The sequence below is a fragment of the Natator depressus genome, chromosome 2 (assembly GCF_965152275.1).
Source record: "Natator depressus isolate rNatDep1 chromosome 2, rNatDep2.hap1, whole genome shotgun sequence".
Classification (NCBI taxonomy): domain Eukaryota; kingdom Metazoa; phylum Chordata; order Testudines; family Cheloniidae; genus Natator; species Natator depressus.
In genome coordinates this window covers 9,119,016-9,178,095 of record NC_134235.1, presented here as the reverse complement: position 1 = coordinate 9,178,095, position 59,080 = coordinate 9,119,016, and the positions used below count along the sequence as shown (strand labels likewise).

Here is a 59,080-nt window from a genome sequence, read left to right as displayed (position 1 = left end):
CATCATGGCTGCCAGAGGCTGCAGAAGATCTGAAGCAATAGTGTTGAGAGAAAACACTTCAAGGGGAGGCCTCTCAGAAGCCCAACGGTGAATATTTAAAAGTCAATGTTGTTAGCTGTTGAAATGACGATCATTTTAGCAGAAACACGCAGCTAACGGCCTCAGGCGGTGATCAGAACTGCAGTAAATGGTGCTGGGAAAAGGGACGGGTGGGTTGGCGGGTTGCTAGGATGTTCAAGCCCACCCCAAAGGTTTCTGAGTGAGAAATTCCCTCTTAGAAATGTGAAGAGAAGCTCAGTGTTTCTCAAACTGGGGGGTCCTGACCCAGAAGGGGGTCACAAGACTATTGTAGGGGGGTGTTGAGAGCAGTCTCTGCTGGCAAGATGCCCAGCTCTGAAGGCAGTGTCACCGCCAGCAGCAGTACAGAAGTAAGGGTGGCCTGGTGTCGGAGAGGGTGGGTCATCACAGCTTGAAATATTTTCAAAGGGGGTCCCAGCAAAAAAAAGTTTGAGGACCCCTAACCTACATTGAAAACAAAGCCATACCTAGCTATGCACCCCGTGCAACTCTGCTCAGTTCTGCCAGTGCACCACAGCATGGATCTGCACAAGCACAGCTTCCCTCCACACCTAGCCTCTGAGCACAGGCTGCCAATCATGCTAAGCTGTAGGGTGACCAGGTTTCTGGTTGTCGACCAGAACACCTGGTTGAAATGAGATCCTGGCAGCTTTGGTCAGCACCGCTGACTGGGTCATTGACTGTCTGGTTGGCAGCGCCGTGCAGCATGGCTGGCAGGCTCTCTGCTAGCCTCCACGCTGCGTGGCTCCCAGGAAGCAGCCGGTATGTCCCAACTGTGGCTCCTACATGTAGGGGTAGCCGGGGGCTCCGTACACTGCCTCTGCCCCAAGTGCTGCCCCCACAGCTCCCATTGGCCGGAAACAGCTGTCAATGGGAGCAGCAGGGGCAGCGTCTGTGAACAGGGCAGCGTGCAGAGCAGCCTGGCTATGCCTCCGTACAGGAGCTGGAGGGGGGACACGCCACTGCTTCTGGGAGCTGCTTGAGGTAAGCACTGCCCAGAGCCTGCACCCCTGACCCCCTCCTGGGCCTCAACCCCCTGCCTCAGCCCTGATCCCCCTTCCACCCTCCGAAGCCCTCAGTCCCAGCCCGGAGCCCCCTCCTGCACCCCAAGCCTCTTAGCCCCGCTCCAGAGTCCACCCCCCCCAGCCGGAGCCCTCACCCCCTCTTGAATCCCAACCCACTGCCTCAGCCTAGAGTCCCCTCCTGCACTCTGAACTCATTTCTGGCCCCACCCCAGAGCCTGCACCCCAACCCTCTGAGCCAGCCCGGTGAAAATGAGTGAGGGTGGGGAGAGTGAGCGACAGAGGGAAGGGGATGGAGTGAGTGGGAGGCGGGGCCTCAAGAAGGGGTGGGGCAGGGGATGGGGCAAGGGGGCGGTTTTGTGTGAGTAGAAAGATGGCAACCCTACTAAACTGTGGGGAGTCTGGGGCCATACAGGGGCATGCACTTTTTCGGCTTGTGACCCAAGGCATGATTTTACGCTTGGGTCCAAATCCAGACCTGGTGCAAGCTGAGTGCCACTGTACTCTTTGGAACTGGACCCATTCCTGGCCTGGAGAAGCCAGCCCTAGGGTCACAGAGCTGACAGGCTGATGCACTAAAATCACAGATAGCTCAGCTTAGTTTGGACTGACTGTGAGAGCCGAGCCATAAAACGACAATTGTTTGAGCTATTTCTGACTCACACAGTCCTGCCACTTGCACCGACGTCGGGGGAACAAATGTGTCTGTTCTGACAAGCTGTGTCGACAACGCTTCGCTCGGGTTCAATGGGAACCAGTGCTAGCGCTCTGCACACCGAGCCTGCTAGCCCACGGAAAGTGTCTGCCGTGGTGGGACACCGTAAACCAGCAAGGGCTTGATTCCATAAGGTGCTGAGCCTTCTCAGCTCCCACTGCACTCAACGGGTGCTCAGCACTTGGCAGGATTGGGCCCTCTGTCTAAAAATAGCTGATAGGAATACTTATGCTTTCTTTATACAAGCTTCATCTTCTCCATTTGCTCTTAGGCAGACAGTTTTCCGTGAGTGTATGCTGTAGTGGCTGGGTGGAGAGGGTTCCCGAGAGGGTCATTAAAAACAGATTTCAGCCTTTCACTGTTCATGGAAGACAAATTGTGCCTTGCGATGGAGGCGAGGGAAATCGCCCTGCTGAGGGTGCTTGCTAGAATGGGATGATTGTTTTCTTTTAAAGGCAGCAAACGCTTGTGCCTTGCTTCTGATCAGCTTTGTAAATACTCTTTGCACCCAGCTGGCTTAAGCCTGTAACCACCAGCTGCCTCCTGAAGAAAGCAGACACCCCGTGGGACGCTTTGGGACAGAACCTAAATAGAGGCGTGGCATTTCTGTGCTCCTTCCCATAGGGAACAAGGGGCCAGATTCTGACCTACAGCTAGAGAGAGTGTCAGCTCTTGCCTTCAGTTACATCCTGTAGCTACCTGCCATTGGGAATCAGACGTGTTGGCCTCCCATTACCATGATATCGCAGCACCCTACATGCCTCAGTGGAGTTATCCTCTCCACCCCCTTGTGAGTACTATTATCCCCATTTTGCAGCTGGGGAAACTGAGGCACAGAGTGGCTAAGTGATTTAGCCATGGCCACACCAGAAGTCTGTGGCGGAGAGGACCCTGGATCTCCTGGTCCCATGTGAGTGCCCAAGCCCTGGGCCAGCCTTTTCCCAATTGTCATCCACACCCATGTAGAGTGAGTGCAAAGTGCACGTGAAGCAGAGAATTCTGGGTTTGCTATGCAATGTGCACAGGTGTTAAATGGTCGCCCACAGTGCGAGGGAGTAGAGACTCAACCCACGTGGTCTCAGTTACACCATGATAAATCCAGGGGAGGGGCCATATTCTGATCTCAGTTATAGCTGGGTAAATCTAGAGCAGCCCTATTGCCATCAGTTCTCCATGGCATATGATCTTGGTTCCTGAGCGACAGCAAGCACAACGCTACCAGTGCGCCAGGAGTTTGCGACTGATGCACCAGCATGACCAAGCTGTGCTGGGCCCCGGCAAAACTCCACATCCATTCAGAGATACCCACTGTAAGCCGCGCAGAACAACTTGCAACCAGTCTGGCCCTTGGGAAATGGAGGTTCACAATAGTTCAAGATAGAGGGCAGCGTAGAATGCCCACAGGTGCGTGGGTAAAGCTGAGGCCTGTGATAGTGTAGAGGGCAGAGATCAATTTGTACAGCTTTGTTCTTCCCTTCCCCTGAACTGTTTAAATGATTTTAACACTGTTTAGATTTGTGTTACTGCTCCCGGCTAATTTTTAAGCCCAGATTGTTTTGCGGGGATGGTAGCAGAGGAATGCCAGTTCAGAAACTGTGAATAGCATTACTTCAGGAGTCACCGGGGGACTTTTAAAAGAATGAGTTGGAGAGGACCATGCTTGGGAATGATCCTGGCTACCCTTGGGCAACACCAAGAGGCAGCACCACCTATAGGAAATTGTGTCACCCAGCCTGGCACTGGTGACCCACAAGAAAAGAATGAGAGGTCGACACAGGCAGCCCTGGAGCTGTGCGTAGGGTGCTGAAAATAATATCCGGTACGTGGCGCAAAACGTATTGGGTGCTGCCTCACGGGCCTGGTACTTCAGGCTGAAACACTAGGGAAGTGTGGCCTGGTGCTTGGCACTCCAGCTGGGGAGTCAGGAAACCTGGGTTCTATGCCTGGCTTTGCTGCTGGATAACCTTGGGCAAGTCACTTCACCTCTCTGCACCTCAGTTTCCTTCTCTCTAGGAAAATGCTTTGAGATCTACCGGTGAAAAGTGTTGCAGAAGAGCTAGGTATTCTTCTTCTTCTTCAATTTCCATAGAGAAACTCACAAGTAGCCCTCTTCCCTGGGCACACTGATGTATCAATTTTCTTCATGCAGATAGAGAAACTGAACTGACTCATCCTGGCCCCCCTCTGGAACCCAAGGATCAGCCTCTGAAGTTCTCCAGTGGTTTCTTCATCCTAGATATTAAAGGTTTCCAGTGAGGGAGACTATCCCCCAGAGTAGAGGATCCCATTGCTAGGAACTTCCTCCTGATACCCAGCTTGTGATGGGGTGCACTCACATCTCATGAGTGCCTCCTGTCAGCTGGGTGCAAACCTGCACTCTCTCTGCTCATGCTGCCTCACGACGGCTATTGCCCTCATCAGGCAGGTCTTCAGGGGCTCAGCCCTCTGGCTGAGTCACACACACTGTCTAAACACGTGAAAGAACTCCTTCCGGGGTAAAAAGGTCCAACAAGGCCTGTCCCTGTGCCCTTGTTACTAACTATAGCCCTGTATCTTGGCTCAGTCCTGAGCCTCTTCTGGGCTAGCATTAAGTCTGTGTATGCCTTGGTATAGCGCAGTGCCCCCAAGGGCTTTCTCCCTGGAGACTCTTTACATTCTGCCTGTCACTTGGGCCTCTAAATAAGCCATATCCTCTTCTCGGAGCTTTGACCACACTGCCAATGGTAGGGCCAAGCCCACCCACTACTGCGGGTCCCAACCTAGGTACCCTACAAATAGCAGCCATGTGGTGCTTCCTGAAATTGCTGCTCCGGCTGTTCCCTGGGCCACTTCCCATGTAGCCCCTTGCACTTCACCCTTCCCTCGGGGCAGATGATCTCAACTTTCCTCCTTCCTCACCCTTCTGGTCCCAGCCAGCAACCGACCTGCTCAGGCCCTGCAGCTCCTTTTAACTAGCCCTGTTGCACTCTGATTGGCTGCTTCCTTTCAGCCCTTCTAGGCAGGCCGGGAAGACCCACCTTTGCTGCTCCTTTTCTGTAGTGGGGTGTGGTAGGACTGTGAGGCCTCCAGCAGGGGGCCTCAAAGGGCCTGGTACACCTCATCACACAGCTCAAATTTGCCTGTACACTTACTTTCATCCTATGTCTCCTAGTAACAAGAGTCACTCTAAGGGTACATCTACACAGCAGCTGGGATATGGGATTCCCAGCTTGGATAGATGTACACACGCTAGTTCTGATTGAGCTAGCATGCTCGAAATGTAGCGCAGGCTGGCTCAGTCCTAGAGCCTTGGATGGGTTTGTACTCAGGTAGCTAGCCTGAGCCACCATCCATGCTGCTGCAGCCACATGGCTAATTTTAGCATGCTAGCTCAATCAGGTGTAGTGTGTGTATGTCTGTTCAAGCTGGGAATCACACCTCCCCTCCCTCTTTGGTGTTTGCACCCCTAAGATAGTTGTGTGGGGTTGTCAGATCCCCCTCTCTGGCCATTGCTAAATCATGAATAAGGCACCCGCCCAGTTGTTTCTTTGGATTCTGATTACAATTTATCCCGGTGATTATACAAATGTTTCACTTCCTTGTTCTAAGTACGGCCATTTACGTCTTCATTGCTCTACAGGACGTGGCAGTGGCTTCCCTTTGAAGGGCTGATGTTCACACAACACTGGAATTTCTGAGGGACATACAGTATCCAGCATGGGCCTGATGCCAAGCCCTCAGTGGAAAGACTCCGATTCACTTAATGCCTTAGATGCAAGCGCACCCGATCTGCAATTTTCTCCATGTAGCAGGAAGTTCAACAACCCACACTCAGAGCAGGGCTTCCCAATGGTGATTTGATTTGTTCCCTGCTTGTGGTTACCGTTGCCAGGCTGGCTTACTTGATTTCCCATTACGCTTTAGTGGCACCAAAGCATGCCCAGGAGGTAGGGACAGTTCCCATCCCTGCCCATCTCCAGTTTAGCCTTTGACATGTCCTTGTGTATCTCCTGCATGCCTGCCGTGTACAGAGTCACAGCATAGTTCTCAGATTTCTGTCACAAAGCCTCCTCCACCAGGTGCCAGAACTGATCCCATTGATTTTTCACTGTCCTGTGCCTGAGGGAAGAGCAGCCCCCTGACTATTGATCCTAAACACAGACTTGCACTTGGCAGGTCTCCACTCCCTGCCCCCCAGCTGCTGATGATCAGTTTTGCTCTGGTGACTGGATGGGCAGCTCTCTCATAAATCACCCCCCTCTCACCTTTGCAGAGCTAGAAGAGTGTGCTGGCGGTGTCCAATCTCTATGCAATGTGTGGACTATATGCCAAGCTGTGCAGCAGTTTTCTGCCATCGCAAAGCAAAGCTGACCTGGGAGGACAGCATGACAAAGACCTCCACTGAGGTCTGAAGGGAATCAGAAGACTCTTGTGTTGCCCATCAACCGTGGTAATTGAGTGCCTAATAACTAGAGACAATCTTTGAGATACATTGACTAAAGGGTCTATGCAGAGACACCAGACTCTCCTTCACTCAATCTGCAGATGTTCCCTACCTCTAATGTATTACAGGCCCAGATTGTTTTTGGCCTATGTAATATTGATCTACAGGACAGTTATACTACTGGTCACTTTAAAGAATGAAAGAAGTCAGAGTCAGAAAAAATAATTCTCTGCTCCCCCTGTGCCATACATTGTTTAAAGGGGGAATAGAGGGTCTTAGCTCCAGGACTTTGACTGATGTTAACAGGAATAGCTGGGAAGAACTTTATTATAAAAAAAAGTAAAAGAAGCACCTCTGTAAAAGGATGGAAGGTAATTTTACAGGGTAATAAAAAGATTTAAAATACAGAGGATTCCCCTCTAGGCTCAACTTTAAAGTTACAAAAACAGAAAAAATGCCTCCCTTTTGGCATAGGAAAAATTCACAAGCGAAAACAAAAGATAACCTAATGCATTTCCTTGCTATTACTTACAGTTCCTGTAATTTTAGATGCATCATTTCAGTAGGAGCTGAATTACCTGCTTGGTCTCTCTCTTTGTCTCAAGAAAGAACACAAAAAGAGCACAAACAAAACCTCCCCCCCCACCCCGATTTGAAAGTATTTTCTTTCCCCATTGGTCCTTCTGGTCAGGTGCCAACTAGGTTAATGGAACTGATTAACCCCTTGCAGGTAAGTGATTCTGTACCTCTGGCCAGGAGGGATTTAATGTTACTGCATACATAAAGGTTGTTACCCTTCCCTTTATATTTATAACCGCGTGCCTTAGCTCCAGGACTTTGACTGACGTTAACAGGAAGAGCTGGGCACAAACAAATAACAAGCTTTCTAATAAAGCCAAGTGCAAGGTCAGATATCTAGGAACAAAGAGCTTCAGTCATGCTGACAGGATGGGGACTGGATCCTGGAAAGCAGTGACTGCAAAGGACTCTAAGAGGTCATGGGACATAAACAGCCTGAACATGAGCTCCCAGCCCAGTGCTCTGGCTATAAGAGCCAATGCAACCCTTGGCCCTATAAACGGAGGCATAGCAAGCAGGAGCAGGGAGCTGGGATTACCTCTCTGTACTGCACTGGTGAGCCCATCTTGGGAATGCTGGTCTGGTTCTAGTGTCTACACTTCAAAAGGGGACATGGAAAAATTGAGGAGGGGTCAGAAAAAGAGCCACAAGAATGATTTCAGGTCTGGAAAACCCGCCTTAAAGTGAAAGACTCAAATTCAATGTGTTTAGCTTATCCACGGGAAGGCTAAGATTATGGTTTACAAGTACTCACACAGGGAGAAAATATCTGATGCCAGGTTTTTTTTAAATCTAGCAGACAAAGGCACACAATCCAATGGCTAGAGTTTGAAACTAGACAAATTCAAAGTGGAAATAAGGTGCAATTCTTTTGAGCAGTGAGGTTAGTTAACCATTGCAACCACTTATCAAGGGATACAGCAAACTCTCCAGCCACTTCATGTCTTTGACTGGCTGTCTTCCTCTGGACATGCTGTCGCTCAACCAGGAGTTACAGGCTTGATGCAGGAATCACTGGGTGAGGTTCTACGGCCTGGGTTATGCAGGAGGTCAGACTAGATGACTATAATGGTCCCTTCTGGCCTTAAAATCTATGGGGAAAAATATCCAGCAAGTTACAGGGGCTACAAAAGCTGCATGCCTTGGTTTTAAAGCTGTAGGGATTAATATACACTAGGGTGGCTTGCAGAAGGCTTCTCGACTACATGAGCTTTGTATGGCTAAACTGATGATTCCCAGATATAGCAGTAGAATCAGTGCAGATGTTTAGATTGCATAGATATGTACCATCTTCAGCCTCCAATAGTTTGCTTTAATGATGACATCATGGATTTGTTTGCTTTACTCAGTGTTTGTCATAGGATGAAACATGATTACCAAATTTATACCATAGGCTCCTCTGTATATAACGGCAGGCCAAGAGGTAAGAAGAGCAAAGGCTTCCTTGTTGTGTAGTAGGGATAAAGGAAAGTTGCCAGATAAACAGGACATAATTTCTGTCAAGAACCTATCAACAGATTCCCACTACACATGTGACCGGGCAGCTCCAGTGAGAAATTCATCTGAGTTGGCATGCTGGGTGCACTGTGGTATTTTCAGAGCAATGCTGGCAGGATGGCATTTCAGATTCTAAATAATATCAATCAGAGAAGGGCCTGACCCAGAAAGTTTGGAATCTGGTCAACTTCTGAGCTATCCCAAAGTTCAGGGGTTTTGGTTTAGACTCATCTCTGAAGCACTGTACAGAATGTATGCATAGGGGTCATTTACTCACCAGGGAAATGCAGCTACCTCTGGGATCAAAGATAAGATGGTCCAATGCTTGTGGGGTATTAGGTTGCGACTTGGAGACATCAGTGTAACTCCTTGCTCTGCTACAGGCTTCTTGCATGACCTTGGGCAAGTCACTTTATTATTTGTATTATCATAGCACCTGGGAGCCCCAGTGATGGGCCAGGACCCCATTGTGCTAGGTGCTGCACAGCCACAGAACAAATACAGTCCCTGCCCCAAAGAACTTTCAATCTAAGTATAAAACAAGAGACAACAGATAGGGGAGTCCAAGGAAACAATGAGGCAATAAGATACTTAGTCTTTCTGCTTCTTAGTTGCCTATAATAGCACTTCCTTACCTCATGGGGTGCTGGTAAAGATTGTAAGTATCTAAGAGAGCCAGCAGTATTACACAGTAGTGAAGAAGAGACAGAGGAGCAATCTTATGCCCTGAGATCTTTTAATAACCTTAAGAGGTCAAGGATTTGTTTAAAATACTGATCCAAAAATACCACCTCTCCAGGACTGAAGCCAGTATCTTCTGTTGAGTCATTCTGATGTCAAAAGAAAAGGAGTACTTATGGCACCTTAGAGACTAACAAATTTATTTGAGCATAAGCTTTCGTGAGCTACAGCTCACTTCATCGGATGCATTCAGTGGAAAATACAGTGGGGAGATTTATATACACAGAGAACATGAAACAACGGGTGTTACCATACACACTGTAATGACAGTGATCAGGTAAGGTGAGCTATTACCAGCAGGAGAGTGGGGGCGGGGAGGAAACTTTTGTAGTGATAATCAAGGTGGGCCATTTCCAGCAGTTGACAAGAACGTCTGAGGAACAGTGGGGGGCGGGGGGGAGAGAGAGGGAAATAAACATGGGGAAATAGTTTTACTTTGTGTAATGACCTATCCACTCCCAGTCTTTATTCAAGCCTAAGTTAATTGTATCCAGTTTGCAAATTAATTCCAATTCAGCAGTCTCTCATTGGAGTCTGTTTTTGAAGTTTTTTGGTTGAAGAATTGCCACTTTTAGGTCTGTAATCGAGTGACCAAAGAGATTGAAGTGTTCTCCGACTGGTTTTTGAATGTTATAATTCTTGACATCTGATTTGTGTCCATTTCTTCTTTTATGACGAGACTGTCCAGTTTGGCCAACGTACATGGCAGAGGGACATTGCTGGCACATGATGGCATATATCACATTGGGAGATGTGCAGGTGAACGAGCCTCTGATAGTGTGGCTGATGTGATTAGGCCCTATGATGGGGTCCCCTGAATAGATATGTGGACACAGTTGGCAACGGGCTTTGTCGCAAGGATAGGTTCCTGGGTTAGTGGTTCTGTTGTGTGGTGTGTGGTTGCTGGTGAGTGTTTGCTTCAGGTTGGGGGGCTGTCTGTAGGCAAGGACTGGCCTGTTTCCCAAGATTTGTGAGAGTGATGGGTCATCCTTCAGGATAGGTTGTAGATCCTTGATGATGCATTGGAGAGGTTTTAGTTGGGGGCTGAAGGTGATGGCTAGTGGCGTTCTGTTATTTTCTTTGTTGGGCCTGTCCTGTAGTAGGTAAATTCTGGGTCCTCTTCTGGCTCTGTCAATCTGTTTCTTCACTTCAGCAGGTGGGTATTGTAGTTGAAAGAACGCTGGATAGAGATCTTGTAGGTGTTTGTCTCTGTCTGAGGGGTTGGAGCAAATGTGGTTGTATCGTAGAGCTTGGCTGTAGACGATGGATCGTGTGGTGTGGTCTGGATGAAAGCTGGAGGCATGTAGGTAGGCACAGCGGTCAGTAGGTTTCCGGTATAGGGTGGTGTTTATGTGACCATCGCTTATTAGCACCGAAGTGTCCAGGAAGTGGATCTCTTGTGTGGACTGGTCCAGGCTGAGGTTGATGGTGGGATGGAAATTGTTGAAATCATGGTGGAATTCCTCAAGGGCTTCTTTTCCATGGGTCCAGATAATGAAGATGTCATCAATGTAGCACAAGTAGAGTAGGGGCATTAGGGGACGAGAGCTGAGGAAGCATTGTTCTAAGTCAGCCATGTGGGTACCCATAACAGTGCCGCTGATTTGAAGGTATACATTGTCCCCAAATGTGAAATAGTTATGGGTGAGGACAAAGTCACAAAGTTCAGCCACCAGGTTTGCCGTGACATTATCGGGGATACTGTTCTGATAGCTTGTAGTCCATCTTTGTATGGAATGTTGGTGTAGAAGGCTTCTATATCCATAGTGGCCAGGATGGTGTTTTCAGGAAGATCACAGATGGATTGTAGTTTCCTCAGGAAGACAGTGGTGTCCGAAGATAGCTGGGAGTGCTGGTAGCGTAAGGCCTGAGGAGGGAGTTTACATAGCCAGACAATCCTGCTGTCAGGGTGCCAATGCCTGAGATGATGGGTCATCCAGGATTTCCAGGTTTATGGATCTTCGGTGGCAGATAGAATACCCCTGGTCGGGGTTCCAGGGGTGTGTCTGTGCGGATTTGTTCTTGTGCTGTTTCAGGGAGTTTCTTGAGCAAATGCTGTAGTTTCTTTTGGTATATAAATCTCCCCACTGTATTTTCCACTGAATGCATCGGATGAAGTGAGCTGTAGCTCACGAAAGCTTATGCTCAAATAAATTTGTTAGTCTCTAAGGTGCCACAAGGACTCCTTTTCTTTTTGCGGATACAGACTAACACGGCCGCTACTCTGAAACCTGTCATTTTGATGTCAGGCACTTGAACCTTGCAGATGTATTTTTGCTGATGTGTCTGATTAATTTCAATCTAGGAGTGCAAGAGAGGGAGTGTCTGTGAGAGAGGGAATGAGGGGCAGAGATGGAGAGGTCTTCCCAGGAATACCCCAGACAAGCTTGGGGTGAAAGCTCAGGCTGATTAATTTAAATAGTAACAACAAAACTATATCAACAACAAAGACAAAATCCAAGATGGAGATAAGTTTGGATCATATCCAGTGTGAATATCCTTTCAGCTGAGCAGGGTGGAAATGTCACCTGCTTACAGATTTGTGAAGCATTATATATTTTGAAGGGCTGTCAAGCGATTAAAAAATTAATCACGATTAACTGCATGATTAAAAAAAATCGTGATGAATTGCACTGTTAAACAATAATAGAATACTATTTATTTAAATACTTTGGATGTTTTCTACATTCTCAAATATATTGATTTCAACTACAACACAGAATACAAAGTCTACAGTGCTCACTTTATATTTATTTTTGATTACAAATATTTGCACTGTAAAAAACAAAAGAAATAGTATTTTTCAAGTACTGTTGTGCAATCTCTTTATCATGAAAGTTGAACTTACAAATGTAGAATTATGTACAAAAAAGTAACTGCATTCAAAAATAAAACAATGCAAAAACTTTAGAGCCTACATGTCCACTCAGTCCTACTTCTTGTTCAGCCAATCGCTCAGATAAACAAGTTTGGTTACATTTGCAGAATATAATGCGTCCTTTTCTTGTTTACAGTGTCACCTGAAAGTGAGAATAGGTATTTGCATGGCACTGTTGTAGCCAGCATCGCAAGATATGCCAGGTGCACTAAAGATTCATATGTCCCTTCATGCTTCAACCATCATTCCAGAGGACATGCGTCCATGCTGATGATGGGTTCTGCTCAATAACCATTCAAAGCAGTGCGGACCAATGCATGTTCACTTTCATCATCTGCGTCAGATGCCACAAGAAGAAGGTTGATTTTCCCTTTTGGTGGTTCGGATTCTGTAGTTTCTGCATTGGAGTGTTGCTCTCTTAAGACTTCTGAAAGCATGCTCCACACCTCATCCCTCTCAGATTTTGGAAGGCACTTCAGATTCTTAAAGCTTGGGTCGAGCTTGGGTGCTGTAGCTATTTTTAGAAATCTCACATTGGTATCTTCTTTGCATTTTGTCAAATCTGCTGTGAAAGTGTTCTTAAAATGAACATGTGCTGGATCATCATCCGAGACTGCTATAACATGAAATACATGGCAGAATGCGGGGAAAACAGAACAGGAGCCATACAATTCTCCCTGGAGGAGTGCAGTCACAAATTTAATTAACACATTATTTTTTTAAGGACTATCATCAGCATGGAAGCATGTCCTCTGGAATGGCGGTTGAAGCATGAAGAGGTATATGAATGTTCAGCATATCTGGCACGTAAATACCTTGCAACGCCAGCTACAAAAGTGCCATGCGAACACCTGTTCTCACTTTCAGGTGACATTGTAAATAAGCAGGCAGCAGTATCTCCCGTAAATGTAAACAAGCTTGTTTGTCTTCGCGATTGGCTGAACAAGAAGTAGGACTGAGTGGACTTGTAGGCTGTAAAGCAGTGGTTCTCAAACTGTGAGTCCGGACTCCAAAGTGGGTTCCAACCCCATTTTAATGGGATTGCCAGGGCCGGCGTTAGACTTGTTGGGACCTGGGGCTTTGGCTTTGGGCCCCCCTGCGTGGGGTGGCAGGGCTCAGGCAGGTTCAGGCTTTGGTCCCCCCTCCTGGGGTCATGTAATAATTTTTGTTTTCAGAAGGGGGTCACGGTGCAACAAAGTTTCAGAACTGCTGCTGTAAAGTTTTACATTGTTTTGTTTTTGAGTGCAGTTATGTAACAAAAAATCTACCTTTGTAAGTTACACTTTCATGCTAAAGAGATTTCACTACAGTACTTGTATGAGGTGAATTGAAAAAATACTATTTCTTTTGTTTATCATTTTTACTGTGCAAATATTTGTAATAAAAATAATAATATAAATGTAGCACTGCACACTTTGTATTCTATGTTATAGAAATCAATATATTTGAAAATGTAGAAAAACATCCAAAATATTTAATAAATTTCATTTGGTATTCTATTGTTTAACAATGTGGTGAATTGTGAATAATTTTTTTGAGTTAATCATGTGAGTTAACTGCGATTAATCACCAGCCGTAATATTTCTATAGTGCTGTATAAATCTCAGTTGTTACTATACACATTCCCACCCAGGATCCATAGGAGGACCTAACTCTTCTTTATCATGTCCCCCTCCCCCCCAACACACAGAGGCAGATACGTTCAGTTCTTGGTTACAGTGACTATTGTCTTTCAAGGATCAGCTTTAAGCCGGATCCCCACAAACCTCTATTGAAACAACTCAACCTTTGTATCTTTTTTTTTTTTTGGTTTTCATCAAAGGTTCTTAAAAGATGATTGAAATCCACCCCACCCACAAATTGCTCTGGGTGACACGATCCAAGGCAACAGGTTAATAGTCTTTTGGGGCCAGAATGCAAGCTAAGGAAAAGCTAGAGGCTGTAGCAGGCACACTGAGATCTCTTATGGCAACTCCAAGTCAGACGTGTGTTAGCCTTGGTGGGTGCTGCTTTTGGGAGCAGCAGGTAGAGACGGTGGGTTCTTCATTCAATTTGGATTGAAACAGAAGAATATAATGAAGAGTCTGATGTGGAAAATGTTTCCCTCACTTGGTCCCTTTGTTTCATCTCTCCTTGATGTTTTAAATGGGTTACATTTTCCGCTGGGCTGTCGCCAAGCTGGTCTTAGATTGTCAAGACAATGAAGAAAGCAGGAGATCAGAACAGGCTGCCAGTTGTTTAATTTCCTGCTATTAATGGAGCATAATCTAAACAGCAATGGCAAATATTTACCTTCACATTCCTCTGGTTCAGTGTCTTGATGGGTGATAGACAGCATTCTGCCCTTCTCATTCTTGATGCTTATTAAGGCAAATCCAAAAGGAGCAACGGAGACGGAAAGAAGGATGCTTATCTTTTGATTGCAACAGCCTGAGTCTGTATCTATCAGTCAAAGTCATTGTTAGATTAACCCTGGATTTCTCTTGGGCATGCTCTGAGCCTGATTTCATCTGGGTGCTTTGCTTCTTGCAGAGGGTGGCTCTCAGATCTGTGTTGAGCGGCACATTCCCTCCGCGGCCATGGTAAGTGAGAATGAGGACTGTGCCAGAAAGAAAAGGCTAAGGGAGAGGAAGACACTCGGGCCCTGCTTCAGGGCAGCACTTAAACACGTGCTTAAAGTTAAGTAAAACCCCATGGGACTTAAGTTAAGCACATATTTAAGTGCTGTCTTGAAGAGGGCTGTTTTCCTAAATCAGAACCTAGATCAGTGGTGGGCAACCCGCATGGCGCATGAAGCCCAGCAGGGTAATCCGATTGTGGTCCGCGAAACATTTTGCTGCAGGCACAGCCTCAGGTAGCTCCCAGTGGTCACGGTTCACCATTCCCAGAAAATGGGAGCTGTGGTCACCGGAGGAAATTAATAAACAGCAGGTTTAAAGCAAACAAACATAAGAAAGCAAAAGAAAGTACAATGCACAGTCAACCTGTGGAACTCATTGTCAGGGGTTGTTATGAAGGCCAAAAATATAAAATGGTTCAAAAAAGAATTAGGTGAGTTCATGGAGGATAGGTCCATCAATGGCCATTAGCCAAGATGGTCAGGGACACAACCCCATGCTGTGGGTGTCCCTAAATTTCTGACTGCTAGAAGATCGGACTGGACAGTAGGGGAAGATCACTCAACAACGTGGCCTGTTCTGTTCACTCCCTCTGAAGCATCTGGTACCAGCAGTGCCAGAAGGCAGGATACTGGGCTAAATGGACCATTGGTCTGACCCTGTATGGCCGTTCTTATGATCCATTACTACTAAGCAGCTATGGGAGCTCTCCTTTGGTTCTCGTGGTAAAGATCTGCAGTATTACCAACCCCAAACTTTGAAAAACCATAAATCAGGCCTTGCAAAATCCTGGGATTAAAAAAAACAGAATACGTTGTGGATGCTTTTTATTCACCTTCTGGTTTCTGAGGCCAGGTCTACACTAAAAAATTAGGTCGAGCCTGCTACATTCCTCAGGGATTTTTCATACACCCGAGCAACGTAGTTAAGACAGCCTAGCCCTGGTGTTGATGGAAGAATTCTTACGTCAACCTAGCTACCACCTGTTGGGGGGGTGCTTAACTAGAACAATGGGAGAGCCCTTCCCATCCCACCCTGCCTGCCCTGCCGGCACATTTGGCCCCTGTCCCTGGCAGCTGGGCCCAGGCAGGGAGCCGAAGGAGCATGACCAGCCACTTCTCACGCCAGCCGCTCTGGCTGCCTGTGAGAGCCTGGCTAGGGAGGTGCCAGCGGCTGGGTTCTCTCTTTGGCAGCTGCTGAGCAGCCACCGTCAGCCAGTGTGAGAAATGGTTCTGCCACCTCCACTCCCCACCTGGGCCCGGCTGCCAGAGAGAGTGGCAGAACGTGCCAGTGGGGAAGACACAGTGGGAGAAGGACAGAGCCCTCCCTGCAGATAACTCTGGTGGAGTGGGGAGAGCTCAGCAGCCCCGGGCTGGGCGCATGGCCGGGGGTGTGTGTGTGTGTCCCTGGGCAGAGGAGACACGTGGGGCAGTCATGTGTCCTTCCCTGTAGATTGTCCTCCCCAGTATTAGGAGGCACGAGTCATCTATGGATCTGGAGGTCTGTGATGAAGTGGGGGGACCCCATACAATGTGGGGTGAGCTCACCCCATCCTTCAAGCCACCCCATCTCCAGGCAGTGAGGCCTAAAGGGCTCAGTTCTGCAGAGTGACCCTTTTCCTCAGGGCTGTAAGGCTTAGAGGCCATTGTCAATAGAGATATCCTGATTCACACGGCAGTGAGGCTTAGTGGCTGGAGTCAATAAGGCTCCCCTGGTTCACCAGGCAGCAAGGCCTAGTGGCCAGAGTCAATAGAGTTGCCCTGCTGGATGGGGCTGGATGGCCTTGCAGCCAGTTGCGGGTGTGGGCCACCACCTGGGCGGTGGGTGGTGGCCTGGGTAGGGGGAACTTGGGCCCTCCCTACTCCACCGGGGCCCTGTCAGTGTCAAGTAAATCCACCACTGAGTCAACAGGGGTCCATCCACAACACGCTGACTACCGTCAGGACAGCAGCTAGTCCCCCCACAGGCCATGGATATCCTACCGTGATATCCATGGCAGCGATCTGTGAGTCTTCTGGATTCCTTGGCGGGCACAACTCATGGTTGCTCAGACCTCTCTGGGACGTCTGCAGGTAGCTGGGCATTGCCTGGGTCTCAGAGCCTCTGGCTTCCATGGTCTGGGGCTTTCGCTGTTCCCGGGCTGGCACCGGCAAAATGCAGCCTTCCTCTCTGGTAGTCCACCAGCTGGGCTGCTCCCTTTTATACAAGTACTGCGTTTGGTGCATGCCCGGTAGACAAGGGGGCATGGCTTCCTCAGCCCACAATGAGGAGTTAACCCTTTCCCTTCCAGTGCGGGGAGAGTGCGCCCCATCACAGGATCATAGCGGGTCACAAGCTAAATATGAATCAACAGTAGCCAAAAAAAAAAAAAGCTGCAAACATTTTGGGATGAATTAGCAGGAATGTTGTAAGCAAGACATAAGATGTAATTCTTCCGCTGCACTCCGCACTGATTAGGCCTCAGCTGGAGTATTGTGTCCAATTATGGGTGCCACATTTCAGGAAAGATGTGGACAAATTGCAGAAAGTCCAGAGGAGAGCAACAGTAAAGGTGAAAGTTCGAGAAAACATGTCCTATGAGGGAAGATTGAAAAAATTGTTTGTTTAGTCTGGAGAAGAGAAGACTGAGGGGGACATGATAACAGTTTTCAAGTATATAGAAGTTGTTAAAAGGAGGAGGGAGAAAAATTGTTCTCCTTAACCTCTGAGGATAGGACAAGAAGCAATGGGCTTAAATTGCAGCAAGGGAGACTTAGGTTGGACATTAGGAAAAACTTCCTAGCACTGGAATAAATTGCTTAGGCATGTTGTGGAACCTCTGTCATTGGAGATTTTTCAGAGCAGGTTCAACAAACACCTGTCGCGGTGGTCTAGATAAAACTTAGTCCTGTCACGAGTGCAGGGGATTGGACTAGATAAGTGGTTTTCAAACTTTTTTCTGGGGACCCAGTTGAAGAAAATTGCTGATGCTCACGACCCAACGGAGCTAGGGATGAGGGGTTTGGGGTGTGGGAGGGGCTCAGGGCTGGGGCAGAGGGTTGGGGTGCAGGAGTGAGGGCTGCGGAGTGGGGCCGGGAATGAGGGGTTCAGGGTGTGGGGAGGGGACTCTGGGCTGGGGCAGGAGATTGGGGTGCAGGAGAGGGTCAGGGCTCTGGGCTGGGGGTGCAGGCTCTGGGGTGTGGCTGGGGATGAAGGCTTTGGGGTGCAAGAAGGTGTTCCAGGTTTGGGAGGGCTCAGGGCTGGGGCAGGGGATTGGGGCATGGGGTTGGGGCGTGGACTTACCTCCAGTGGCTCCCAGTCAGCTGTGCAGCTGGGGGGCAGAGGCAGGCTTCCCGTATGTCCTGGCATGGCGGACCGCGCTGCACGTGAAGTGGCTGGCAGCAGGTCTGGCTCCTAGGCAGAGGTACGCAAGTGACTCTGCGCGGCTCTGCACGGCTCTCGCCTGCAGGCTCTGCCCCCGCCCCGCTCCCATTGGCCGGAGCCAGTGCTTGGGGGAGGGGCTGTGTGCGGATCCCTGTGGGCCCCCGTGCCTAGAAGCCTGACCTGCTGCTGGCCACTTCCAGGGCACAGCGCGGTGTCGAACAGCTAGGCACTAGCCTGCCTTAGCTGAGCAGTATCGCTGACGGGACTTTTAATGTCCTGGTCGATGGTGCTGACTAGAGCGACCCAGTTCCTGACATGCCACGACCCAATACTGGGTTGCGACCCGAACTTTGAAAAACACTGGACTAGATGACCTTTCGAGGTCCCTTCCAGTCCGACAGTTCTATCACTCTATGATTCTATAACAATCAAATGATGTTACTAATAATATATTCTTGCATGCTCCAATATAAAGGGTATGTGTGAAGATCTTCAAGTCCCATCAAAGTCCATCACCTCTAAAAATCAGGCTCAGATCTGTCTTTATGTGCTAATGGGACTTCTGTGCATAAACTCTCCACATCCGAGGGGTGGCAGAGGCCAAAGAATTAAACAGCACGGACGAAATATCCGTTGACTATGTGGAATGGATCGTTGTTCCATTTCCTTTTTGAATGAACAGGATTTAAATGCACACATGGAGGGGGGAGTAGAGCTCGTTAACTGTCCAAACGGAAGTTGGTAAGTTGGGGGACCAGATGTTTGGAGTCAAGGCTTCTCATGCTGGACGTACATCTGGCATTCGATGGAAGCATTTTAACCCTGTCAGCTGGAGTGTGTTTGCAAGCAAGTTAAACGCTGGTCATTGCTACACGCTGTCGCTCCGCCGTGCCCCAGACTGAAACATGTCTCTGTAAAGAAACATGTGGAGCCCTGGTCCGTGACGAATGCCCCCAAACACGACAGCAATGCCCCTTTGAACTAATGAACATCCTTCATGAAATCAAGGTGGCCCACACAGGCATGGTAGTAAAAGACAGCTTTATTTCCTGGCCTGCATCACCTGACATATGTCAAGGTTACAGAAGGTTATACACCTCTGCCACATGACAGAAGTCAGCACCCACTGACTCCCGCGGCTACTATTACACTGAATACAGAGCTTCTTGCAATACAAATTGTTTACATCAGATATAAATACACATGACATTTTGCAGATATTCTCTTTGTTAGCCATCGACAACCAGTGGAGGAGGAGATTTCACCAACAGTACTTGTCTTTCAGAGATTCTGGATACAGTCAAAGAAACCCCAGGAACCAAAGAAAAATGGACACCATGGCAACACTGAAATGTATAGCCTTTTCACAAAGCTCTTTCTATTGAGCTTTTAATGACCTTTAGAGAATGTCTTCTGCTTTAAATTCCAGGCTTGATTATGTGGAATTTCCAGCCATCCCTATTATTATTATTTGTACTTTGGGGCTGAGATCCTGACCCTGCAAGCTGTCCATGTGCATAGCTTCCATTGACTTCACCAGAAGAATCGAGTGCAGAAGGCTTTAAGAAGCCAGCCCTACATTTTCAAACCTAGATGTCTGCAAAATATGTGCACTGTGAGGAATGCTGGAAGAGACCAATTCATGATGAAGGAAATAAAGTCCAGGCCAGCCTGACAGAAGAAATACACACATACTGCATCTACAAAAGAGATGTTAACCTCAGGCCAGGCCAGTGCATGCATGGGTACTGGTTTGTGTGTGAAATCTGAATGTGCACAATTACCCACTTTTCACGTGCATGCTTTCCTTAGGCACAATTCTCTGTGTTAGGCAGGTGCATTGTGGGAAGGGAATTGGTGTAGGCAGCCATTCATCCCTGGTGCAGCAGTGTAACAGCTGGGGAGGAGACCCACCTAATGCTCAAGAGACTTTTAAGAGTGTGGCCTGGCTGGTGGTTCTCCACTATCCAGTGGGGTGGGATCTGCCAGTTTGGGGGTTTGGTTAGGTGGTTAGGGGGTGTGGTTAGGTGCAGTCTGTAGTTTGCAGTGTGTGTTAGCAAGGGGTGCTGCTCTGCTCCTCTTCACAGAAGTGGCAGCGTGCCCAGCACCGTGCCCACCCTGCCCTGCGCCAGGAGGAGTCCTCTGGGACCAGTTGCATCCTGGACAGCACCCAGGACGGCCAAATGTCATGCCTCGAGTGGGGCATGCACACATCTGGCAGACGGCGCACACCTTCATGCCTCCCAGTGGAGAGCTCTGGCATTCATTCCCCTGGCAATAAGTTGCAGTTCCCGTTGGCAGCTATAGGGGTTGCTGTGGTGCAGGTTTCTTGCAGCGAGGCGGGTCTCTGCCATGGCCTGCTGGCAGCAGACCCACACCCAGCCCCCCAGGAGGAAGTGGTGGTGGCAGCTGGGCGAGGGGAGGAGTGTGTATGCGTCTGTGTGTGTGAGCGCACAATGAAGGACGGGGCTGGAGAGGGCAGAATGGGGGGATGCTAATGGAGTGCCACAGGTTCCCCCCAACAGTCTCCAAACCCCTAGTGCCCCGTCCCCCTTATTCCCCAACAGCCCCAATGATAGACTGCCACAGGCCCTCCCCCACCTCCTGCCAGACCCTCATTGTCCCCTAATAGCCCCAACCCCAGGTTGCCACAGGCAACCTGTTCCCACCCCTCGATGCTCCATCGCCTGTTGCTTAACAATCCCTCTTCCAGACTCTTCCCCACTGCAGCCCCCTGACCCCCTTTACCCCCTGAGGCCCCTGACTCCTTCCCGGACCTTGGCCTTCACTAAATCCCGCCAACCCCCCCTTGCTCCTGGGGCTTGCCAAGAATAGGCGCCTACCTCCCCCAGGCCTACCGCCACTTGACTGAGGTGGGGGAGCACCTCTAGGGGGAAATCCCTGACTTCTCCCCACAAGCAAGAAATGGGACACATAAAGCTGCACAAACTCCACTGCCCCATTCCTTCGCTTGGCTCCCTGTAGCAAGAGCAGGTTTTGACCCTAATTTGTAAATTTTGGTGTGCAGCTCTCCTTTGCTGGCTCCTCGGCAGAGTTTGCTAGTGGAAATTCCAGTGGGTTCCATTAGAATCCTTTAACTAGTCTCAATTGGTTTCTACTGGTTTAAATTGGAGGACCAGTAGTCCCGGTAGCCAACAGACCAATAGATCCATTGCTCTGTTCCTCAAACCTAGTTAGCCAGGTGGAACCCATTGAAAATATTTCAAGTGACGTTTCCACTAGGAGAATAATCACAGCAATGATCGTTTTCATTCATGCTCTGGGTCTTGCTGTTTCTCTGGGATGCTTTTTAAATGGTGCAATATAGAATGCAAACAATACAGCCACTAGCCAGAACTGTAATATTGAAATAGGGACTCTCATTTGCGCCGATGTTGTGAGTCAAACATTGCGATGGGATTTTTACAAAGGGCTGACTCGTTTTATGACACTGCACGATGAAAAAGGTAATTCATGCTCCAAGAAGGGTGTAAACCTACCCGCCTGCTTTGGGGTGTAAACTGATTGCTGCAGGGGATCAGGAGTGAATTCATCCCTTCCCAGGAACAGCATGACGGAATTTGAAAGAGGTGAGGTTCATCCCTGGGAAAAGGCCCTCAACATAATTTAAATCCTAAACATAGGTCTTAAATCATGCCTAGGGTTCTGCCCTGGGATGGATTTCAACCTAGATATTTTATGGGGTTGTGGAGTTAGTTGTGGGGTTTGTTGTTGTTGTTGTTGCTTTCCTCTGAAGCCTTAAAGGAAAGGTAGATACAGATTAGTTGGACCAATGGTAGGATCTGCTATAGCAAACCCTAATTTAATGCTGCATCACAAAATAAACTTAAACAAGGCTGACACATCTTCGTATTTCAGTTCTGCTTTTCATCACCACTGATTTGCTGGAAGAGGGAGCAAATGTGGGAAACAAAGTTTCCAAGAAATCACATATGCTTGGACAGCTTCTTTCCATGCCTCTCTGAAACATAAGGAAACTGGTGATCCAACTGAATAATCTGAACCAAGCAATACAAATCCTTGCATGTTTATATATTATATAAAGTCATACAAATCCTCTCCTTATAGCTGAAATATTAAGGGTGTGTGTGTTGGGGGGGTGGGGGGGGATATTGTTTTGCTTTAGGGTGCCTTCCCTGAGGAAGTTCAGATGTGTTTCAGAAACAACTGAATAGCTGCTAGTGACAAGTGGGTTAGATTTATTTTGTCCCGCTTCAGTTCAGTCACCTCAAACTGACAACTCTGCTTGGTGTCTTAAATCTTTGCTGTCTCTAGTAGCGTGGAAAGGTCAGCAGAATCCCCGTTACTCAACAACAGTATTCCTTCCCGAGGCTGGGAGGCTTTCACCGACACGAAGAGTGTTTACGGCCTTCTAAGTCCTCCTGCAGTTTGGTATCTTAGTGTCACACTGCCGTGTGAAACAGTGAAAGAAAGACCACAACAGTAAGGGATTTGCTGCTAGTAAAACATCTATATTAAAATGCAAACAGAGCATTCCTGTTGTGAACTGTAGTTAATGGACTTTCTTTTGTATTGGTACTAATGGCACTGAGAGTTCCTCTTTCCAAAAAGAGCATAATGTTCTCGTGGAATAAACTCTTACACAGTCGCTCCAAAGCTCGTATTTGAAAACAAGAGGCCAAGGGCAATAGTACCAGACAGCCCAGCAGTATTCCACACTGGTTTACTGTAGCATGTCCCTCTAGGAGCTGATTATATCTGTGTACTGTTTGTTGAAGGTAAGCTCAAAGGGCTGCCTATTGTGTTTGAGAAGGCAATGATCGCATTTGTACCTGAGCCCTTGGAGCTCTTGTTCATAGTGATGATGTCCCCACTTGTCTGCTCAGGCTCTGACTTCCTGAAGATATTTTTCATGGTCAACTGGAAGTTGTTGGTGACAAAGCAGTAGACGATGGGGTCCATGCAGCTGTTGAGGCTACTCAGAGTCATGGTCACATGGTAGACAATTAAGCTGATGTCACGGGGCATGTCTGGGTTGATGGAAATGGCCACCTGGCGCACATGGAAAGGTGTAAAGCAGATCATGAAGATGATGAGAACGGTGGTGAGGAGCTGAACGGCCCTCATTCGCCTCTCACGGCTCTGGTGCATGAGGCTGGGCTTGGACAGCGCACACATTATCCTGGTGGTGAAGAAGGTGATGATGATGAGTGGGAAGAAATACTCGCAGACCATCACGGCAAAGATCTTGGCGAGGCAGCAGGGTGCGAAGGTTATCGCCATGGTCAGGATGGAGAAAGTGACCACAGTTGCAAAGACCCAGATGAAGACACAGATCCCCTTGGCACAGCTGGGGTTCCTCCACTTACGTGAGGCTTCTACCTGCACGATGGCCAGGTACCGGTCGACGCAGATGCACGTCAAGAAGAGAATGCTGCAGTACATGTTGACGAAGTAGCTGAAGATGTGAACAAAGGAACATTTCAGGCAATCCCCTGCAGTGTAGTACATGATGATTCGGGTGGGCAAGGAGAAGCCCACCAGTAGATCAGTAACGATCAGGTTGATGGTGTAGATGACAGAGGTGGTTTTCGTCTTGGTGCGGAAGCAGAACACGTAGAGAGCTAAGCTGTTCAGCACAACTCCCACCAGGAAAATGATGGCATTTACCACCATCAGGGCTATCCACAGGCTGTAAAAGTCTTGGTAAAGTTCTTGGTCCAGATGGATGAACTTGTTGAACAAGTTGTCCTCATCTGAGATGCTAGAGTTGGGCGCCCTCGTGGAGTTGAGAGGGTTAAGGGCTGGTACTCGGGTGGAGGAGGCGTGCATACTCAGTGCTCTGGGGACCTGGAAGAAGGAAGCAACAGCAAAGAGACATTTACAGGCATGTGCAGGGGTTCACAGGATAGAACACTTGCAGCCACATTACGAGGCATTTTGAAGGCATTTACCAAGGGTTGTGGTGGATTCTCTATTAATCGCAATTTTAAAATCGGGATTGGGTGTGTTGCTAAAAGACCTGCGCTGGGAATTATCTGGGGGAAGTTCCATGGCCTGTGTTACACAGGAGGTCAGACTAGATGATCACAATGGTCCCTTCTGGCTTGGGAATCTATGGATAATTATATCTCCCCAGGGGCCTGCAGCCAGACCATCTCAGTCTGCGATCACATCACATCTCACAAGCTAAGCAGAGTCATGCTACTGCCCTGAACAGCTTACACTCCATATTATAGACACGGCCCAACATGATGGGATAACAAACCACAAGGAGGGAAAGATCTGTGGATGGACAAGAGGTACAGCAATAGGCAAAGTGAATGTAGGGTATGTCTACATTTGGAGCTGGGGGGAGTGGTGAATTCCAGCTTGAGGAGACATACCTGGACTAGCTGTCCTTGAGCTAGCAGTCCGAAATACATGCCCATCAGAGACCCTAGGCATGTACTCAGGGCAACTAGCCCCTCCTGCTGGTTGCACTGCTGGGGCTATGCTCTATTTTTAGAACACTGGTAGGATGAGAGCTAGCGCAGATATGTCTCCTGGAGCTGGGAATCGTACCCCCAGCGCCAAGTTCAGATGTACCTTTAGGCATGCACACATCTGTTCAGTTTTTAAAGTAAAGAAGACACAGATCTGTTGACTCACTTATTGCTGGGAGTCAATGAGAGGCACTACCTTTCAGCAGAGTTTCACAGGAATCGTGAGTAAGGACTGGGCAGACCAGAGCAGGGTGACTTTGTTCCTTGCATACAGGTGGTATGATTGATGCCACTGGGCACAGAGATGAGCCAACCATGGTGGAAAAATGGTCTCCAAATTCTTCATTCTCATTTAAAAATCTTCACTTAGCGGGCTGGGGAAAATCCTATTGCTCAGAAGCTTGGGACATGTAGAAATGCTATCTAGGCAAGAATTAGGCAGCTGGTGTGCTGACATCACAGCCTGTCATGCTGAGCAGTAGTGTCTGATTGTTTCCTTGTGCTTCCACTATTCGTCTGTCTGTATCCAACTTGTGTCTCTTGTCTCATACTTAGATTGCATAAGCTTTTTGGAGCAGGGACTCTTTGTTTGTTCTGTTTCAGAGTAGCAGTCCTGTTAGTCTGTATCCACAAAAAGAAAAGGAATACTTTTGCATCCGATGCATCCGATGAAGTGAGCTGTAGCTCACGAAAGCTTATGCTCAAAAAAATTTGTTAGTCTCTAAGGTGCCACAAGTACTCCTTTTCTTTTTGTTTGTTCGGTGTTTGTCCAGTGCCTAGAGCAACGGGGTCAATGACAGGGGCACCCAGCACTATTCTCATACAAATCCATAAGTAAATAATAATTATAATTAAAGTGCCAGACAAGCACAGCAGGTGGGCCTTGGGGCAGTGTGGGAACACTGGGCACATCAACAGTGGTCTGGGGTAAGCTTCTAACCCTCAAGCTTGTGAAGAAAAGATTGAAAATATGAAGTGGGCATAACCAAGACAGCAACATCTGCCTGAGTGTGCAAAGAGTCTGAAACACTTGCTCTGAGAGGTGTGAACTGTCCTATGAATTTCAATGGGGTGTTAACTACACTTTGGAAGTGACAGCAACATCTGCCAGAGCGTACAAAGACAGCAACATCTCCCTGAGCATACAAAGAGCCTACAGTGGTTGCTTGGAGAGGTGTGAACTGTCCCATGGATATCAATGGGCCGTTAACGACACCTGGAAGTAGCAGGGGCCCTGCCAATACTCCCCCAAGGGAGGATTGTGTGTGGCAGAAGGAGAAAGTGCAGCATGCCTAGCTCATCCAGCCAGGCAGAGACAGCTCAGAGGCCAGCATGTAAATACTGGGACCCTCCCCACTGCCTGGTGCAGTCTGAATGGAAGAAAGGGCCCCAGATCACTACCCCTGTCCCTGCCTCTCTTCCTTCTTTTGCCACTCCAGATGGAAGGGTGAGGCCATGGAGAAGTGATGGTGCCACAGCCTGGGACTGAACCACAGGGGCACTGTCTCTGCCTAGAGCTCTGTGTTGTCTTGGGGGTGGGTCTTCTAGGGGTTAAGTGGGAGCAGAGAAGTGAGCTTTGGCAGTGATGCTGTAGGGTTGAACTATGACCAAGCTTGATTGCCCATTAAGAACAGTTCCCTCTCACAACGGGCCATAGGAGAAACTCATTCCACTTGGATAAGTCTTTCTGTGAACACCTTAGCATGGATATGGCCAATGGCTGCCCCTGTGAGTCAGCAAGCCATGTAAGGACATGTGACATGCTCCTGAGGCCCTGGACTCCATCTTGTGCCAGTAATTTCCTGCAAACTGTGCTGTGAGCTTTGTTTGGGACTGTACATTTCCAGGCACATGACAAAGGGTATCACAGACCCCTGAAATGACTCCATTTTTCCTTCTCTGATTCTCTGGACTGTGAATTTACAACTAAAAGGAGCATATTGGACTATGGACTGAGGAACTTCCAATCTTTTGGAAGTTACCAGAGACTTTACAAGCCAGCAGTCTGTAACATCACTGCTAAAACCCTGCTATAAGAGCATTGCCATTATTGTAGGTATATGATTCTATTAACCATTTTAACTCTCTTCTTCTTTTCTTTATTAATAAACAACTAGACTTTAGTGACTAAAGGATTGGCAGCAGTGTGGTTCTTGTATATTGACCTGGCTATGTGGTCTGATCTCTTTGTCTGATGAAATTGGATTTCAGGAACCACTCATCACAAAGTCCAGTGGTGCAATAAGGGCTGGAATGCCAAAGGAGCCTGCATATTTTGCTTCTTGTTAACCAGTGTGGTGAGACCGAAGTTTACTTTTATTACTGGCTTGGTACAATCTAATGATTATTTAATCTGCAGAAGAGAAGAATGAGGGGGGGATTTGATAGCTGCTTTCAACTACCTGAAAGTGGGTTACAAAGAGGATGGATCTAGACTGTTCTAAGTGATGGCAGATGACAGAACAAGGAGTAATGATCTCAAGTTGCAGTGGGGGAGGTTTAGGTTGGATATTAGGAAAAACTTTTTCACTAGGAGCGTGGTGAAGCACTGGAATGGGTTATCTAGGGAGGTGGTGGAATCTTCTTCCTTAGAGGTTTTTAAGGTCAGGCTTCACAAAGCCCTGGCTGGGATGATTTAGTTGGGAACCGGTCCTGCTTTGAGCAGGGGGTTGGACTAGATGACCTCCTGAGGTCCCTTTCAACCCGGATATTCTATGATTCTATGATAGAATAACCACCAGTTTGAGGTGAGCCTGCCCTATTTCTCAGCAGTTTGTCCTGAATCTGGTATTCTCAGCTGCGACTCACTGAGGCACGGGGACAGGTGGGAACAGGGAGAAGTGCCCTGTTGAGTGTACCAGAGGCTGAGCCTTGCTTTGAGTGTCTGCTGGTGCTCTGATCTGTGACTGGGGTGGGCAGATAGAGGGTCTGGGTTCTTCAGATACAGTCAGATAGTTTCCAGGCAGTTACCTTCGCCATAAAAGTAAGGAACAGCTTCATTTTACAGCCAAGACTCAGTCAGCTGTGTAGCAGCTTCTAGAGCTTTGTAGACATAGCAACATCAGCCTTGAGATTCCAAACCAAGCTGCTATACTGCCAGGGTCCAACAGTTTAATTTTCAAATCATTCCCAGTTTACCCACTATTTTAAACATATTGGTATAAAAACTATATATATGGAAACTTGGCTGATTGAAATAAGTGGTTTGAAAAACATCTGGAATACCTCAAATCAGCCTCTTGGGACCTGGGGGTTAAACCCCCCTCCCTCCCCCCAAGATCATCAGCTGAGGATAATACTGAAAGCGCTGGGCCAAACGAGCTTAAAGCACATGAGATCAATGAATAAACTTAGTAATATGAGAAACTTAGATGTAAACAGAATTAACAGAACTTGAAATATCCTTGGAGTTCCTGTCAGAGAAGGTGAAATGTCCTGTGCAATCTGCAGAAAGCCTGGGAAGGTTTCTAGAAAGGCCAGTGCTCTTCTAAGTGTGCGTCGGAGCATTTGAAGAGATTCTCTACATGTGCTCAACCACTCTGCTGCTCATGAGAAATTCTTGGAAACAGAACGAGCGTCGTTTTGCCTGCAAGAAGCTCCTATTAATAGTTACCCCTGTAAAATGCAACCTAATGAGCAGAGTGGGTTGGAAATTCGCCAGGGAAACGGGTTTCCATCCGGGAATGCCGATTAGCTGCAATGCTTTGCTTCAATTTCAGCGAAGTGGCGGGCTGCTGGGGATCCCAGGCTTCTAGGTTCCCAGCTCTTTGGCAGCCTATCTGGTGGTCTGATGGGAAGCTGGGAACCTGGAAGTCCTGGGAGCACTGGCTCCCAAGCTCCCTGGATTGTGATTCTGGGGCAGCATGGAATTTCTGGGCTTCTAGGGTCAGCCCATGAGGCAAAAGGCCCTTGAACTGGAGATTTCAGGGTCCGTGGCTCTGGGGTAGCCCATGAAGGGCATGGCCCTGGAGCTGGGGATTCCAGGGGTCTCAAGGTTCGCAGCTCTGGGGAAGTCATGGAGAATTTCAAAATGGTTGGGTTTTGTTCCAAATCGCGGCAAAACCAAATCTGAAATATCAAAATGCTCCATGAAACAGAATCCCCTTTCTCTGGCCTGCCCTGATAAGGAGAGCCACAAGTTTGCTGCTTTGTCTGACTCTCCCCCCGATAATTTCCAGCCACTGTGAAAATTTAAATAATTAAAAAGCTAAAAAAAATGCTTTAAAATGAACATTGATATTATCTGTTGAAATGATAAAAAAATAGAAATCCAATTCTGCCCCAGCTCGATCTGAGAGTTTCTACCTGAGTCTGAAATACAGAATGACACAGTCTCTATTCCGCCTCTCAAGCTGGAACTGAGGGTGGCAATGGCATTTTAATTTATATTAAAGTAAGGACAGAATTAAACATATGACACCAAAGGCCTAATCCCCCATGAAAGTCAAAGAAACACACCCGCTGGTGTTGGATCAGACCCCAAGTAAGAGTCAGATACAATGCAAACAAGAGAATAAAAATGAAAAACACACCGACGCAGTGATCCAAATCAGAGAAAGCAGAACACTGGAGATAGACGCCTTCAGACGATCACGGCACCAAAAATATTTCATTGTAATTTACATCAGGCAGTGAGAACAAAGCCTGGGAACTGAGACAGCCAAATTTGAATTGTTAGCTGCCCTTGGTCATGTGATCCAATTTGCTCTTTGTCTATCATCGTTTCTACGCATCCAGTCTAGTTTTAAATGTCCCAAGTTATGAGCTTCCACTACTTCTCCTGTTTCAGAGTAACAGCTGTGTTAGTCTGTATTCGCAAAAAGAAAAGGAGTACTTGTGGCACCTTAGAGACTAACCAATTTATTTGAGCATAAGCTTTCCCCCGATGAAGTGAGCTGTAGCTCACGAAAGCTTATGCTCAAATAAATTGGTTAGTCTCTAAGGTGCCACAAGTCCTCCTTTTCTTTTTACTTCTCCTGTGTGATTTTTCTTCCTCTGGCATAGGAATTTCCAATATTCACCTTACATTTTCCTTTGCTCCAGTTCAGTTCAAGTTAGCAACTTGAGCAAAATATGCTGTAAACATGCCTCATTATCACTATAATTGAGAGTGTCATAGGTATGCATGGTGCTTTACAGGCAAATAAAATGGACATGCCCCGGCCTCGAGGAATATTGTTCATATACTGTAGATACTTGAGGCAAATCATATGGCTTGTTCACCTAGCCCCAGTTTAAAGTGAAGCAAGCTCTTGGCCTTTGCAGACCTAGTATCCAAAAGGTGGTAGGTAACCCTTTGTCTGCCAAACTGAATTTACAGTGTTGGGTTTTTGTAAGGGAGAGGCCAACATGGTTGGTTTAGATCTGTTCACCCTGCCTCTGCTTGTCTCCATGGAAAAGGGAAGGATCTGTGTCAGAGAAAATTAGATACAGGATGGCGTGGAGATGGCTTCTATTTGGTGTCCCTTGTGCCTGTCTCAGTAACAAAGCCCAAAAGGTTATGCTAAAGCAGGGGTGGCCAACCTGGGGCTCCGGAGCCACATGCGGCTCTTCAGAAGTTAAAATGCGGCTCCTTGTCTAGGCACCGACTCCAGGGCTGGAGCTACAGGCACCAACTTTCCAATGTGCCGGGGGGCGCTCACTGCTCAACCCCTGGCTCTGCAAAAGGCCCTGCCCCCACTCCACCCCTTCCCACCCCCCTCCCTTGAGCCTGCCATACCCTCGCTCCTCTCCCCCGCCCCCAGAGCCTCTTGCACGCCACAAAACAGCTGATCAGGAGATGCAGGGAGGCGCTGATCGGTGGGGCTGCTGGTGGGCGGGAGGCACTGGGAGCGGGGGCGGGGAGGAGCTGATGGGGGGCTGCTGTCGTATTACTGTGGCTCTTTGGCAATGTACTTTGGTATATTCTGGCTCCTTCTCCTGCTCAGGTTGGCCACCCCTACGCTAAAGGTTTCCTCACTAGCGGGCAATGCAAAAGCCACAAGTTGGGCCCCATGCAAGAGAGCTTGCGCCTTCTCCAGATCAGAATTGAAATCGTTACAGGAGAGTTGTAATATAAGGTGAGTGGACTTTTATTGTTGGGTCACATTCCATTATTTTTCTACCCCCATTGCTTGGTAATATGCATTAGGGACTGGGGAGCTGGTAAGGCAAAAACTAAAAACCCTCCACCCATATTTTAAAAATGAGATGGCTCTGGACCAAAATCCCAGTTAATATTACTTAGTACTTTTCTGCTGTAGAGCTCCGAGGGCTTGACAAAAGGTATATTGTCCTCTTCCGTAAAATGGGGATATGAAGGCACAGAGGGGCAAAGGCCCAGATTTCTGTAGGGGTTTAAGCATTGCTGCACTCCACTTTGTAATGCCTACGAGATTTAGGAGCCTAAGTCTCATTTTTCACAAGTGATTTAGGCACAGAGGAGCCTAAGTCCCATTGGTTGCCAATGGGATTTTGGCTCCTAAGTGCCTATATCCCTTTTGAAAATGAGACTTAAGCACCTAACTCTGTTGGGCATGGCAATGCTGAGTGCAGCAATCTCTAAACACCTTTAGCAATCTTGTCCAAAGTGACTTGCTGAAGGGCAAAGAGAAAGTCAGCGGCAGAGTCAAGACTTTCCAGAGGTCTCCCAGGTCTCCTTATTCCAAACCGGGTGCGCTGCTCACAGGACCGTGTTACCCCTCTGGCTCAAGCACCCCTGACATGCTGGGACAGTTTGGAACTGGACTGCGTCAGATCTTCGCTGCTCAGATCTATTTCTCTTTTTATCCAATTATTTTCATTTGTGTGTCGTGGTGACAGCAGAGTGGAAGCACCATAATATCATGAAAAAGCCTCTTCTCCCCCCAGATTCCTACCCATTTCTGCAGACCTAATCATCGTCTAAGTATCTGGCGTCAGCCTAACTGTTCAGTTATCGACACCACTGTCAGATACCTTATTATCAAAGGCCAGATTCAGCACCTGAGGTTGTGAGGATCTGTATGCTGTTTCTTTCTGGGGCCGGGGTGGGGAGAGCGAGCTCCCCCGGTCCCAGGGCTGCAGCAAGGGCACAGAACCTGCCCCTCCAAAAACAGTGACATTTAAATGCCTGCACATGCCCCTGGTTTCTTTAAATCTGTAGCAGGCAGCTAGGCGGGATGGGGGTTGGGAAAGGGAGAAAACAAAGGCTTAGGGTTGCTATTGTTTTCCTTATTCTGATCAAGCTCCTTGTTCAGTGTTAGAAGAGCAACTCTCTTTGCGATTCTTTATCCCTGACCCATGCCATGGGCTGATTCCATCCAGGGCCGGCTCTAGGCACCAGCAAAGCGAGCACGTGCTTGGGACGGCACATTTCCAGGGGCGGCGCTCCGGCCAGCCTTTCTTTTCAGGGCAGTTGCGCTCTCGGAGCTGTGCCACTTAGACGGGGCGAGGGTGCCGTCCCCCGGCCGCAGCGGGAAGGGGAAGCCCCAGCCCCGGGATGCTGAGCTGCCAGGGCCCAGCCGCTACCTGGGGAGGAGAGGGCGAGTCTGGCCGGGGAGCCGGGGCTGCGCTGCCTTGTGCCACCCCTTATCTCGGGGCTTCTTTGCGCGGCCGGGTGGGGGGGCGGGGGGGAAGAAAGCCCCTGCAGGCTCTGGGAGAAGGTGACATCGCTCCCTCCACTTCCAGCGCCGCCTGCGAGCCCCGGCCCCACCTCAGCTTGGGACAGCAAAAAACCTAGAGCCGGTCCTGATTCCATCAGGATTTCTGCCAGATAGGAAACGGATGGCTGCTTTGCTGGACCAGACCCTAAAGTCTCTTTCCCTGTTGTCAGCTTATTTCTCATGGGTAGCTCAGCCCTGGGACTGTTGGGCCTCTCCCAGAAGGGCAGAGTTGACCACCAGGTTTTCATTCACTGCATTTTTAGTTTTGCTTCTGCAGCAAACACCGACGTCAGCCTCGGCTTTAGGGGCCTGGTCCAATGCTTAGCAAAGACCGGGGAAGTCTTTTCACTTGGCCTTTGGCTCAGGCCCTCTGATACAAAGTGGGATGCAGAAGACAGGCAGCCAGGGGGAATTAACCAAGCTCTGTTGTAGCAGCACCTGCACCGTTAAAGGGTTATTTAGCGGCATATGCAGACAGGATCTCGGCATGGGGGCACAAAGTGAGGGAACGAGAGAGCCATATGGTGCGACAGCCAAGACCGAAAAGAACATTAACAAACAAGCCAGAGTGTAATTCAAATAAACAGTCAAAGTTAATGCTTTGGCTTTTCCCCGTCTCACAGCCCTGAATCCGAACAGCTGGGCTAATTCCCACCCCCCACCCACCTCCTGCCTTCGAATGTTACCCAGCTCTCTGGGAACGGCTTCGGCGTGTGTTTAGCTTTGCAGCCACTCTGTGTTTAAATTTCCTCCAGTGATTTATCATCTTATTTATAAACGAAGGGTTAAACCCGCTCTCTTTCGATTTAAAATGGTCAGATCCGCGTGCTGGCAAGTTCCTGCTCAACTATGGCTCAAACTGGCCAAATATGGTATTTTTTGTAGACAGAGCACAGCTTTTATGCCATGTGTATCTCAGTGAGCTTGGAAAGGATGGCTATGCTGCATACTGCCAGCAGAATACCCTGAGTTCAGAACTGTTCAGAAGAAAGGAAACTAGCTAAACAAATCCAGGGGGAGCTCACAGGCTTTGTGGAGTGTGCTGGCTTTTCTAGGGGACAGTTGACTCCATCACTAAAAGACCCATCACTAAGTGGCACCCTCGTTGGCATTCTCAGCAGAAGCTAAGGTCTGAAGGCACCAGAGCGGCTGAAGGGATTTAGGCTCCTAAAGATGCAGATGGACACAGTGAGATTTCTAAAAAGTGCTTAACTCCTATTGAAACCAGTGGGAGTTAGGCACCAATATGCTTTTGAAAATCTTGCCAGGTACCTAGCTGCATCTTTTGGTGGCTAGAATCTCTTTAAAAATCTATCCATGACTGATCACAATCACCCCTAGTCTGGCCCCCATCATATCACAGTTGAGACAGGTAGGCTGGGGCTGAATGGGGAAAGTTGCCTTTACCAAGCTCAGTGTCCACTCTGTGGCTGGAGAATTTCAGTACTCAGGAACGTCAGTTCAGCACTTTTCACATTTGTTCACATTTATTACCCTCTCTCATAGAAAACACTATGTTACGCCAGAGTCTGGCTTGCAGAACGAAACCCTGCAAAGCGAGGACGCTGCAGTTAAGGTTACGCACACCACATTAACTCTAGTCAGGTGCGTTCTTTCACCCAGAACGCTGGTTAGGAAAAAAACCACTGTTTCAAGTCTTTTTTAAAAATTAGACCCTGTCTACTATGTCTGCAGAGAGGACAATTTTCAAGCCCTCATAACTTAGTCAAATCAAACCCCCGCCCCGGCTTTTTTTTTTTTTTTTAACCAGACCCCTCCAATGAATTTCTTTTCTGTTAGGGCTATTTCCATGCCAAATGCAACTTTCCCCAGTTGCCAAGCTTCCCCAGTATGTTGGCATTTAGAGCTCTTCAAAAAAGTCACCAGGGTTTTATAAATGGGGAAGTATTTTGCTCAAACTTAAGGAAAAAGCAAGGCCCTGAAAGTTTTGTTCTGACGGGCGAAAAGTTTGGAAGTTGGAAAGTAACTGAAAAGGGGGTTAGAATGGAAGTACTCATGGACCTTGAATTATTATCCACGCTTTCTGCTGGCACACTGGGGTTTGAACTGCAGCCTGCCAGAGCTAAAAGCATGACCTGCTTCAACTTGAGCTAAAGAGCCAAACTTCTGTAGCTTGTGGCTTTAACAGCTCACTGGCTCTGCGGATCAGCACCAACACACACTGAGCGGTGGGTTACACATGCATACAGGTGTATACAGTCCCTGCTCCTCAGAGCTTGCACTCTAGGGCTAGGATCCTGACATCTGACCCACAAGGATACAGGATCCTTCACGGATCACATTGCGGGAGCGTCCCCTCAGAAAACTATACCTATGTTCCAGCAATTATATATCCTAATGTCCCATCAGTGTCATGCCAAAGACCTAAAGGGATTTTTGTCAATTAAAGAAGGCAAATTCAATTTTTCAGAATTATTTTTTTAAAGTGTAATCGGGCCATTCAGTTGGGCACAGATGCATTCTTTCTGAAAGCAGGCTAGAAGCTGATGCTCTGGCGAAATATCAGCAATGCTAGACACTCTGGAGACTCTATTTAAAACCCGGAAAGAGCTGCACTCCTTCAGCCCCGTCATTGCTCAAGCATGGAAAATATGGACCGAAGCTTGTGAAAATACAAATCTGCATACTAGGAAATATTCAAGGGCTTGTCTATTACTATGTTTATTTTGCAGTGGTGTAACTCCATGGACTTCAACAGAGTTACTCCTGATTTACACCAGTAGACGTGAGGGAAGAAGAAGACCTATATATATATAGAAATATGTCACTTGCCTGTCACTAAATATACACACACAATGGTCAGTGCTGTTATGAGTTTATTCTTATCACGAATCAGAAATGGTTACATTACCCTGGTCGCCTATCTCAGTGCCAATAAAGCTTTCAAGCCACCACAGACTTGTTTATGCCACGTTTTAGAGAAGAGTTACTCCTGAAATGTTTAGACTTTTCAAACATCTTATTGGTGCCATAGTATTTTGTATGTCCCTCTTCCTGTAAAGCCTTAGGTTGAGCGGTACATTTTCATATCTGTACAAATGATCTATTAAGCTCTCCCATTGTGATCTGGAAGGTTCAGTATCTCACAATCTGCCAGAGCTAGAAACAAATGCCATCTATTGCTGAGAAGCATGGGAATGACACATCTCCAGTGGACACCATGTTCGTCTCTAGACCGGAGATAGTGTGGGAATACAGACCTTATTGATCCAGGACTGAGATCTGTCAGTCCCGGTCGAGGGATCAGTATAACCAGGGGAAAGTCCATGTCTGTGAGGAAGACAGGCCTTTTTGTAACAGGATCTTTATTATTTTAAAAAAGGGGCCGCTTTCAGAAAGAAGCTCAGAGATTTTGAATGCTAATAGTACACCTGGGTGAGATGGATTAGTGAGCAGAGGCGAGAAATACATCGTACGTCATGCTGTCCATCATCTCTGTATCTCTATTACGTAGTAACTCCCTACAAGAGGCAAAAGACATCTGTGCAGTACCTTTTTGAAAGGGAAGGTTCTTTTATTTGAAAGACCTCTGAGCCATGAGCCATTTGTGTATTAAGTTGAAGTTCTGCTCTTTATTTTTCCTCCAGCTGCTTGGCTGCTCTTAGATTTGACAACAGGCCTGAGCAGAATTGGCTGGGGCTATGAATGGCAGAGTCTTTCCACAGGGAGTTATGTTTGGTCCCTTAACTTTCTCGCCCAGGGTTACGTGCCAAACAAAGGCAGACCTATGAGAATCACTCCATCAGCATGTCATCCAACATATGACTTCCCCACATAGGCTTCCTGTATTTTAGTCATTGCCACTAGAGAGAACACTATTGGCCACTCCAGCGTTTGGTTCAAATGCTGAGTGAAAGTGCAGAGGGCAAAGTGTACACTGCTTCTCCTGAATGCTAATCAAAATACTTCCGAATAGCAGTTTCATCCCTTGATCTCCAAGTGTTTTGCAAGTACCCTTATTCTCTTTCTACTGACGGGGAAACCGAGGCACATAGCAGGTTAGTGGCATACATGGAAAGAAACTGCACATTTTATGACTCCCAAACAACTGCCCTTTCCATTGGACTGGACTTTCTTGCTATTTCTCTCTCTGTAGATCGATAATAAAGGAAATAAACTTTTGCTTGGTTGAATTCTCAAATGTCTGAGTCTCGACTCTTTTTAGTGAAATTTTCACCTCTTGTTCTGTAGGATTTTAGCACTAGACCCGTGCCAGGCTCATTGCAGTTCCGACCAACTGTATGGGCTTTGCAAGCTTAATTTTCCCTGAGGAAAAGGTTTGAAATGAGCAACGGATCGAGTATTTTACCCCAATTTCCCACTAGTAGCAGCCATATCAAAAGGGCATGTCATGTGACCATGCTAAAGTGTTTCTTCTAATAATGACCTAGGCACTTTATTAAAAGAAGGAAAGCTGCATTGTTCTGAAAGATTCTCTCACTTTCTGCTGCGCCGTCAAGCTTAGACCTGCACCATTCTCCAGCCCTCAGCAAGCCTAGCTTTCTGTGCCATGTGTGAAGAGACAATGCACAGAGCAGCATGGCCTTCCTACTTTTTAATCTGTATAAGCCAACTTTAACAAGAATTCAAGTTTAACAACCAAATACAGACCCAAAGTAGTGACAGATGTTAATGGCGATGTGATGCCTTTCACACGAGCAATACAAAACACTTTGTAAACCTTGAATAATTCTCACTGTGAATTAGGTAAATTCCCTGTGAAATAGATAAATACGGTGATACCATTTTACAAACTCAGCTGCAGAGAAGTTCATGGGATGTGCACAAGGTCACACAGAACAGTCAGGAACAGAGCCCGGCCAGGACTCATTCCCCCTTCACGGGCAATGAGTGACTCAACCAAAACCAGAGAGTTACTCCAATGGGAAAATCAAGACCAGGAGAGCTTATATACCCCACTGTTTAGAGTGCACTACATCTGCACCTCTCCTCCCAATCCATGGACGATCTGAGTCTGCTACAGCTGCCTGCTATGGGACTCTCAAACTCATAGCACTGGATTGCTGAGTTCAGTCCCCCGGAATGACCAAGCAGAGTTGATTCACTTACTCCAAACCTTTTCTGAAACGACTTCAGTCATTCTCCCTGGCTAATAACTGATCATTGTTCATCAGAGCAATAATTATTATGTGCTGCCTCAGAAGTGACAGGCTGACTTACCTCTGATCTGCTTTCCTCTTTTGCCCTTACAGAAGCCCTGGTTAAGAAAATTCCCTGGTGGAGCTGAACAATATCCCAAAAGGAAACATCGGTTATGAGGAGCAGAGCAACTGGAGTGATTACAGAAGATGAAGAAATGCCTAATCTCTCTCTCTCTCTCTCTCCCCTCCCCCCACCTCCCTAAATATAGCATTGAAACCAAGAGGAAAAAATATACTAACAAAAAAATTCCACTTCTTGCCTTCAGCATTCAGAATTTCTTCGCAAGCATCTGGCTTCTCGCCCAAGTCTGTCTGAAGTTTATGAAGTGTTAGAAATGTCGGAGAGGACTTAAGACCTTCCCTATGATACTAATGCCTAAGCATCTCTACTCAATAAATCTCTGTGTCCATTGCCATGGGGTAGCTTTCCTATCTCCATAGGGGAGATGAGCTTCCCCTCCTTGGTACAAATCAGGAGACATATTTTTTGCTTCAGGGTGTAAGTCAAGTTTTAAATTGCCTTTGTCTAGTATCAAGATCTCCAAGAGCTTCCTCCTCCGCTGGTGAATTCAGGGGACAGGCGAGAGGCTGTGTCTCTCCTGCAGACCATCTTTTGCACTTTCATTAATATAGATACCATCTGACATACTGCTTTGTTCCTGCCAAGCTCTCATACAGAGCCTGAATCTCTACCATGGGCTGGGCATGGTACGAGGAGGACACATTGGGGGAGCAAAAAGGGAGGAAATTGCCTAGACAGGGACTACTGTGTCTTACAGATTTTGGGTGCTACCACATTGCAAACGATAAATAATTTTTGATCTAATCTGTGGAATCTGCTGGCATTTTGAAGTGCCAGATGACTTGCTTGCCATGGTTTGGGAAGAAGAAACATCAATAAATGCCTTCCCTTTTCAAAATCCTACTCATTGGAACAATGGTGTTGATAGAAGTTTAGACAGCTATCTGCCTAGTGGCAAGTAGCTCATAAGTTAGACCAGTAGAGAGTCAGGACTCCTGGGTTTTGTTCCCATATGTATGAATTTAGACAAGCTACTTAACATCTCGGCACATCAGTTTACACTTCTGAATGATGAGCTTAATTACTGTTCATAAAGCGAGTTGAGATATTCGAAAGAGAGGCACTATATCAAATACTATGATTAGCATGATTGCAGAGTCTTAGCTAACCAGCTGAAAGCTTTTCAGACACTCAAAGGAGTGAGCAGATTGGCACCAGTTGAAGACAGGCCAAAAAGTGGTTAGAAGTTTCACCACAGAATCAGTCTCAGTAGCAGTGGTTTGACAGCTGGATTATTATGATCTGTTCTGAGTTTTGGTCAGACTTGGCTAAATAAAGAAACCCAGTTCTCAATACATGCGCATGTATTGTGAATGTCCAACTCCTCTTTGACACTGAATGCAGCAAATGAGAGGGTGTCGTTTCCACAGGGAGTTCACCAAACAAACCATCCAACCCATTTTATTGATAATAGTAACTAAGAGCTTCTTCCTGAAACAGGGCCAACGCAAGACAAGCCTCCCAAGGCAATGGTCGCAGAGCGTGTCTGGAGTCGCTTCATGGACACTACCGCAGTAGCCCCTTTGACTGTAATACAGCCTCTGGGCAGGGCTAGGGAATGTTGATAAAGGCAGGAGCATCTACATAGCCTTGCCCCCTTGTCCCATTCCCACCCATCCCTTGTGCACGTTGCTGTGGGGACACTAATCTGAGGAGCATGGAAAGTGTATGGCACCCCTCGGACCCCCCTGCTACGGAACAGAATTTCACCTGCCATTGGGGATTTCATCCACATTTGCAGAGGCAGGAATCACCTCAGTCATGAAAATTAACACTAACGGTAAATGTAGTGTCAAATATGATTAATTACGAAGCCGTTTTCTTCAATGGCTGCCGAATTTCGATATAAATAGCTTAATGCAATATTTGAACACCGTGTGTAGACGCACAATAGAACTAACTGGGGAAGGCTGGGACACAGCCAATCAGCATGTCACAGGTTCGTTCAAGGGAGATTGAACTTTGGGTCCATAGGCCAGGCCCATAAATAGACCAATGGTAAACTCAGCCCAACAGTGTCTCACTGGAGCAGTGGTTATTAGAGAAGGTTGGTTGACCACACTTTTTGGAATGTTGTCATCCTTGGATCTTTCCCAGGGAGCCTCAGGCTGAACTTTGCGTGGTTCTGTGTTATTCTTTAATTGTCTATTTTTGGTTTTCCCCATAATCAGGAACAGGTTCTCTGTCCCTATTTCTGGAACATCCTCCCTGACCTCGGGAGCTTTCCAGTTCAGTTAGCCTTCCCATCCTGAGCTCCAACACAGCCTTCCTTCTGGACACCCATGTCACTTGCGTGCGGCGAAATCCCAGGGACTTTAAAAGCAAGCAGCCTGGCAAGGGCTGCATGAATCATCTCTTCCCAGCTAATCTGGGACTGATGCAGGAGCTCACATCACACTCTCCCACCATCTTCTCCACCAAGGCTCCATCTTCCATGCTGGCATGCAATGGAATGAAGAGTACAACAGAGAAGGGGTGAACCCATGGAAACAAAGCAAATACTTCATTCTCCTCTATACAGGCTGTGATGGGAACGTAACGGAGACCTTCCAGACATGCTCTTGCCCTAGAGAGTAAATCTCAAGTTAAATGTGCTGGGAGGGCTTCTTTCCAAAGCCCTGGTCAGGGAGAAGAAGGGGATTTTTCTCCCAGGGTGTTCTCTTGATATTGGTGTTCTGTTCACCTGCTCATTGACTGGGTGGCTGCCTGCTTTGTCCCCCCTGCTGACTTTGCATGCCACACAGCCGCTGTACTCCCATCCCTAGCACATGGGTTAAAGAGAGCTTTCCCTGCTGTCACATACTCTCCCTCATTCCTGAATTTAGAGTTGTATTCACAGTGGCAACAGCTGGAACATTTCAAGTGGCCTGTGAGACTGTGCCGAGCATGATGTGTCGAGAGGCAGGTTTCCCATGGCTGTCTGTAGGCCTAGCCAGATGCTGCAGTTAAGGTGGAGATGGCCTAGCTGGTCTGTGAGCCAAATGCTGGTGCAGGCACAGCTTTCATTGACTACAAGGAGGCATGGGCACAACTCAAGGGCAGCATCAGGGCCACTGTGTCCCTATTTTCAGTCATTTATAATTTTCTCAAAAAAACAAAAACAAACAAAAAAAAATGCCAAGCTTGTGGGCTGGAATTTCTCACGCTTGCTCAGATGAATATGCAATGATGTAAAGTACTGTATAATGTGTTCAAATGTTTTAGGTGGGAAAAGGTACTAGTTAAACCTAGGTTTCAGAGTAACAGCCGTGTTAGTCTGTATTCGCAAAAAGAAAAGGAGTACTTGTGGCACCTTAGAGACTAACCAATTTATTTGAGCATAAGTTTTCGTGAGCTACAGCTAAAACAACATATTGGAGACAGTGGGGTATTCAGGGTAGGGCACAAGACTGAGAGGCAGGGGACCTGGAGTCTATAGTCACTTATCTGCTTTGTGCCTCAGTTTACCCTTCTGCAAAATAGAGATAATGCTGCTTATCCAAGTGCTATGAGACATCAGCTGAGAAGTGTCATTATCTTAATTACACACTCTCACTGGAGAAGCAGTATAAAATGAATGAACTTCTTTAACATTATAATTCTATTAGTAGCATAGAATGTACCAGTGCCCAGAACTGCGTGGTCACATAATGAAAGATTGTATTGTAGTTAGTGATGGCCCCTGACCAAATCCCCAGATCAAATCCCCATGAACTTTGCAGGAGCCTGGATCTGGATCGCAGGTTTGTGGCGCTCTCTTCTCTGTAATAAGCCAAACCAAAATCCTGAATCTGACCCTTTCCTGGACTTTTGACACAGTTAGATCTGGATTTCATGGGGTTTTTAGGGTTCAAGAAGGTGTTCCTCTTGCTGTCGGGCAGGGGAAGGAGTCCATATCCAGAGGACCCTTGGCTCCGGTAAAGGGCTCTCAGGCAGTAGTAGAATCAGTCTTGTGGTTTAAACTGAAATGATCAGTGGGGTTTTCCGTGGAAGAATAATTGATTGAAATCAAACAGTGGGAATGATACTGGTGTGTCTAGTAGCAACTTCTCTATTAGTTATGTGCAAACTGGTTCAGGAAAAAATGAGCCCCTCCCTCTCCAATATGTAGCAGTTCCTCAATCACCAATCCTTATAGACCAGGCCCTTCATTTTCTTGGTCAGCCAGGGTGGTAGTGCCATGCAGTGAGTTTAGCACAGGACTGAGAATCTGGAGGACTGGCGTTAGTTATGGTTGTGAATCCTGACACTGATTTGCTGGAAGACTGTGGACAAGTCACCGTAATGCTGCTCCACCCTGACCATCCCCGTCTGTAACATGGGGATAATGCTATTTTTATCTGCAGATCTCAAAGCACTTTGCAAAGGGAGGCAAACTGCAAAGTATTATTCTTTGTTCAACTTCATCGAACAATAGAGGGGGAAAATTTTTCTTCCATTGCCCACAACTTACAAGAACTTCCTTCCTTGTGAAACATGAAGGAGGAACCTGCAGCGATAATGGAAATATTTTCTCAAGTGTTTTGGTCCCATCATGTTTACATCAGCGTTGACGAGGGAAATGTATTTATTTCCCCACACTCCAGAAGCAGCAGCGGAGAACGATCCTTGGACAGGAGTGTGGGAACATTTTCAAAAGGGCACTGAACAAACCATTGGCTTCAGTTCTAATCTGAGGGACGGAGTGTAGCGGAGAAGGGGCGAGATTCCACCAGGTGACAGCCTGATTTCTTAGAGAGTGTATCCTCTGCTCACAACCCCCCCTGGCCTAACTCGTTTACCTGCAGCAAAGAGAGGGGGATGCGAGTCAACCTGATCATGGAGCGCAGGATGCCCAGCTCCGAGAGAGCTGCTGGCTGTTCTTTTGCTGTAATGGTTATCGGAGGGGACCGGGAGTCAGCAATCCTGGCTCCTCCTCCCAACTCTGACACGGCCCGTGTTCACTTTCTGGGAGAGGATTCTGAAGGGTTCTCATTTTATTCAAGCTGGTTCTCCCCCCCCAACCCCATTCGGAGGCTCACACTCCTTGGGAACTGGGCCCAGTTGTCTGCGGGGGAGCCTGATGCAAGAGTGGAGAAGGGCCAGATTTACCCCTCCTGTCCCTGGCTGGCTCCGGGGGAGTTATGGCAGGGAGGACGTTAGCTCACAGTGATCGCAGCTGAGGGAAAGGGCTAAAATTCATCGCTCAGGCAGACAGCTCTTGAATGCCACGGGGTTTTGATGGCCAGTAGAGTCCCTCCAGGGGCAAATCGAGGTTTACAGGATCAGGGAAGCTGGAAGGAAGAGTCTGCATGGGGGCCTGACGTTTTGGGTCCCCTGAAGTATTGTTGAGCCCAACTTACTTTCAATCCACCGCTGCCACTGCGTGACCGGAAACCAAGCTCTGCTTCCCAGCCTCCCGCGCTTGATTTTGAACGACAGCCCTAAACCTAACATGCCACAGGAAGTACAATGACTTGTCCTGCAGCTGGTAGCCGGCTGTCAGATCAGACATAACCCATCAGGGCTGGTGGCTCAGACAGGGCCAAGACTTGCTCAATCAAACTCTACCCTGGGTTACACCTCCGCCTCCTGCCTCCCCTACATGCTGTTCTACAAGGGGACCTGTGACTGTGCGCCCTGCCACGCCCCAGGTTGCGGTGCTGAGGTGGCTGCCACTGGGAAAGCAGCTCCTTGGCTACATCACGCACCCCTTGTGCCAGGCTAGTGCTCACCCCTGCTTGGAGGTGGCTCAGAACTAAACCCTGGAGCCAGCCCCACAAGCTCTTGGGGTCGGGAGAGATTCCGATTCTAAAACGAGATGCAGATTTTACATTGGTCCCCTAGCTATATCATGGGCTGAACCAACATGGTAGAGGGGGTTCAGATTCCGGATCCAGGTCTTAAATATTTGCTTCAGGCTCATTGCTAGCTATGGCGTTTGCCTCTTTGGGTTGGCCGTCCCAGATCGGACCAGTGATCATCTTGCCTCCAGGAGGTGCCTGATACCTGGGAATTCAGAAGGACGAAACACCCTCTTCCTTCTCCTATACAGTAACCCAGCAGGCCACTGTGCCAGGCCATGCTGCACACTGCGGAAATATTCCTTCCTGACTCCTGCTCTGAAGCATTATCATCATCGACCATTGTTATTTGTATTGCAGTGGTGACTAACGGCCTCCAATCAAAGATCACGGTTCCATTGTGCTAGGTGCTCTACAAAAATACAGGGAAACGGCAGACCCTGTCCCAGCGAGCTTACCACCTGTGTTTATAATTATACAGAGCAGGTGGGTGGAACAGACAAACGGGTTGTGGGGGAGATGGGGGATGAGGTAACAGTAAAATGAACTTGTTTTACCCAAGAAGCAGGACTCAGCTCACCACCAGCCTAGCTGTTTTAAGCAGCACAAGATTCTAGCTGTGGATGAGTCGGGCTCTAGTATTTCCTCATGTTCTAAGAGCTCCGGTTCCCAAGGGTTTGAATGGACCAGTAGGGGTCAATTGCTTGTTACCCCCATAGAACGAAAGGTGGCTTTTTGTTGAAGTCACCTTCCTGATCTTAATTCCCTCCCAAGGACAACCCACCTTCTGGCTGAAGCGTCATGGAAGCTGAAGATGGAACAGAGCTAAAAGCCCTTTTAATCCATACGTAGGGGGTCAGTTCGGGTTCTTCCCTACAGTACAGTCTGTCCATGCCAGCTTTAAGTGATGCGGACAATCAGGATACTGCTCCTAAGGGGACTGTCCTTTAGTCTAATACGTTCCCGATTGACCTCTCTTTGTGAACTCCAAAGGGAGCTGTGCCCAACACATCTCAGTGAGAGCGTCTCTCCTGCTCTGAAGGGACCACATTGCCTCTGAACTGCCCTGATGGTCCAGGTCTGAACTCAGGTCCCTCCTCTGGCACCGCTCCATGTGATATCACTGTGCCATTGCTCTCACTAGCAGCTGTTTCTTTTTTTAAGCTTAAGAAGCTTTCTGCCAAGAATGCTACGTCCAGTTTTGCAGTGTCACGTGGATCTTTCTTTCGTTCCCAGCAAAGGATTTCCTGCTGGGCTTGTTTGTCAGGGAGATGCAGAGGGACATTTGCATTTTGAGCAGGAGGATGTGTGTGTGTGGGGGGAAGGCGATCACTCTTGCATAACAGATGCACTTGTGAATTCAGCACAGGCCCCCCTTATAAACTGCTCCTGCCCAGGTCCCAGCTTGTTGGCAGGTCAGCGCCCGGTGGGGTAATTCGCTCAGCTGGAGTCAGTGGGAAGGTGCAGTGGCTGAAGCTGGGCGTGCCCTGGGTCTGCCGGAAGAGTGGAGGGCGGCTTTATGGTGAGAGTGGGGAAACCTGGCGAATTGTGGGTTTGGCAAATGAGTTGAAGACACTGGGGGCTGCTGAAATGACTCTGCAGGGTAACACAGTCTCAGTCGGCAAGGCCCTTCCCTCCAGCAAACAGCAAGAAAATTACGTTAATGTAACCACCTGGGTTTCAGCTGAGTCCTGTGACGGGAAGCCCAGCCTTCCTAAACCCATTTGCTCCTTACACCTTCCACGCATCCCCTGGGCACCCACAGGAGAGAAGGGTGCAACTGAGCTGGAGTGACCTCCTTCGTCACTGGGGACCTCTACAGGTCACAGAGGGGCCAGCCCTGAATTCCTGCCCTTGCTCCAGGGACAAGTGACCTGCCTGACTCAAAGATGTTCACAGGATGGGGCTGTGGGGCAAATGCACAGATGGGCTTGAACTACAGAATTCGGTCAGGATCAGGGTTTGGATTTCAGACACCCCACCCATAAAACCAGGGTTGTTTGGATCCAGAGCTTTGGATTGAGCCCATCTGTGTTTACACATGGTAGGCAGCGTTAAACTAGCAGTGCTGAACTGGCTCAGATTTCAGCAGGATGCAGTCACCGATCTCTGTGTTTTGATGGATAGAAAGAAAAACGAGAAAAAAAGAGCTACGGCACTTGCAGATTACCAGTGCAGAATTTGATTGCCCCTGCCCTAGAAGGGGGTCACGCGGTGGACATGCCCTGTCTCGAAGGGGTGTTGTCAATATAACTTCACCAATACCGGGGAGGTAATCAGATACATCCCTAGGCCCCGATCGTGCAACTTGTGTGTGTGACTGCAGTCGGTTGCAGGACGACCGCCTTAGGGCCTGAGTCAGCAAAGCACGTAGGAAGGTGAGTAGCCCCAGTGATGTCAGGGCCTTAAGGTTAAAGCACTGACTTAACATTCAGAAGAGGGGGCTTCAGTTGCTGGCTCTACCCCAAAATGCCTTTGGGGCCTTGTGTCATTCAGACAGTGCCTCATCTGTACAACAGGGATGCTTCCTTTTCCAGCAAACCCTTTGTCTTGTCAATTTAGACGGTCAGATCGCCAGGGCAGGGATTGTCTCTCCAGGGGGGTGGGTACAGGACAATGGGTTCCGATCTCAGTTGGAGCCGTTAGGCATGATTGAAATGGATAATAATAAATACCATGCTGAAAGCCTGCAACCAAGTACATAAAATACAGGGCCCCTGTCATCTTCAAAAATCACGCTTCTCCCTGCAAATTCTGTGGCTGCTATCTCCACAAGGGGTGTGTAAAATCGCAGTATGTGAAAGAACCTGGTAAAAGAACTGATTTTTTTCTCTCTATTAATTGCCAAGTTTGTTTCCTTTGCACTGGCAGTTTTACTTTATAGTAATTTGGTTCTTCAGTCAGCCAGGCACCGATCTGACAGTGAGCTCTGGGTGAGTGGACCTCTGCTCCTGGCTCATTGTAGGGCTGGTGTCTCAGTTTCCCCCGGCTGAAAAAACCCTTATAAATACCAGAGGTACAGAAACACAGATATTTAAAAGGGATTTTTTGGGGGGAGAGAATTAGGAGATCTGATTTAAGGGGGTTTTATCAGAAACTGGAATAAAAAAAAACTGTTAAAAATTCAAAATATACAGTTTCTCTTAAACTCTAAAAACAGTGCAGCAGAATTCTACAGGCCCTGATAATCAGATTGGAGGGTTTTGTTTGTAAGATGATAGTACCTTCAATTGTTACTTCTTCAGAAAGATTTCTCTCTAGAATAAACACATTATGAATTATTCCAGTTTTGTCTTTCCTGTTTCCTAGGGACTGGCTGAATGGAGTGACCCTGCTGCATTCTGCTATCTCAGAGGTAGCTCTGGTTAACCAAAAGTCCAAGGGAATTTTTCCCCCCTCCGGGATGTAGCAGCAGAGAGTAACTCCTGACTGTAGATCACCAAGGAAGCCTTGAACTTGCTGCAGAGCAGGCAACTAAAGGCAATATTTGGGGAGGGCCAGAACTAAATCATAAGGTCATCCATAATTCATCTTCTTGGAAGACTCAGGCCCCTCAATCAACCCTCATTTTTTATAGACACATGACGAGTTCCTTGGCAGGGACTTAAGTACAAACTGCCTGTGTTGTAAAATCTTGATTCACTTCTGCAGCTTTCTCTCATTATGTTGTTACATTATGTTTCATTATTTTGTCTCGGGCTGTGCCCTGTATCAACCCAAACCAGATCCTGTTTCTTGCCCTCCTAAGGCTCGAACACTATCATGTTGGAGCTACCTAATGGAAATGATAGTCCACTTCATTCAAACAAAATCAGCTGGCCTCCCTCTGTTGGGTTCCATTGGTGGCTGTTGGCTTTAACTGGAGGTCGAGTGGTCCCAAGAACCAGTAGACCCACAAATCTGTTACAAAACCTAGTTAGCCAAATGGAAACAATAGAGTCCAGTTTACAATTTGCACTTGGTTTGAATATACAGCAGTTTTAACATACCTATTTTCTGTCTGTACACACCCACGCATATCCATCATACACATAGACACACATATATTTGAGGCGTCCAAACTCGATATGACTTAATCACGAATTGGGTTTACATTTCTGTCTGAAACTGAAAGGATGTAGCACTGAATTAGCCCTTGGCATGGCTTCTGCTGTTGGGGCACGTTCTCTTTACGGTGACGTGTTGGCTTCGGCAGCAGTAAAATTTGAGACATCATCAGCAGGAAAGAGAAAGAAATCAATCTTTTCAGTTTATCAAGTCGAGTCTGGCGTGGGGCCCAAATATTTTGTGCCTGCAAAGCGGAGTGTGTCCACCTTAATCTGTATGACAGGTACAGCCTGCAGAAACTACAGGTCCCAGCATGCATTGCTCCACTTTTACCTAAGCAGTTTTGCAGCTGCAATTCACTCCTTTTACTATAATGCAACTTAGGTGGTGCCCTCAGGTTGACAAGTTTCTCACTTGGACAAATTTGGTTCCTCCTTTGCAAAAATCTTTCAGATCACACAAGGATTGTTAAAATAGATTGTGCTTCCTCTTGTCTCCTTTCCTTTTCCAGGACAAATAAACTACACATTTTTTATTTTAAAATTTTGCCATCTCATCGTAGCCAAGTATAGATCAGTCCCAATATTGTAAATCATCATCTACTGTTAACCTCTTTTGGGCAAGGACCAGTGACTAAACCGTCTCAAGTGCATTTAATAAATCAATGCTTTTAAAATGATCATGCATATTCTTAGGTGTGTAATCATACCAAAGGGATTTATCATGGCTGGGGCATTAGTAGCTGGCTTTTTCTCAGTACATCTAATACTCATGAAAGTGAGGGACTCATAGCAGCAGTATGAACCAGACCTGACACAGACAAGGACTGTGCAAGCTTCCTCTTGCACCCGTGCTAGTGAATCTTTGTTCTGACCTCCAGTAACAACTAGTATTTCCATCCTGAGTCCCTTCTGAGAAGAGGCTGCCAATTGGGTTGGACTGAGGGGCGATTTAAGTATTAATGGAGAATAGGATGGGACAATCAACCTCTCATGTGCCTGTGACCTAAGCCAGCGTTTGAACTCAAATATTCCAGAATTGAAAGCTGGTCCATTAACTCACTGATATCACTTAATTTCTCTTCCCCTCCCACCCACCGCTCTACCCCAGCTGTGTGTCAAGGCAGTAAGTGATTGATAGGGAAGGCAGTGGGCTTGGTGGCTCAGGGACAGGAGCAGAGGAGTCAGTTGGAATGGGTTCTAGTTTTCAGCTCTACCATTGACTCACTGTGTGACCTTGGGCCAGTCATTTTGCCTCTCTGAGTCTCAGTTTCCCCATCTGTAAAATGCAGATAATACCACGTTTCATCTGTGTGTGGAAACTGCTGGCAGATGCCAAGTAGTGCTGTATGATAAACCAAAACAGTGACACCTTCCTCTGCAGCTAACACACTTTCGACAGCCAGCACGAACCCCTGTGCTGTGTCTGTCACATGTATGCAGCCACGAGACCTTTGTCTTTATATTTGGTAAAAGGAGCCCAGATCCTTGAGTCTGACACCTGCAAAACAGGGTGTTTCATTTTTCAAAGCACATTTGCTGAGCTACCGTGTCCTTCTCACTACAGCTGATTTACAGGCATGATTGAGCACTGGAGCCTGTGTAATACCGCTCAGCAGCCTGGAGTGATCTCAGACACTCATTCCGTGGCAGGTTCATGCAATATGAATGACCAGGGAAAGTGCCAGACTGAAGCCTCTGAGAGACTGAAGTTCTCTCTGTATCAACAGAACAGGTATAGCCATGGGTAGCGATAGCAGCAGCTCCCCCCACCCCAGCAGTCTGCTTCTAGCCAGACCCCTTAGCTGGATTCAAATAGGTGATTTAGAGGCAAAGGAGTTTCTTAATCCGGATGTAGGGGATGGCACAGCCATAGCGCTCAGAGCAGCAGGGCTGGGGTTTGTAGGTTTCCTAGAGCTGCAGGACTGAATCCCAGAAAGATGAAAGTCCAAACTGAGCTCTCTCTGTGTGCGTTTGGGGGGGGGGGGGAAGTCGGGTCTTTTACAGAATATTTTAAATACCAAGATCCTGTCTTCTGTGCATGGCCATTAGAGAGCTGCCATACTTTTCATATGAGAAGCTGTTTGCCCTGGTATCTTTGGCCACAATTTTCCTCCTGCTGCATGCAGGTAACTGCTTTAGTACATCACTGTTGCGCCTTGAGTGTAGTTTTGGGATGACCTTTGAGATCTTTCTGAACGAAAGGTGAATGAATAAATGCCCTCTTACTCCATGGACAGCTCCCCGAGCCACACCAATACCCACTCGGCTGCTCCATGCTTGGGCTAGGGAATCTCACAGTGAGCCAGGGGTGCAGAGCTCCACTCACACAGAGTTCATGGTGAGCTTAGGGCCTGGATGACTAATGACGCCACAGGAGAAACACAGCCTCGTACTTTAGGACCAGTTTGGTTCCACTGCCATTTTGCTGCTGGATAAAATGGAGATTTTCAGCAAACATCCCACACGGTTCTTAGAATGATTCATTGACACTTAAGATCGATGCCCATCAATGTTAGCTGGCAGATCAAAGCTACAGACTAGGGACCGAATGGCTAGGCAGCAGTTCTGCGGAAAAGGACCTAGGGGTGACAGTGGACGAGAAGCTGGATATGAGTCAACAGTGTGCCCTTGTTGCCAAGAAGGCCAATGGCATTTTGGGATGTATAAGTAGGGGCATAGCGAGCAGATCGAGGGATGTCACCAGTCTTTATGACAAGGCGGGCTGAGGTTTATCCTCAGGCTTTATTTTATTGCCCCCATCATGTTTGCTGGTAAATAGATATCTGTCAACGTGGGAGGAGCAGCCCTTTGGGTCACGTATTTCTAACTGATGGAATGGGCACGTGGCGAGGCTTTTATAGATCTAAATAAACAAGCAGTGAATAAAAAAGAATGGATCTTGGCAGCATTCGTATACCACAGTAAATGTCTCCTTGGGATTGATGCACAGATAGGAGATGGAACAGATATCATGTAGCTAAGTGGCACCACCTCATCTGGTGACATCACACCCATTGATGTCAGTGCCTAGCTAAACCTAGCCCCTTCTGGCCTATGATTCCTTGTCTTCTGGCTCCTCCCCTTCTGGCCTCACCTCTCCCACTTCTGTCTTTGGCCCCTGACCTCAACCCAATCTCTTCCATTTCTGGACCTTGCCAGATCCCATCCAGCTTCTGCCTCCATTCGCTATGGCCAACTGAATCAGAAGTCCCTCCCCTACCTACAAGGAGAATCAATAGGATTTGCTGTGTGGCCTGGAGTCCCTAACCCACTGGCTGATTCATTGTGGCCCGGCTAGAAGTGATAAAGAGCTGCCGCTAAAACTCACAAGGAAAACTAAAGTATATGGAGGGAGAAGAGGGGGGGCAGGTCCTTAAAATATTTGCAAAGGGGCCTTTGGAGGAGCAGTGGACATTTGTAAGAAAGGTCTGTAGAAATGTCACAGGATGTTCACCCACATGGAGAATTGCGTAGTAAACTGGTAAACACCTCGGCATTTACAACAACGCCTGATAATACTCCATGGAGCAAACAATGTATAAACAACGTGTCCTTTCGAGTTTTGTAAGCGAGCTAAAACAATGCAGAATCACTGGCCTAAATTTTCAAAAGTGCTCAGAGATTTTGGGTGCACTACATGAGTCACCTCGGATTTTCAGCAAGCGCTGAGCATCCACCATCTAAAAACCAGGCCCCTTCCAGCTGGGCACCTAGACACTGAGACGCTCAGAATCACTATTCATTTCTGAAAAAAGAAAAAAGAAAAGGAGTACTTGTGGCACCTTAGAGACTAACCAGTTTATTTGAGCATGAGCTTTCGTGAGCTACAGCTCACTTCATCGGACGCATAGCATATTGTGGAAACTGCAGAAGACATTATATAATGTCTTCTGCAGTTTCCACAATATGCTATGCATCCGATGAAGTGAGCTGTAGCTCACGAAAGCTCATGCTCAAATAAACTGGTTAGTCTCTAAGGTGCCACAAGTACTCCTTTTCTTTTTGTCTTCTGCAGTTTCCACAATATGCTATGCATCCGATGAAGTGAGCTGTAGCTCACGAAAGCTCATGCTCAAATAAACTGGTTAGTCTCTAAGGTGCCACAAGTACTCCTTTTCTTTTTGTCTTCTGCAGTTTCCACAATATGCTATGCATCCGATGAAGTGAGCTGTAGCTCACGAAAGCTCATGCTCAAATAAACTGGTTAGTCTCTAAGGTGCCACAAGTACTCCTTTTCTTTTTTCTTTTTACGAATACAGACTAACACGGCTGTTACTCTGAAAACTATTCATTTCTGCAAACTCGGGCCATGATATTTGTTCCTCCCTCTGGACAGGGGATACGGCTGCTGACTGTTAGATGGAGTGCAGGTAGAATGCAGCTGCCGTGCTGATCAGTGTACCAGACCTCTCCTCACACCCGCCATTGACTGCAATGGGATTTTAGAGAACAGCGGTGCTGAAGTGCATGCTGTGGGGAGCGGCGTTGTCGTCCTGTCCCTTGTTTATGTGTATGTGGTGTTGCAATCACATCGGGGGTGTTATTGCTGGTCTGACCCACTGCAGCTCCCAGGTGGAGTTTTGCGTGGAACTCAGCCTTGACACAAGGAGAGCGTGCTGCAGAGGGCAGCTGTGAGAGGTCTCATCCCTCTGCCTCCTCCTGCCCCCTCAGTGACGGAAGGCTTTCTGGGGGCTTTTGGTTCCATTACACTCTGCAGAGTGGAAGGTAGACTATGGCTCAGTATGTGTCTGAAGAGCTTACGGACGGGTTATTTTATACAAAGCGAGTGCCTGTGTAACCCACACCCCGCCTCGGTGTGGTGTTCTGTCCCATCTAGTGGCACTGAGACCACCCAGAGAGAGAGACTGAGTCTGCTCTACAGCCTTAGCTAACAACCATATCGCTCTTAGCTCATGAAGTAGAGGCTCATGCACACTAAGCTCCAGAGGTCCCAGGTTCGATCTCCCTCCTGCCAACAACTGGGGTCTGTCAGTGTTACACCTGGTTTTCCAGCTGAGATGGAGCCGGTCAAGTGGCAGAAATGGACCAAAGCAAAAGTTGGTGGAGTCAGTGGGATCTTAGACATAGGTGAGAGGTTTATCGCAGGAGTGGGTGTGTGAGATTCCGTGGCCTGCCTTGTGCAGGAGGTCAGACTAGACGATCATAATGGTCCCTTCGGACCTTCATATCTATGAGTCCCTGAGACTCACTTGAGGGATTAGGTGTTAACATTGTGCTGGGGCTTGGGGGCAATTTGTCTCTCTGGTTTTTCTCCTGGATTGGCTGCGGGGTTTATTTTCTGGCAGAAGAAGTTTAAAACATTCTCATTTTAAAAGTTGACCAGATTATGGCCAGCGCTTCCCCTCACTTATTCCTAGTGTGACCCCCTTATGTCAGTACTGTTGCACAGAGGGTAGTGTTGGAGGGGACAGATTTTTCACGTGACCGGTTGCAGACGTGATTGGCGCATGGCTGCCATCTCGTCCTGCACAGCTTTGTGTCTATTAGCGATGAGCCCAAGGCACAAAGTTTAGATCTAAACCCAGAAACCAGGGTGTTTGCACCTGGGTTTTCAGCAGGGGCTCTGCCTTTAGTATATAATTAGGGATGCCACATTTCATATACACATTGCCATCCTGTCTTCGCTTTCTGATACAGCAGGTTTTGTTGCTTTAAGAATGCAGCTATAGCTCCAGGAAGATACCAGATTTTAGCTAAGGAAAGAAATGGGAGTCTGCCTTTAAGAAATGTTTAAAGAAAAGGTGCCTTGCATTGCTAACACCATTGTGTGAAGTGAGCCAAAAGATAACTGAGTTTTCAATTAAACACACCCACCCACTAACTATGCTGTGAGCACACTGGGTGTGTACCGATACAGAAAAGCCAAATCATAGACATTGCAGAGACCTACGAGGCCATTCAACCCATCCCACAACTAGACCAGGATTGGTCCCGATAGTACATTTCCCAGTGCTTTCACCAGTCCACTTCTGAATGTCTCAGGTGATGGGGCTTCTACTTGGGGAGACTTTCCCACACCCCAACTGCTTCCATCATTAGGAAGTTCATTCATCCTGATAGATTTCAGACTCAGTTTTCATTATCTTAATTTAAACTCATTACTCCTAGTTCTGGATTTATATATACACACATGTACAATCTATGGGTATCTTCTATCAAGTAAAGCTATATATATTATACCAAATGCTAACAGACATCTATCCACAGTATGTTTGTATATACACCTGTGCTTGTGCGTGTGTGTAAGTATTGACACACACGCACGTATAGCAGACAGATATAAATAACGTGTTTATTTCTATATACAAATCAGTTCTGATATAATTGAACAACATGGAAAACACTGGATTTTTCCCTTGCTAAACTGAAGAATGATATTGACATTTTTGAACCAGATACTTGACTGTTAAGCTCCAGAATGACCCTGCTGTCTAGAAAGCCATCAATGACTGAGACTTTCTGTAATTTAAGGACCATTGCTACTTGTATTCCGCTGCCTCTCCCGTACATTTAACACATGCCCTCCAACACGTGTATAAACCAACCGCCAGGACCGAACATGCTTCATTTCTAAACTGCAATTGCTAAAACTCCCTGAGGGAACATCAGACCGACTGTCTGCTCAGGGAGGTCAGTGCAGAGGAGAGCACAGTACTTACACAGTTTGACTGAGAAAGATCAGCTGCGGGTCTTGAAGGCTGCTCCCAGATCCTCGAATCGAATGACAGTGCAGTTACTCCCCAGCGCGGAGCCCTGCAGAGTAATACAGGAACCAGACCTCTTTGGTTTACTTTTACATTGACGTCAGTGCCTTTTTCTAGCATCCCCGGCTCATTTTGGTAACAGGCCATTTTAGGCCGGGGGGGGGGGGGCGGAGAAAGAGGAGTAAGTGGGCTAGTTTTATAACTGTCTTTAGGAGGGAGCCAGGCAGCTATGGGATGGTGTGTGGGCAAGTGTAATATCCAAGAGTGTGTGTATTGAACATAGATGAACACCACATATAGAGCAGTGCAGACTTTTATGGATGGTCATTCAAAGCTGGATTCTGCTCTCACCCCAGTTCTACACTGGTGTTCCACCACCCAGAGGAGTTGCTCCTTATCAACACCACTACGCGTGTAAAATGCTCCCATTCCGATCTGGTTGTGTTTTACCCCCATTGCTGTAAGTGCCTATGCCTGGCAGTAGAAAAATCAGGTCTGGTGCACGCGCAGGATATGTGGGCATGCCCGGGCAGGCCAATTTTTAAAAAACGTGTGCCTACAGTTAGCACCCTAAATCTATATTTAAGGACCCAAATAAGTGGCCGGATTTTCAAAAGGGTTCATCACTCAGCCAATCTTTTTAAAGTCAGTGGGAGCAGCAGACACTACCCCAGAATATCTGGCCATGTCGTGTATATGTTTGTGCAGTGTTACTGTGCGTGTGTGTGTATTTTGCAATATGGTATGCACATACACTATGTGTACAGGATGTGTATGTATGCACAATATAGCTGTGTGTACAATGTGCATACACTCAGTATAATGGATTAACATTTGTGGAGAGCTTTGAGATCTACATGCAGAAGCTGGGAGCACCGGGCGAGCGCTAAGAATTATGATTAAAGCTGGTTGAATTGTTCAGTGTGGCGACTTTAGCACTTCTTTCTGCTTGTGAATAGATCCAGGTTGTTCTGCTTGGACATTAATTTTCAGGGACTCAAGTATATGTTATGACATTATGCCCCAAAATAATGTTAGATTTCTTTTCAGGCATGATCCTGCAAACACTGAGTCTGGCTACACTGCACACTAAGCCCTGGTCTGTGGCCTCCAAGCTTGTGGACTCGGTATTTCCAAACCTGTGCTTAACAACCACACTGCATTGTGAACCTGGGTTTACAATTGCTGGACCCAGGTCTCACAACTGTGCTACCATGCCCACATTGCCCTATGCAGACCTTCTGACTTGGGTCTTTGGCTTGACCAGTGTCCATGATGGGGCTTGGACCGGAGTCATATCGGGACTTGAATGCTGACCCATGTCAGACTGCTTTGTGTATGGTTGGAAAGGGGGCTTGGGCTCAAACCTGAGTCAGAGCCTGGGCTTAGTGTGCAGTGTAGACATACCCTTACAGACTCTGGTACAAAAAGCTCCCGTGATGAAGCTGAAATGGAACCTACAACATAACAGTAAAGTTACGAAGACTGCAAGCTCTTTGGGGCATAGGCTGTCTTTTTGTTGCATGACTGGAGCCCTTGGGCACTACCACAGTACAAATAATATGTGAAATTATCACCAGCAGCTGTGTTTGTATCCCACCTGCAGTGACCCCTGGAGCAGAAGTTACAGCAATTACACCGAGTAGAGAGTGTTTGCCAAGATATATGTGATGAATATTACACACCACATTGCGGTGTATTGTTTTAGATCAGATGTCAATGCTGTGTAGTTATGCTACGTTCTATAACTATGAATTGTGTTATGCTTTTCCCAGAATGCTGTTCACTCATGCCATCCCGTAACACTTTGCAACAGGTAAACCTGGCTCTTGGCACAGGCAATTACAAAACTCTTTCAGGAACAAGATGGATGAATGGTTGGCCTAGAGCAGTTAGGGTTGCTTTCATGGCCCACTGGCACCTGGAATGTGATGGCCAAAGCAAAGATAAGGAAGGCACAGGACAGGAAACAAGAAGAGAAACTGGTACATAGTGGAGGGGTTGAATCTTGAGTGACGTATAGACTCCTCGTGGTCAGTGACCGGTCATGCCTAGTGGTCAGAGCAGGCATCAGTAGCCAGGAGTCAAAGCCCAGGGCCAGAAGCAGAGGCCAGATGCCAGAACCAAGGGTCAGAGCTGGAGTCAGGAATCAGAGCCGAGGCTCAGAACCGGGTTACCTGGAAGGAGGCAAGGTAGGAGTTAAGCTGCAGCAAGCAGGCACAGACATGATCACAGCCACAGGCAAACACTTGGAGCAGCCACTGATCTGTAGCTGCTGCTGGGCTTAAGAACTGGTGTGCTCACTCTTCCAATCAAGCCGGCGGTGTAGCCAATTAGGCAGCCTACTACAGGCCGGCTGTGCTCGTTAGGGTGCCTGAAGCCTGGCTTTGCTGAACACCCTGCTGCCTGACACTCTCTACCTTGTAAACAACTGGGCTAGAAATGCAAGTAGTCTTAGATGCATATTTTCAAAGCAGACCTACTGTGTAAGGTGAAGGCAGTTAGATGGCTTCCCAAAAGGGTGGCACATATGTCTCCTTTCGTCCACTGCTTTGTCCTTGCCTCATAAACTGACTCAGCTTGGCTGTTTGATCTCCTGAATACTTTTAATATCAGAGCAAGGGTGTAGTCAAGCAATTGGTTACCCTTAATTAACCAGGGCTTACTACTGGTTGTATCCCCACTGAAAACCCTAGTAAGAGGTAAGCTCAATAGTGTGGGATCATGGAATTAGAAGACCCTTTTATTGTATTGTATTTGGAGCAGGCACCTAATTTAGTCTATATCTGTCAAGGGCCTAGCCGCTCCAGCCACTGTATGACTCCATGAAATCCACTGTGGACTTTGCTATGCTAATATAATTAGCCTGAAAGGCACTCCAGTGTCATGGTGATGGGCACTAGCCCAAATCTTAAGATAGGTAGGGCTTATTGTAAGTATTACAGAGCTACTGAGAGGTCTCAAAAGAGATCAGGGCCCCACACGAGAGAGATCAGGTGCTGTGCAAATGCATAGTGAGAAACAGTTTCTGCCCCAGAGAATTTACCATCTGAACGAAGACGACGCAGAGACGTGAAACCCTAAGGTCACCTGGCAGGTGAATGGCACATCCAGGACTTGAACCCAAATCTGTCGAGTCCCACTCCAGCATCCGAGCAAGCCAGACTTCCATCTCCACTTGCACTCATTATGAATTATAATAAAGCTTCTAAAATGCCTGGTGTCGTTGCTCTAACCAGTGATTTCTCACCGTTCCGGGAAGGCAGGGGCTCACAGAAATGCAGACCCTGGAAAGGTCTATATTTATTTTTAGAAATGCTGTTCTACCATTGTAGGCTCCGTTTCAGGAGCTTTGAATACCGGCGCATGTAAAGGGAAAGGATCTATTTTTTTTCCCCAACTCTAAAAACTCATCCAAAGGTCACTCTGAAACAGGAATAAAACTGTCTTTGAAATCTAAAGCTGCTGTAACAGCATTTTTGGCAGAGAATAAGAAACTTGAATATTTGAGGTTTATGCCACGAAACACAAAGGGATGGAATGCATCAAGGAAAGGATGAAGTTCGGCATATTTTCTATACAAGGAACGGCCCTGCAGCTGCCCTGCTCTGTGACCGACAGCAACGTTTAGAGGATTCTAATGGAAGTGGGCGAAAGCCTGAGCTCAGAGGGCGGAGTTAAGGCTCTAAAGTCAGACCAGCGACATCAGAAAAAACATCTCAGCAACGTTATAGCCATAGGATGTTTGGTAACCCACCCCTACCCAGCCGGAGTGATAGTGCCCTGAGTAGGAGTCCCAGACACAGCGTTGATTCTCCATTTCCCCAGCAGGAGTCCTTGCCATCCCCAAGGGCCTTTCACAGCTTTGCAGAGAGCCCACAGGGTTGTCCTGGGAGAACTCACAATCGGAGGGTATCAAAGTGCCCAGACTCCGAGATGCATCTGAGCTGTGCTTGGCTGCAGTGTCTGGGGCTTTTTTCTGTCTCTCTTTGAAGCTGAATGCTACCTTTGTAGACCCCAGATTCTAGGGTATTCTGGGGAGTAGTTGGGTCCCTGCCTTCGGGCTTCTTTGACTTATGTCCCATGGCCTAAAGGGATAATTCTGGCAGCTGCGAATAGCTGAAATGCAGTGGCACTCTGACTAGGCCCTTTTTGCTCCAAGCATACCTCATGCTCTGGAAGCTGAGGGGATGTCATGCAGCTACATTGGCTTTATGCTACTGGGGGACCTTCTTGTGAAAGAGGAATTGGTAGGTAGCCGGTGAAGCTGAACTTCCAGCTGCCTTGCACTGCAGAGTGGCACAAAGCAGAGGGAGTCAGGGATCACACATCTCCCAAGATCCCCATGAAGAAAGGAATCTCATCTCTGTTATGATCTCCGTACACAAGCCGCAAAATGGGGCACTTTCACTCCACCAGTCTGACTTTAGATTAAAGAAACAACAGTGAAGAGTGAGAGCAGAGCAGAGCATGTCCCTCTAAGAGCCTCAGTCCATCTTCACCCCAGATCCCCTCACAGCCAGGCAAGCAAACTTCAATGTCAGCGAACGGAGCCATTTATCACCTGAGGGTGGTGAAATCAGACAAAAACACTGAGTCTCCTAGGAGGTCTGCACTTACACTGGGTGAAGGCACCTCTAAGGGAGGGCACTGGGAAGTGATCTTCCACTGATTCTTCCTGAGCACCCAAGGTGGCATCCTCTGCAGTAGAATTTTCATTTACATCATCTTCCTTTCCAGGAGTTATGCTGATATTGTCATCAGGCACTAAGGTACCACGGTGGTGGATGAACCTAGGCAGAGATAGAAAGAGACAGTTTAGATCTATCTAGATTGTTAACATACTCCTAAGGCCCCTGTAGCAGGGTGGTCACCCGCTCCGGTCTTAAAGGGCTTAAAACAGCCCAGGAGAGGGCTGTGGCTGGGGGCAGGAAGCTCCCAGGCTGGTTGCGGAAGCAGACTCAGCTGTGGCCACACCCCAGTCAGGGCTCAGCTGGCCCTTATAAGAGGGCAGTGGGCCAGGAGCAGACAGAGTCTCCTCTAGTTATAGAGGGTGATGGGCCTGGCTGCTGGGGAGCACACCTGGGTACCTAAGGTGAAGCAGGCTGGGGAAGGCCAGAGGAGCTGGGAGGCTCCAGACTGGAAAAGCCCCAGGCTGCAGGCCTGGCAGACGGCCTAAGATAGGTACTGAGGTTGCAGGGGACAGCCCATGGGTAGGCAGAGGCAGCAGGTCCAAACCCCCCTTGCCTATGATGAGTGGTACTTACACGGCAGTT

The 59,080-nt window shown here is 47.6% G+C and overlaps 1 protein-coding gene across 3 annotated transcripts; it reads right to left on the bottom strand.

Annotated features, from left to right (window-relative positions):
* Window positions 1-22,203: 22,203 nt before the first annotated feature.
* Window positions 22,204-58,558, bottom strand: GPR20 (G protein-coupled receptor 20). 3 transcript variants are annotated; one of them, XM_074942934.1, is made up of 2 exons: window positions 58,425-58,558; window positions 22,204-23,746 (listed from the first exon to the last, which is right to left on the bottom strand). In XM_074942934.1, exons 1-2 carry the CDS (start codon window positions 58,521-58,523, stop codon window positions 22,649-22,651), a joined length of 1,197 nt encoding a protein of 398 aa, XP_074799035.1. In that variant the 5' UTR covers window positions 58,524-58,558; the 3' UTR covers window positions 22,204-22,648. The 3 variants fall into 3 exon arrangements, with proteins under 3 accessions (XP_074799035.1, XP_074799034.1, XP_074799036.1); XM_074942933.1 differs by lacking the exon at window positions 58,425-58,558 and adding an exon at window positions 53,760-53,951; XM_074942935.1 differs by lacking the exon at window positions 58,425-58,558 and adding an exon at window positions 37,206-37,316.
* Between the last annotated feature and the right edge of the window lie 522 nt (window positions 58,559-59,080).

Excerpts from the sequence above, each read along its gene's own strand:
- GPR20 (XM_074942933.1), bottom strand. The coding sequence starts at position 53,951 with ATGGCCTGTTACCAAAATGAGCCGGGGATGCTAGAAAAAGGCACTGAC. Across the intron at positions 23,747-53,759 it reads ATCTTTCTCAGTCAAACTGT|GTCCCCAGAGCACTGAGTAT; the intron begins GTAAGTACTGTG and ends TCCTTCTTCCAG.